The sequence below is a fragment of the Rhyacophila brunnea genome, unplaced genomic scaffold (assembly GCF_057557595.1).
Source record: "Rhyacophila brunnea isolate RB1 unplaced genomic scaffold, BYU_Rbru_1.0 scaffold_3, whole genome shotgun sequence".
Classification (NCBI taxonomy): domain Eukaryota; kingdom Metazoa; phylum Arthropoda; class Insecta; order Trichoptera; family Rhyacophilidae; genus Rhyacophila; species Rhyacophila brunnea.
Window position 1 is genome coordinate 3,203,885 of NW_028232965.1, and position 60,948 is coordinate 3,264,832.

Genomic DNA, 60,948 nt, shown 5'->3' on the forward strand with positions numbered 1-60,948 from the left:
TTAAGTATAGATGTTCGTCTTATCGACGTGTTTTCAAAATCGATGGAAGATGGACTTCTTGTATAAATAGGTGAGTTTTTTTTGCACTCCCTCATATTCTTGTCACCGGCCGCCACTGATTACGTACATAATGTATTTGCGCGATAAAACTTAGTATGAGTATAGGAAATTAGAATTTTGTCGTATTCAATGAAAAATTAGGTGATAAAGTACTTATTATTTTGGACCACAACGAATGACATTTTGGGCCACAGTTTGTGCATCACTGATTTAGCTGGACGAGAGAGAAGTATTTAATTACAGAAACTTTTTCAGTTATACCTGTGAGAGATAAGTCCTTCTACATCCTGCATTACCATATCTGGTCCCTGCATGTGTGCACATAAATACTGTGCCAAGACCAGTTTGCTCCACTCTTGATACCTGAAGATAAAATTAACAATTACCTATTAACTTTTCAGATTACATACTTATTTTAAATGACGAAACTCCATAAAAATCATGTTGGTCAAAATAGAGATGTTATGGAATTAAAGTAGATAGTATAAAAGCCTGGACATCTATTTATATAATTCTGAAGCCTTATTTTTTCTTTGTATTAATATTATTAATATTTGATGACTGCATAAAGTGTTTTTATTACATATAGAATTCTTTTAAACATCTCGATCTAATGATTTAGAATATATACATAGTCATATTTCAGTACATCCATATGCTATGGTTTTTTCACTTTTTTAAATTATTCAATGCATTCATAAAACCATTAGTAAAATTCTTGTTAACATTATATTATAGTAAAATATTTACGGTAGAAAATTAGGTACTGTTATCAGGAATACAGCGGAAAACACATTTTGAAAATACCCGATAAACTGGATTATTTGTTAGGTTAACCTAACCTAACCTAACCCAACCTAAACTAACCCAAACTAACAAATAATCCAGTATATCGGATATTTTCAAAATGTGTTTTCCGCTGTATTCCTGATAACCGAACAGTACCGAAAATTATAATTATAATCTCTGAACCCAAATCTGACACAGATCTGACAAGAATTAGGCATTTTGTTATTCAGAAAATGGACACGATAACACGTTTTAAGATAATTCTATAGATACTGATAATAAGCTATGTCCTTTACTCATGGCCCTCACATCTTGAAGCGGGCCCCCAGGTCAGGATCTTTGGCGGGCCCCCCTACCCATCGCTAGGGTTAAAGGTAGTGGGACTTTTTACAGAATCATTTTCTAAATGTTACTGGTAAAATTACAGATATTCAGTGTATTTTTAGCGATTTTTTTGTATTGTTGAATAAATCCATTTGAATTATGGAGTTGTCAAATATCGACACACAGTAATCAAATATGGCATCACACAACCAGACATACTCTACAAATGAAATAGCGACTTTTTCCCCATTAGGGAAAATTTGTGATGTGTGTTTATCTCACTTATCAGGTCGACCCGCCACGCCGGGCCCCCCAAGAGCCCGGGCCCCTAGGCTTCAGCCCTGTCAGCCCACACCTTGTGGGGGCCATGCCTTTACCATTCAAATATGATAAAATATCCAACAATTTATGATTGCTTTGTAATAATAATCAACCTTAGAATGGGTAGTATTTTTTTAAAATACGCCATATCCTTTCATTGTCATACCCAGCGCTCAAAACGCTCCAGATGTAATGTAACATGATACAAAATCGAACATTACAGCTATTGCTGTATTCATTTCAGAGTTTAATAGCACCTGTACACGTACATGGATTTACTGGCAGCAATAGTACATATTATTTTAAACTATCGTGACAATAACTGTTTACACGTAAAAGTGCCGACTGCCTCTCCAATCTCATTCTTCGAGAGTAAGTGAGACGCGATGTTGTTATTTTATGGTACTATTTGACAGGTAGTGAAAATCAGTTAACTTACGGTTAACGGTTAATTATTTCGCAATATTGTTGTGGTTTGTCCTCAAGTGTCGATAAGAACTCTTACTTGACAACCCTCTCCGACCCCCGTACCGAGCTAGCCTAAAGCAGGGGTTCTCAACCTGGTCTAAGGGCAGGGCCGATTGAGAATATAACGCCCTTGTGATTTTACCAGGACCGGGGTTACATCAGTAGGTTAGTTATTTTTAAAATAAATATAATAAATTTGAGACTTAGCGTTATATACCTTGTCACTGCAGCGTGGACAATGCGTGTGATCAGATCGAGCGCACTGCAAACAGAAAACATGCTTGCAGGGAATCTGAAAAGTAAAATTGACAAACCTATTAATTTGTGAAAACGGTAGCTTTTATTATTGTAGCTGTATTAATATTGATTGATTTAATGTATTCGTAGCAATTTCAATTAAAGGTTCAATTTATAACCATCTCTATTATTTAGTACTAGCAATGGCCCAAAACTTTGTCATTTGTAGAAAGAATAGTCAGGCACATGACCCCCACATCCGGAAGTGGGCCCCCAAGCTAGGATCTTTGGCGGGCCCCCCTACCTGCCGGTAGAGTAAAGGCAAGGTGACGCGGTAAAATTAATGTGTATTTTTTAGCATTTTTTTATATTTTTAATGCATCCATATGTATCGACATACAATTGAAAATTGTATTGCACAATCACATAATTTAAAATATTAACATTATTGTGGTAACATAGCACGGCAGGCGACTTTTTTACTATTAAAGCAAATTTGTGATGTGTATTTATCTCACTTATCTAGTCGACTCGCCACGTCGGGCCTCTCCTGAGCCCGGGCCCCCAGGCTAGAGCCCTGTCAGCCCCCCTTGTGGGGGCCATGGTCAGGCATACACAATGGTGAAATAAACTCATTCGTATTAATAATCTTGTTCAGTCTTGACTCTGCTTCACCTTATATTGTTATTATATATATATTATATTGTTAAAACTTTTAAAAATGTCTCATTATTGGACCAGTATTCTTCCGAATTTTTAATTATTCAAAACAAACGCCTGAGACTAACATTCTGTCTTCAAAGACAGGTGAATAAGTTCGCGTTTTTGTATGGCCGGCGCTGTACGCCTGGCCATATCCGCGAACATGTTCGCTTTGGCACAGAACCGGTATCTCTAATTATTAAAGATACCATTCACTAGAAAGATACGATATTATTGTTCGTCCTTCTTCTTCCCTACGCATTAGAAAAATCCAATATCCGGTCTGATATCTCTATGTCAATTTAGATATTAATTAAAGCTTTTTTACTCTAACCAATGTTCGCTGTCAAATACTCGTAACACTTCTCAACATAGAAAATTTGTTTGAGCAGCGTTCGCATTATATTATCTCTTTGAGAATGAAATACCCATATAAAATTATTTTTTAATCAAATCATTGGATTCAACCTACAACCAATGCTTTGAGCGAATTGCTTGTAACCAATTATTGCAACAAGGTTTGTTTAGATATCTCTACAATGGGGAAGTCCATATTATGTGTCTTTGCTCAATTTTAAAATACTGTCATATACCTAGGTACTTTAATAAAATACGTTTAAAATACAACCAACCATTCGACCATAGATGAGAATGGGTTTAAGACAGGTGTCGCAGCAGTATATCATGGGGTTGAGTACTTTCTCCCCAATCAAAGTGGCTCTGTGGTTCCAATTTAATCTGAGCATGGGTTCCGGAGGCCCTCTATGAATCGTAGTGAAAACTGGGGCTTCCAACTGAGATATGTCTGCTGGAACTTCCACTAAAACAAATAAATTTTATCTTTTGACCACACTTAATATTCCAATAAGTATATAATTGGGAAACAAGAAGGGAAGATTTAATAATATAAAATTCTTTGTGTTTTATAAAAAGCAATCAAACATTATGCCTCAGGAAAATTATGAAAAACGCTAGATGTCTGCTGGGCTAGTACGGACAATATTTACTTACCCGCTTTTAAAATAATGCCACTCCATCGAACAAACAGCGGCACAAGTGTAAAACAACTAGCGTATTTAGAAAATGGTTAAGGGGGACTCATTCAGTTTGAAAATATAATTCACAAAAATTATAAAAGAGATAAAGCTACTTAAATAAATTATAAAAAACTATTTTAGATTATTCATCACAATATAGACGAGTGATATTTCTCGGTAAGAGCTATTTTGATTATCCAAAACCTGGTAGGGCGGCCGGCATTCATTACAAACTCCAAAAAATATGATATCAAAAATATGAAATAATTGTATAAGTATTTATTTACTATGTGATTAGGGAATCCAATACAGGGCCAAAATTTTGATCCCGGGATTGACATTTTTTTCAATAGTTAGTATTATTTTTTTTTTATTTATGCAAATTGCATTGATAAAATCGGTCAAAATGTCTAGTATATTTATATCTACTATTTAAGACATTTAATGTTAATATTATGTACGTTTAATCTTGGAAATACATGGATTTAATGAAGTAAATGTGAAAGTAAAACAGGTTTTTTTTATTTATTTAAGAAAAGATAACATTCATAAAATTCAGCGTACAAACAAGTGCCTGCCTGCACGTCCGTGGCACTGGCGGTTAGACGCCGTATGTGTGCTAGAATGTCAGTGGCGTTTAGCGTCCGGCGATTCCTCCTGTGACACGTGCAGGTACATACATTTCACTAACATAATTTTGTACACATACCTACTAATTGATTGAGATTGATAAAAAAATCAATCCTGAAGGTTTCGGAATTATGTTCACTAATCCCGGGATTCTTAGGTATAGAAAATTGTCTGGGATCCCGGGATTGGATTCCCTATCTGTGATATATTAATCAAAACCGAACAAAATTGCACCATAGTCAGCGTATTTGGTGTACGCTGTAGAGAGATAAGTTTCTGATAAAATTGAGCGAAAATATGATTCTTTAAAATTGTGAATGTAAATAGGAACGTATGTATTAACATATTATATTTTTGTCAGATCGGGATTCGAACCCGTGACCTATAGCCTAAGAATGAGTAAATAGAAATAAAATTTGGTGAATTGAAACAGTAAAAAAAACACTTTTATGTTTACATTTCGGTGGTTCATTCTCTTCGTTTTCATCTTTAGCTTCCGGCCCACTCGTTTCGTCAGGTTCGGCGTTGGAGTTTTCTTCGACAGAGCACTCCTCTTCGTCGGAGGAAAGAACTTTGAGAGCTTTCTTGCCACGACCCCTGCCTCGACCCCTCCCTCTGCCGCGGCCACGGCCCCTTCCGCGGCCCCTGCCTCTTTTCTCGCCGTTCATTGTTTTGGCCACAAATTAACGATACAGATTTGGGGTTTCTAAATACTTCTTTTGGCAGTTACGAATCATTTACATATCAATAGTCAGCATATTATTATACATCACAAACATTATTTATGAATTATACTAAGCATGCCAGTGCGTATGTATTTCGTCCCATCTTCGCTATAGGATATGATTAATACTATGGAAGCAGATTCAATGTAATATAAATACTTTGTAAGTATTATAATTAATTAAATTAGTTATGTATGTAATATATTTTTATCAAATAATATCAAATTCACAAATGACAGCCGAAAGGCATAGACCAGTAGACCAGGGTAGATCATAGACAATAATGTTGCCATAGATAATTATTATATTATAAAATACATTGTCAATGCTGCCAACACAGTAATAATAGCATAGAGAATAATAATATTATGGAGGTGCGGGACAGTATTAATTTTTGTATTGTGTAGAAAACGAAAGTACCTAATACCTACCGATACATATAAGTAATTTAGTGTTCAATGCTTTTTATGATAATTTAAACTTTGATGAAATTTGGGATGTGTTTTACTCATCTTTCATTGATAATTGTATAAATATGGCACTGATTGTTATTTTTTTACAATAAAAATAGGTCCAGCAAATTATTATTAGGTACCTATATGTTAGTTTGATAGAACACTCAGAACATTGGGGTACGTGCTATTTGTGGTTGGCAAAATATCTCATCTCCCTTGCGATATCGTTGGTTTTTTATGTATGTATCATTTTTATTTATGTATCAGCTCATGTTTTTTTTACTAAACTTATGACAACGATAATAACTGAACATTAGATTACCTACCTATTATTATTCAGTGACAATCACACTATATCATAGAACACATATTATAACATACCTACATAATATAATAAAGATGATAATCTTGATTTTAATCAATTTGATTCCTCTTTCATTAAAATATTGTAGTGGTCACCCTACGCCAAACTGAGATAAAGCTACGAAACCAAAGAGGTTTTAGCATTTGATTTTTTCATTTCATTCATTCATTTTTGATTATTTTACCCAAGTTATTTTTATGTAGGTAAGTACCCACGCAAATAATGCTCAACATTCAACCATTATTCCGGTGGATATTATGTATAATTTTAAAATCAGATTTTATAATAATATTTTCGATATCATTTTACTAAAGTTTAGTTAATAGCACTGAATACCACATGGTTCAAATGCCACAATAAAAAAATGTCACTGTGTGCGACTAGTATGCCGGTATGCGGCAACAAACTGCGTAGTTCTTGTGTTTACGCTCCGACTCAGTGAATAAAGCACTAATAAAATTCTCTCCAACCCGTTGTTCCGACTTCCGAATGTCCCAAGGCCGCCGAGTTTACTTTACAGTTTGCACTTTACGCTGTTTAGAGTTTAGGTTTAGATAATATAATAATATTATTAAATTGTCATTTTATTGCTTTGTTACGCATATTTTTTACAAGGTATTTTCTCTTTTAAAAGAAAAAAAATATTATACATGTAGCATTCATATTATGTTCATGTATATTGTTGATGAAAATGTATAGGTACCTATTTGAATACTTAACAAATTAATATTACTTAAGTTGTTTTATTCTATAATTCTATACTAAAGCTCTCGACAAATAAACTGCGCAGGTCTTCCATATTATTTCGATCATATTAATACCTACTTTGAATAAAATGCCAATGCAGATAATATCACAAACCAATTAGGTATGCCATAAAGCTGCGTACGTACAGGACTCTAAAGCAGTGTCTGCCAAACTGTGTTGCTCGGATTAGTAGTAATACGCCGAATGAAATTGTACAAATCTACAGGTAGATGGGGAATAATATTTTCGAAAAATTATCGATCGCTCTAATTCATAAAAAAAACCATTTTAAGCACCGTTTCACTAATAAAATAACATCTATGTTAGTTAACTAGGTGCCTATGTATATACTATATATGAGTTGCCTAGAGTCATAACTCATATTATATTCCTGAAATAGTTTTGAGATAAACGCAAAAAACCATCAGAGCACTGTTTTTTGTAAGTAATTAGAAGAAAAGTATTGAACTCCTTGGATATTAATGAGTGAGTGAGTCGATTTACATTTTTTTTAAATATTACATATAATACTCCTAAGGTTGCAGACACACAGCACACTATGAGAGATAGAGCTCCCTGATTGGTTAGAAAGGCCTTGATGACAGAATTCACATTGTTCATTGAAAAATGTGAGTTATGACACTAACAGTAAACTTTTGTCAACAATTTTCACGTGGTTTAAAGTGACTTTTGGTAGGTAACTATTTTTGATTATATATATTAATGACTTTAGAATCACTTGGTATATTTAACTAAAAAATTGTCAAAATTGCAAAATATGAATTATGACTCCAGGCGACTCATATATATGAAATTTTAATATCATAATTTATTGAGATTAAACAGACATTGACACAAAACATCCATTTTTCTATCGCGAACGAGCGATCTACGCCCACAGTTCCATAAACGATCGCTCTACCAACTTTAACCTTAGTATTTCAGCTGGATCTATTGTGTCGACACTTCAGCAGACCTGGGCAAACTGCGGCCCGCATAGTATTTCTTTGGGACCCGCAAGCTTTAATCACATTTAGGTTTTTTTAGGATTATTAATAACCATGCCCTTGCTTTTTCGTACAAGGTGGTTGTTAGTAATTTTGAACAATCACAAACACCCAGGCTTTGAGAAAAACACATAAATATTGTGTCCTCACGGAGATCGAACCTAGAAGTCTCGGGTGGAAAGCCAGCACGTTTCGCACTGCACCACGACAGCCGCCATCGTATTTATGTTACTTTTTTCTGCATTCTAACGACTTAAAAAAATGAATATACACTAATTCCACTGTCGAGAAGAAATCTGCAAATTTTACAACATTATCAATTCGGAAAAATTCTGCTCGGAAAATGTTGGTTATTTTTCGATCAACCTACATATTATGTGAACAAACATTTTCAATTATGAATATCAATAAAAACTCTTTACGATCGAGCATCACCGATGAACATTTACAAGCAGTTTTATGAATCTCAACTACAAAATTAACACCTGGAATTTTAAAAAATACTGAAAAATGTAATACAGTTTCATTCTTCCCATTAAATTGTTGGTTATTAGAGAATCATTTATTCTGTTATGTTGAAATTCGTTGTTCATGATAAATCTAAAAATAGTATTTTATTTGCGTCCCGCCGTTCATTTGATATTCCTAATGTGGCCCTGCATCCAGCGCTCGAAATGGAAAAGTTTACGAACCGGAGCGCTCTAAAATTTTCTGAGGATATTAACAAGGTTATCAAATTTGATGTGTATATTATAAACATAAGTGTGCTAGATTTTTTGTTATGTCTATGAAATATCTAGTTCAGACGGTCAAATTATTTTGTCCGTGAGACGGAGCGATAACTTTAAATATTTCACGAAACGGAACAGCGCTCCGGTGTGTTCCGATCCATTTCGAGCCCTGCCTGCATCCAAAAAGTTTGCTCAGACCTGCTCTATAGTAATAATTTGTTAGAGATAACTTACTAACCCATCCACGTTAAAATCAAAGCGACAAATATCTGACCTTTTGATTATGTTTAAAACTGTTCAATTTTCGTGTCCCTATTAGGTAGGCAAAATAAAACATTGTGACCCCACATTGTGTGATGGATAAAATTTTACCTACCTATGTACCCTTTCCCCAGTGTTCCGTCGGGTAAAATGTTTGACAGACACTGCTCTAGAGCTATATATGGGACCGGAACCAAACCCCAGAATCTTCAGGACTTCTCTTATAATCAAAGTGCCATTAATTTCGAACTTTTACAATCCCGAACCGAAACCGGAACTGTTTAAAAATGGGGTTCCATTGATTCTTAATTTAAATTTTCTTGGGTCATCGTTCACTTATTCCGGTGACAGTTATTCCAAAAAAAATGTTAACTGATATGATAATATTTTATAACATATTCTGATGCAATGTTTTGCATTTCTTGCTTACTAATATGATTAAATACATAATTACATAATTGTCGTGTCTATACGCTCCATCTGTATACCTATATATCCTAAAAAATAGAATACACATTTAAGCATTTCAATTAAAATAAAATACATACCTATTCATAACAGCAGTGTTTTTTTAAACTGCAGATAATGCAATAGATTCCTCAGGATAATTATTAAAGTGGTGTTTCAAACAGCTCCGATGCATGCTCACATTAGTCACATTACATACCTACTCCTCCCCATCCGCAAACTGTTGTGAAGTTAGTACCTAGGCCAAAATAGGAGTGAGCCAACCGGACTTAGGATTAGTTTCGTTGAATGCGCAAATCGTCAAACTCAAATATAAAATTTCAATTTCGATTAGGTGTACCATTAAAAATATGTGTGTTTATTGAAATCGATATCAAGATATTCACCCCCCCCCCTGTTATAAATCTTATCACGCACCAATTAATATCAATGCAGTATTCTCACATCTCGGGAAGGAAATGCACATCATCAAACAAACAAAACGACTGCTCACGCTGAAATAAAAAAAAAAATTATATAGTAGGTAACCTAGTATAATAACGTCTGATCGCGGTTCATTTCGTCACGTAATCCATTAATCTATTTTAAGGACAAAAACAAAATGCACAAATATGCACGTGTTTTGAAGATTTTATTGAAATTTTTAGCATATGCATTTTAGACCATCAGAAAAATTTCTGCGGACCACCGGTTGAGAAGCTCTGATTTAGACCACGGAACATATCGTGGTCATAAACAATTTTCATACATTGATGCCTTGCCGGTTCCAATGTGACATTTTATCTCGTTAGTTCTGTGATTTTGTTTTCTAATGTCTTTTTATTTTTAAACCAGGGCTCGAAATGGACCGGAGCTCCGTTCCTGTAGGTGAAATCGGTAAAATTATTGCTGCATCTCCGTCTTTGACCGTCTGAACAAGATATGCCATATAATAGAATATCTAACACACTTACTTTTATGAAATACACATACAATTTGATAACTAGGTAGGTATGTAAATATTTTTATAAAATTGTCGAGCGCTCCGGTTCGTAAACTTTTCCATCTCGAGCGCTGTTTTAAAGTTTTATTTTTGTACTATCGCCATTATTAATTATATAGGTACCTACATATTATATAATACCTAATAAATATTTTTGAGATTTCGGTTGTTGTTTATCGATAGTTTGGCACTTTTTGTCTAAAAATACAAATGACTCTCTATGTTTCTTTATATCCTGCCGCGGATGAAAAACATGTGCAAATGAACAGCTGACAAACAACATTCGAGTGTACATAATTACAGTGGCGTGCCTATCTCAACGCAATAGTAGGTAACCAACACATGGTGGGGGGGGGGGGTACAGCTGGAAAAGGGGCTCTAAATCTCAGTCCTATAGTTTTTATACCGTTCACAAAAATTTAGATTACAAATAAAGCAAAAGAAAATCTGACAAGCTAAAAAGAAAAGCTAAAACAAAAAGATCCCGACGTTTGACGGAATTTTCTTTAGAAACACTGCTTGGGGGGGGGGGGGGTTGCACGATATTTGCACATAGGCCCAATATTAATTTCTAGCCATGCCACTGGGCTGTCATCAGTATTCGGTTTCACATTGGAAGTAGGTAGCAATGCGTGGTCTCATGTAATAGGTATTGTTAAACCATACAAATTTTGTACAATTTGGTTGATCTGCCCAAACTACATTTAATATGATACCTATTAATATTTACAGGTCCATTACCTGTAAACATTACTTACATACATATGAATTCATTGTACCTAAAGTGGTAAAAGTTTACAAATCCAGTCACTGATTTGACGCCCCCAACAATAAAAAAATAATAATATAATTTTAATTTTCCAAACAAATACATTCGTTCGATTTGTCATTTTTATTTTCCATCTAATATCATGGGTAAATACCTATATATACAATTATTTTCTATACAATTACGGGACATTACGAAATTTAACGTTGTTGAACGTTAATCTTATAATCGACATTTCGTCAATCATCGACACCGAGTCACCGCGTAAAACAATCCGGATAATCGAGATTGTAGTGGAGTCATAGACCGATTTTTCAAAAATACAAACAAAATATTTAGGTAGGTAGGTACTCACCTACCAAACATTTAGAATTTCAGATAAATAAATTAGATAACAAGTATTATAATATGTACCGTTCTTTATTTTAATGACAGTATCATTTTTCGATGGAAATCAAGACGTTTTTGTAGGAAAACGAAGCACCTAGACTATATTTCCGTGGAAAAGAAAACGTAACGTTACTCGGAAACACGTGTTCATATTATTGGCGCAGACTCATTTCGAATAGGTATGTACCCACTTTCAAACGAAATTGTTTTATTTATGGAAAATGCTCCAGCCGCCGTCACAATACTCGCAATACGTGAAATGGTTCTCTGACGCATTTCCACCGCTTGAATATTCTGACAATTTATTTTTTTAGCATACGGAAGTAGAAATAATTAATTTTCAGCTTCGTAACACATTTCCGAGTATCTACATCTACTGGCCAACTTATGAAAGTGTAATTGACACGTCGCGTTGCTTTTCGACGTGAAAACCATGATAGACAATAATAACTTACTATTAATTGGAAACTAGTCTTCTTCAGTTGTTATTGAAAACTGGTTAAGCAAAACAATATACCTATTTTATTGACAATACGATGCATTATAAGAATAATGGATTATCAGAAATTCTATTCGGCAATCTTTTAAATTATTATGAATTCCGTATTAACACATCATACGACCAGTGACGTGCATAGATATAGTGCCTAGACTTAGAATGCTATCCCCTTTCACTGCTAGTTTCAAATAGTCTACACATTTTGACCTTGTATCGGTACCTACACATGGCCCACACAGCCCCCATGCCAGGATCTTTGACACCCCCCCCCCTACCTATCGCTAAGGTTCAAGGCAGTGTGACACTTCACAGTGGTCTTTTCCAAAAAATGGTGTTTGAGGTAAAATTATAGTGTATTTTTAGCGATTTTTTGTATCTTTGATTAGGTAGGTACATCTATTTGAATTATTGATTTGCCGACTATCGAAACAATACAATATAGAGACTATTGTACAAACATATATGTTTAATGTTGATACTCTTGAAGTATTTTTTTTTTACTATAAGACCAAATTTGTGATGTGTGTTTATCTCACGTATCTGATCGACCCGCCACGCCGGGCCCCCAGGCTAGAGCCCTGTCAGCCATCCCCCCCTGATGGGCCATGACCTACATATATATATTTTGTTATTTATTTTCGCCTGTCTTAAACAGACGACTAAACCAAAAATGTTTAAATTGACAAAAATACCATCTAATGAGAATTAGAACATTTCCACAAAACCTACTCTCAAACACTGATGGCTTTAGATACGTTGAGGTCTGTGGCGCTGACAGGTTTGATGACACCCTTGTAGAAAAAATTGAGCGATAAACCGCCATTATAATACAATACTTATGTTGTCAGGATTTTTGTGGTTAATGGAAAACCGCCACTGCCCTCACAAGTTGTAATATTTTGTATTCCTTCCTTCATTCCATCGTCCTTTATAATGTGCCGCCGCTATGCAACGCATGATATGCCTACCCGCGGGACGTCATTGAACGGAAATGGCCAAACTCCCCCCTGATTTTCGAATTATAGGTACACAACATTTTCATATTTTATCCGCAGATCAATGGATATATTTTTTAGGTGAGAATAATAATATAATCGTAGATATGTTTTTACCTCTTCACTATTCTATTCTCCTCAGAAATAAATTTAAATCAAAACATTTAACGCTATTGCGCGTAGGTATACAATAAAAATGAGACATGAATGTCAAGGTGTTTCTAATAAGTAAGATATTACAAAAATTAGTAAAAGTTATACTAATTTGCATATAATTTAGGTACCTACCTACTCAAACAATAATATTATTGGCAATGGTTATTTAGCTTACCTGCGTGGTAGACAACCGATGGTGTTGGAGCTGCACGCGGCCAGTGCCAATGGCGTAATGCCATACAAACAAATCTCCAATGTTAACTCTCCAAGTTATAGTTTTTAAATATTGCCTTATTAATGTACGAAGCATATAAAGAATACTAGAGCTGTTGTTAATGAACTGCCCAAATAGCTACATATATGTCTGCTCATACAAATTTCATTATTCAGTCAACAAATTATATGCCTAGTAGAAAACGGACCTTCATTCATTCATTTCATTCAATTTCCCCTAAGGCAATACCTCAGTTGAGACATGGTCTAAAAAGATCGTGGCTAGGCGATGCGCGGATTGCGGGACGCGGGTGCAAATGACGCATGCCGAACAAAATATAATTTTTCATATAAATCCAATATGCGTCCATTTAATGTTCTGTTTATGGCACCAAACTAGAAGACTCCAACCTTCGCACTGGATTAGCCAGTTCCTCACCGGCCATGACAACTTCGCCGCCAGACTCCACGAGTTTGGCTTGATAGTAGATGGGCCGGTTTGTACCTGCGGGCATGACCACCAAGATGTTGAACACATCCTCTGGGATTGCCCGCTTATGGAATTCGAACGAGCGGAGCTGTTTGCCAGGGTCCGTCCTCACACGGGCACAATTGGTCATGGAGATCTGGTAGCAACCGAGGCCAACTTTGCGGCATTTGAGAAATTTGCAGCGTCGTATGGGGAGCGGGATAGTCCCGACTCTTCTGTAGACTCATCCATTTCAATTCGTGACACTCAGTATGTGGGTACACAAAGCGCTTAACGTCAGCGGACAGCAGAGCCAGTCCAAAAACAAACATTTTCTTTCTTAACTTTCTTCTTTAAGCACTACGGTGCATGGTTGCAGCATTAGTCCCGTGCGGCTCCGTCTCGGGACGGAATGAGCACTTAAAATCACTTCTTTCAGACACGTTTAAAGCGTCATAGAAAGCGGCCGTGCATATCCACGGTTGTGCATATATGACGGGTGGTGGTGGGCACTTTAACGTATGTTCTATTAGTAACAATAATAATATATTCATTGACATGTTTTCTTTTTAAAGTAAATGGGCAACGTTTTTAGTCGTCTTTACACGATTTAAGAATTAATACCCTCGTCACCATCAAGAAACAAATTGACGTATTCACACCTCGACGTTCGCTCTCAGAGTGCCAGCGAGTCCAAAATTTCGTCGCGCCTATAGTTGAAAATTATTTGCCGTTTCATTGAAGTATCGCCTTAATCATATCGCACAATAATTATTATACAAACTCGTCTCGACTGTAAGGCCCGTTTCAGACGGGACACCGGTGTCGCGCTCGATATAAAATAGAAGGCCTTTGTATTCGAATAAACGGGCCTTTGTATTATGTTAATGAACGCCCACATGAACATAAAACATAAAACTGGCTGCGGTAATAAAAACAAGTATATCAGCAGCTTGAGAATGTAGCGGCCGACGAAAAAGAGTATCGGACACGCTTTGACTCATTAGCTCTGGGGCGTTCATAAACAGAATACAAAGGCCCATTTTTTCGAATACAAAGGCCTCCTTGGTTTCCCAAATAAAATAAAATAAATAAATATACGAGCGCGATACCGGTATCCCGTCTGAAACGGGCCTAACAAGTTGAAATTGTCTTTCCCAAACCACATGTAACTTAATGTACTGACGCACATAACATCGGTGCCACATTTTTGGTAGAAAAAAAAACATCTGATTGTCGCATATAACGCATTTCACTCGACATAGGCCGCAGGTGAATAGCACAATGTTGCATCGTCGCATTTTGCGGACGTCACTGTCCCGGCATAGTACCTCCAGTGTGCGTGGAAGAGAGTTGCAACATTGCTGACATATAAATTTATGACCATCTCGATTTTGTGTGTGCGACGGGGCTTACATATTATTATAATTCTGATAAACTCTCATTATGTTACATTTCTCTCCGTATGCGGTAAAAATGTGTTTAGTGGATTTATTTACATTATAAAATTTGTATTTGTGCGTACCTACATAATATGTTTTATTTTATTAAGCGGTGAAAACATAATAATATAATAGTCTATATTATCAGTAACGGAACTTCAAATTCTGTCTACACCCCCAACAATAAGGTACGTAATCTTTCGAATCGGTTATTTTCTTTATAAAAAAAAATTTGACCACCTAAAAGCTTAAAATAGAAAATGTGTATTTTTAAATGTACCTTTATACCTACTATGGAAAATTGCAACTTTTTTACTGTAATTTGTGACATTTTTATATTTTAGAAAATATACTGCTATGCCACTTTTATCAATACCACTCAGACTCTCGAATGCGCTTTCTTCGAAACGATAGTTTAATAATATGATTTGTTGCAAAATTTTTGTAAGAAACATCTGTTTTGCCTAAAAAGCAATAGAACGATTCATTCGACTTGCCATCAATGCATGTTTCGATAATCTGTAATATGATCATGTTTGTCAATGTGCTGCCCCTATGCAACGCATGACTTGCCTATCCACACGGAACGTCACTGCCGCTAGCGGCTCTCGTGGTGCAGTGGGTAAGGCACTCGCCTTCCACCCGAGAGTTCCTGGGTTCGATTCCCGTCATGATAAAAACATTTATGTGTTTTTCTCAAAGCCTGGGTGTTTATGATTGTTCAAAATTACTAACAACCACCTTGTACGAAAAAGCAAGGACATGGTTATTAATAATTCAAAAAAAAAAAAAAAAACGTCACTGCCGCCACTATATAGGTATTATGTACCCTTGGCGGCTTTAAAATATTGTAATTTAGTATTGCCATAATATTATCCATGACGAATGGTTTCAGACATCTGATCTACCTTTATTACGACAATAATATATTAAGCTGGCGCCAGAGGTGTAAAAAAGGTTTAGATCCACGAATATGGACCACGCTGTTTCAATCTCGTACATCATACTCATACAGCAAAGAATCAGACGGTTGTAATTTGAAACAAAAACCACGTGGAAAACTGACATAATTTTTGTGAAACTTCGAAATGTTCGATGGGCGTCCAGATTTAGCTTGTGACACTTTCGTGGCTTTAGTTACCTACTATTTTAAAGACTAACGTTATTTCTATGCTTTCAAAAGTTCATGCAATTGGGCAACGTAATGCGATGACGTAGCATTAGATTTTAACTAGGTCCAACAGGGCAGGGCTCGTGTGCAAACTGCAAACATTTAGGTAGGTACCCGGTGGCGGTTCTCTATGAAGCAAGTGGCTTTGTAAAAATGTATGAATATTTTAAAAAAATGCGCGTGTTTCCCAATCTGAGTGTAAAAAACCATTCAAAGTATAGAACCATTAATATGTAAACAGATCTTGGCAATAAGACTATTGCTGAAATGTTACACTCAATGGCGGTTTTTCGCAACATTACCTATATATTGTACAACATTTTCGTAAGAGGCCCTCCAAACCTATCAGTGTGTCGGACCTTCACGTAGGTACCTAAAACCACCACCGCATTATACCGGAAAACATTATTTTGACAGTTAGTAGGTACCTAGTGGATAACATAATTTTCTTCAGCAAAAATTCTGAATACATTCACAATTCATTTACAATAATTCTTATCTGAGAAATTCAAAATTTCTTAGTTTTTATTTTGCATTACATTTCATCATTTTTATTCTAGAAATTTTACTGATAAGTAATTTATTGTTTTTAATACATATGTACCTATAGCTTTTTGAAGATACGTCGGTATCGAGAGGCTACCAAAGGCTAACATACACTATTCTACCAGTAGATAGAATAGTTGAAATTAATTATCAGCAAGTTCCCCTTTGAGTCGCCGTAAACTCACAACTCTTTTACTTCATTATTGCATCTATAAAAATGATAAAAGGTATACATTATCATTATAATAGTATGAGTATATATATTATAGCATTGCATCATCGTACGTACGGTTGGTTTATTGAATTTAGTTCAGACGTAAAATCAAAATGATAATAGTGGTATACCCACACTCACACAGTAAAATGTTCACTTATCTTTATAAATTTTATAATGTAATGCGGCTCGCCATCCAGGCAAACATTGGGAATACAAAATTTGCGAATTACATTATTGCAAGAGTATGTAGGTAGGTATATTGTATGCGGAACTTAAGAAACGTGGTTGACCTTGGCTTATGTTTATTTCTTTCGTCTATATTATTATTGGAGCAGCCAGCTGAAACGTGCGTAAAACTACTGATATTAAAAATACAGTAATATATGAATAAAATTGACTTTGTCGTGCAAGGGTCGTCAACCCTAAGTATGCGTTCCTCCGTGGATCAAGGGGGTAAACGCTTAACACGCATAATATTTATAAGATGTACCTACCGAACCTAACATTATTTAAAATAAAAACATTATATTACATCTAGGTACTAGCGTTTGTAACCAGCTTCGCTAGAAGGGTTCCTTGGCGTTTATGTTATATTTTTAATTGTTCCATATTACGATACAGCATTGAAACGGCAAATAATTTTCAACTATAGGCGCGACGAAATTTTGGACTCGCTGGCATTCGGAGAAAGAACGTCGAGCTGGGAACACGTCAATTTGTTTCGTGATGGCGACGGGGGTAATAATTCTTAAATCGTGTAAAGATGACTAAAAACGTTGCCCATTTACTTGAAAAAGAAAACATGTCAATGAATATATTGTTATTGTTACTAATAGAACAATAAACAGAACAGTAAATGGACGCATGTTGGATTTATATGACAAATTATATTTCGTTTGGCATGCGTCATTTGCACCCGCGACCCGCAATCCGCGCATCGCCCATCTTTTTAGACCGTGCCTCAACTGAGGTATAGCCTTAATAACGAAAAACAAATTAATACATGTGAGTCATGTGACGTTAGTTATCTCGCCCATAGTGTCAAGACTTTCTTCTTCTTGGTCGTACACTCATGGCTGAGGATCGTGACCACTTTTTAATTTTGCCATCTTTTGAGCGACCAAGGCTTTCCATCCTTCTCGATCTTCCGCTTCTCTCAGGGCAGAATGAGTGGTGCTCCAGTTAGCTCTTTCACTTGGTCGCTCCAGCGCGCAGACGCTCTTCCTCTATTCACCTTCCCTGAAGGCCACCCAAAACCACCAGTCTCTCCAGGTTGTCCGGTCCGCGCCGGACAATATGTCCAAAAAACTGCATAATGCGTCTCAGACATATTGTCGAGAGCCGTTCCTTTATCTGCAGTCTCTGGATTATTGACTTGTTCGCTCTGTGTTCTGTCCAAGAAATGCAAAGCATTCAGCGCCAACGCCACATCTCAAAGGCATCAATTTCTTTCTGCTCCCTTGTCTTCAGGATCCATGACTCGACTCCGTATAAAAAATATAGAAAACATTAACAAGCATCATTTTTCTGGCAATCGAAATTCCCCGATCCTTCCATATAGTGGTAAGAGTTGTCATGGCATTTTTCGCAATCTGTGTGCACCTTCTTATTTCCGCTTCACACCCGCCTTTTCCACCAATGGTCGATCCCAGATGTACAAACTCGTCCACGGTTTTGGAGTGTACTTGCTGTTGGTAGAAGGTTAGGTTAAGACTTTATAGATGGCTACGTAGATACCTAGTTAAAATAGGCCCAAAAGTAATCTTCAGCTTTTGACATAGGTAGACATATTTTTTAAATTATCTTGATCAGCCAGAAAGCTTTTGGATTATCCGCTCGTGACATTACGCCATAAATTTAATGATGGAATAATTAGTATTTATTACGCAAATTATTTCTTCTTGTATTGAGCGATTGTCCGTTTTACTTGTGGCGATGTTAAGGCCCTTCGAGAAGTGGGACCGTTTAAACTATAGGCAAATCACTTGGAATCAATAGGAACAAACACATCTTGGATAAATAATACCACCAGGTAAGTTTCCGTTGATCAGCCTGCTCAAAATCCATGCTGTTCATTCGTAATATATGACTCAAGTTTTGGAGAAATCTGGCTATGCGAAGTCACGTCAAGAACTTTTGCGGATCGATGATGCCATTGGAAAATATAGATTTCCTTGTCACTGTCCATGCGCATATTATGGTCAGGAACTTTCCATAGCTGGCGAAATTAAATTCCATACAAATGTGATTTTTCCATGACATGACACAGCACAAAAATATTGTCAAATTAAATTGTAATCGAATAATGTTAAGTGTTACTTGTAAAATAGTTTTTTCAATATATTTAATGTACATGCCACCCTTTTTGACAGATATTTTAAAATGTGGCTTTCGGATTAAGTACTTAGGGTTGGTCAGAACTGCTTTAAAGTAAACACTCAGCACGCAATGAGTAAATAAGCAATCAAAAGTAATAAATTAATCAAACTTTATTGTAAACTTCGCGGTGGGATCTATTGACTTTAAAAAATAATTGGTATTTCATTTAAAATGTAAATTACTACTTAGATACTTACTTGCAGTTGAATAATATTTCTACAGCGAAGCATTGAAAATTCTCTGCGTATGCAGTATTTTAACGATTAATTATTATAAATTTATTTCTAAATAAAGACGATAACCCCTGAATGACATCTCTACACTTTGGCAATCCGGAAACGTATCGTCCCCATTAACGTCATGCCATTTTGTTAGTTTGTATGCACTTGAAATACAAAAATATAATTAATATTAAACTGTATAAGATTTAAATAATACTTTTTACGATTTAAATAATCGCAACTAGGATTCAGAATGAGTGCCGTGATCAGGGCTCGAAATGGATGGATACGCACCGGTTCCTGAAATCCCCGAGATTATCGCTCCGTCTAGTGAAAGAATTATAGACTGCATTCCAGTTTGTAATTTATTAAAAAATAATTAAATTTACTAAATATGTTAGGTAGGTAAGTATATATTTTTAATGTTTAATATACGAAACTTGTCCGACTCATGGTAATCATATAATATATTATTATCTATATTATTCTATATGACGTTTCGTAAACTCCGTTTTTCGCCTGCGGCGCTGACCACGTTTACGTTTTACAACTGTGAAGACTATTATTCCAATTGACCGTCTGAGCAAGGTAGGTAGCAAAAAATCTAACACATTTATGTTATAGAATATACATAAAATAATTAGATGATTATGTTAATATTTTCGGAAAATTATCGAGCGCTCCGGTTCGTAAAAAATCCAGTTCGTGCGCTGACCGTATTATTTTCTTCGATTGTCTCTGGATTCATTTATAATCGAAGATAAGGAGAAGTCGATCTTCAGCATGGTTGTTTAATTACCAACCTATTACAGTTTAGATATAAAATTGTTTTATAAACATTAAAATAAATGCATCTTAATGCATGTGCATCACTCCAACGTTCATTAATAATAATGTATGTTTCCTTACATACATACATGTCACATAAACAAACGAATGCATGTGATTCATTTCAAAATCAACTTTTGGCAAGGATGTTGAATCTTCTTCCAGAAGGCACCGTTTGGGCTCCACCTCTGTACATGAAGGTTTTCCTCAATATATTTGACTTTTTTAGTGATAAGTACGCCTTTTCTTTTCTCCTCGGTGTCAATATTGACACGAAAGATGTTGGTGCTGTGCTGTATGTATATATTTTATTTTTTAATTTGTGCATCTGTTACTACATACAACTTACTAAAGTAATTTTCAGAGTTTTTAGAAGGAACGGTTGTTAGCTATTTGATAGGTGTATTGAGTCTTTCTGGCCCTGGATCAAACACACTTTGAAAAACACAATACCTATATAATATACAATATACAATTTGACAACACCTTCAACAGCAAGTATGTATCAGAATGCATAATTCATTTTCTAATTTCTTGGTTTATTAGGGAAATACTGAAAGACCGTGTAGTGTCATGTGACTATTGTGCCATTATGTTTGACAATTAAAATAACATATGGAAGTAGAACCTTTTAGGTATATAGTAGAGGTAGCTTAGTAGGCGTGTACCTAACTATTTAATTCAACTACCTAACTTACATGTAAAAATTAATGTCGTTCGGTGTTATACAAATTGTTTGCAAAATGTTTGTTTACAATTTGCATGTTGTTTACATTCAATTTGCGAGTAAATACCTAACACAGCTATTTTAATGCAAGCCGTCACAACAGAATTATTATTACAGCGTTTCCCAGTTTATGATTCGCAGCGTCCTGTGCGGATTCTATTTGTTGTTACGATTGAATGAACATTGGTATTTTCTTGGTTATTGTTGTTATTAAAGCCGATATTCAGGGCCGATCCTAGAAGATCCGGGGCCCGATCGGAGCTACTCGGTGGCTCTTCTCATTTATTTAAAATTATTTATTTAATATTTTACCAATACATATTATAATAAAACCAATTCTTGTATTTTTTAGAACCTTTGTTTAATTTTGTACACACATTATCTCAATGTTTTGACCACTAGGTGCTATTCAAAAATAAAAATAATCTAGGAGATATTACATGTCATATAATATTTAATAGAATAAGATAAATCAAAAAAAGATTTTAAAAATCGACGATCGAGAAATATGCAAGTATAAGGTATTTACATACAACGATAAAAACTAAAGATTAAAAGAAATTTTTATTATATCAATATCGCAAAATAACAATCTGCTGGTTTTTGTAAAGATATAGTAGCAAACCGCCTATAAGATCTGGTCGAACAGGGGTTAATCGCGGGAGTGAAGACATGGAATGTGGTTGTGATGGAGGGAGGTTTTTGGTGTCAGAATGAAATTTGATATTTTAGAGAACTGTTTAATTACCTATGGTTATTGACACAGAATAGAGATTATTACATCCAACGTCACCAGCCAAACCAAAAAAAAGTGTTTTCGAAGTTTTAAGAACTCGTCTTTATCAACTTACACGTCGGCAGAAAATCAAATAAACTGACGTATAAGTAATTAATTCTTGAATAATTTTATTATTTAGGGTGAGATTTGTTTGTTTCATTCCGGCAGTAGACCGTGTCTAGTTAGTTGATAATATTATATTATGGCCAAATGCAAAAACTCTTTTGATTGATGCGGGGCGGTCATAAAAAGACATTGTTAGTAGGTAAGATATAAATAATAGGAAGTGAACTGCGAAACGAATTATTACGAATTATTAATATAATAACAAATTAATTTGTACTTGAATTTCAAATTAGACCCCGTGTATAAATGGATCCGAGTGGTAGCAAACTGCCAAGAAGAATAATTTATTCATGTATGAAATTGCCTTTTCAATGCCCAACCCGTACCATCCCCATGTCTATATAACCTGCGGAACGTATACCGTGGTGTATCGAAGAGAAATGTTCTTTACTATAGTACAATACTAACTAAAATTCCAGGATTATTAGTAGGAGTTATATTGTTATTTCGAGTGAACCAGAATACCAGAAGACTAGGTATAATTAATTATTTGTTTATGACAGTTTGAGAAACATTATTTTCCAATTGGAATGGCTTTTATTTCCATATTCGCCCGTCTCGCCGCGGATTAGCATACCTACCTCTTATTGACATCATCGATTGAATGGAATATTTTATTCGGTACATGGGTATAGGTAGATAAAATTTAAACGAATAGAAAAAACTTATTTCAATAAGTTGTAAACAAAAATACCTTTAAAGGAATTTTCTAAAAAAAATAAATAACAGCCACCAAGCTTTTTAATCATACGCATAATATAATATGACGATATTAAGAATGATATTATAATTATTGAGGTGCTGAGAATACAAGTGTAACGGTGACCAAATTGAGTAAATCCATCGATTTCATAGAATGTAGTCCTATAAATTCCTCAACATCCTGTAAATTAGGTCTTTCTTGCTCTCGAATAATCCATTATTAGATACAATTATAAGATAAAACATCGATTTTTTTATTAATATTTTTAGTCTTTGAAGGGGGGCAAGAAAAGCCAAAATATTTACGTTAATGTACATTGTACATCATGGCCCCTAAATCCTGAAGCGGGACCCCTACCTATCGCTAAGGTTAAAGGCAGTGTGATGCTTTACAGTGGCTTTTTTTTTTTAAAGAAATGGTGTTCAGTGCGAAATTATGGGTATTTAGTGTTATTTTCTCGCTATTAGCTCGTATTCTTATTTGTCCGGTGGTTGTTTATCCGGTACAAATCTTGCAACCGATTTTTAACTAACTTCCCGACTAGCTAGACATTTGAAACTTTTAAAATATATCAGAACACGATGCCAATGCATTCTTTTAATACCTTTAGCCATCTTTAAGTAGAATTGAATTCATTTTCAGTTAATTCTGTTCTAGTTTATGGGTGCCATGTTGTACATATAAAATCGCTATTGGTAAAATGCTCATTAAAATACAGTTACATGTTTGAATCCCAGTTCATGCATAAATATTTATCAAACATAATTTTGAAAACACTCATGAGAAAATAATATAGCCAATAGAAAAAATCTTTTTCAACAGAAGTAAGACACCCGGCAAGAATCGAACCTTCGTCTCTTGGGTGTCGCGACCTATGCATTACCACTATGCTACGACTGCCATGCTTACTTGCGACAGATTTTAATTATTTGCCTTTTTATTACCTGCTCATAAGCGCTCTCCAAATTGAGTTACGGTAGGCGATCGAGTTGTTTAGTTGTAAGCAAATTTTATCTCTTATATACGAACCTCTGGATAAGCTTTAATATTATCATAACAACAATATTATGATCCAAGACCAGTGGAAGATATTAATAAGAGATAATAGTAATATTAATATGAAGGAGTGTCATGAGGCAGAAGAGGGGGGGTAGTAATTAAATTTGATTATGTTATCTTTATCTGTAACAAAAATAAGATGACATACTTAATTAATCAAAAACTTTTTATCAATTTTCATTGTCAATCAGGTAGATTACTTTTTTATTCAACGAATAATATTCACAAGGTTTGAGAAGGTTTGAGAATGAACAACATTCTTTATTTAACATAAGTACATAATTTGAAAAACATCTCAGATATATACATAGGTACATAGGTTATTATGTACCTACTTAATGAGAACTTATTAATTTAATTTAATAAAACGCATCTTTTTATCGTATTTATTCCACTTTTATTAATTAATATTTGGACCGTTTCGTCCGCCTCAGAGGGATATTTTCAACTTTTGATTTGACATTTTCATTTGTTGAAAATGTCCCTCTGAGTCGGAGAAACCGGTCCAGATATTAATTAATAAAAGTGGAATAAGTACGATAAAAAAAGTTCCGTTATATTAAATTAAATTAATAATACAATGCATTTCCACCATGAATTTACAGTTAACACAATAAAAGAAATTAATGAGAACTTGTGTCACTCCAAACTATCGGATGGGAGTTAGGCCCTATTATATTGACTTTAAACGCCTTGCATACACTTGCAATGAGGTAGCTACGTTTCTGCACTGGCAACGTTTTCAACTTCAGGATCTGGGTCAAAATCTCCATTAGACGACTTCGGTGGGCAGGACACGCACGGCCTCGAAGGGCAAAGATGAATTGGACGTCCGAGTCTTCAAGTGTGTTTTATTTGTACGGATCATAGCCATTACAAAAGGGGTAAAAATCAGAGCTATGAATGAACCGAATCCGGAACCGCTGAATGCTTTATTTTTTATTTCTATGTGTAGGTGGCGTCGTTCTCAACTTGAGTGTAGGAGACAGTATGCATTGTGCAATGTGTATCATGATTTCTACATACAAGATTCGTTATAAAAAGTTGAAGCTACGAGGCTTATTATGGAAACATGTGGTAAAATTAATAATCTTACTTACATAATATGAAAACACCTCAAATATATACCTACCCACTAGAAAAATCTTTTAAAAGTCAGAATATATAAAAGGGGCCTTGAAACGGTTGAAATTTTATTAAATTATACCGATATGTTAAAAAGAATAGGTATAATAGATTATGTTTTAGGTTTAGACAATAACTTGTTAACAGTTTGATTTAATACAGTGATTGAATGCAGTCGATGCGTCCTTCTTTGAGGTTGAATTAATACTGAATTGAAAACCTATTTTGATTCTATATAAAACAAACATTAATAAGTATTACATTTGGCATTTTCAGACGACAATATCCGTTAGAAAGAAGTTTGAAACAATGAGCGATAAAGATGAATTGCATTACCGCCAACGTTTATGAGATTGATAGGAACAGTGGTGCGATAAAGCAAATCTCTATCAAATACCTACCTTCCCAGCCATTCATTAAGCATGCTTATTAATAAGTAGGTAGGTACTTGATAAGAATACAAAGATAGGCTCAAAGTTGCGGGGCTATAACGCCATAAACAACAACTATAGAACCATTAATATTTTGTAGGTATTAGAAACTTAAAATTTCTTAAACCGTAAAAATTTTATACTATAAGAACCTATAACTACCTACTATTACGTCAACCGGTCGAAATTTTTAAATTATTTTTAAGTGTTTTTTCCCCAGGTTTTTTTTTTAAATCGATGCATACTGTGGCTCTCGGTTTCTCTCAAAAAACTTATGACAAGTCAATTAATAAAACATTTTTATAAGTCATGTTTAATTAATTAATTCTATAATATGTATAGATATGTGGGTATCTATATATAAAAAAACAACTTTTGGGATGAAATTATTATTATTATTCCATGTCCGATCCTAAGAGGATCATATGGGCCTCCACAGAGTGGAGGTTTGTATTAACAGATTTTATTTTTACGAGAAATGGATGTCAGCCACTTGCTCAACCTATTAGGTCCATACCCTAACCGGCCTAACTCATACACAAATTGAAAAACAATATGTGTACTTGCCAGACCCAGGATTCGAACCTGGGACCCTCGACACCAAATACCGGCGCTTAAGCCACACGGCCATCGTGGGTGTAAAGGGATGAAATTATAGCATCTCATAAACTATGCTTGTGTAATTTTTGTATAGGGGGTAAATTTTTCTAGCTACGCTACTGGCAGTGAATCCGATAGCAATTTATTATTCTACTGAGAGTTCTTCAACCCCTGCCTCCATCCGCCAGACCATCGAATACAATGTAAAATTACGAAATTCAATGTTAATTACTTTAATACTGGCTAATGTATTCTACTAATATATTATTATTTCGTGAATAATGCCTTCTATTATTATGTGGTGGTGTTTGGTTCTTTAGAATATACTTAGTGGATTCTTTTGCATCGTATGTCAATAATAAGACAATTATTGCCATAATGCAACAATTTAGCAATATCATGCGACTGATACGAATAAGTAATAAATAATTAATAATATAATTTTTGATTTGATAATGGATGTTATTGTGAATCACGAGTTGTATTTGATTAATACCTACATAGTATAACATATAGAGCCGTCATAAATAACTGCATGTGCTTACATACTTATATTAATAGCAATAAATCATATTATTATACGAAATGCAGTTTATTTACCGAATGACTACGGTTTTAGTCAATGACATATCTATAAATAATGTGTCATTTCGCTCAGGTGGTTCAATTGTAAAGAATATCACAAATTATTCACGATGCAATTTATACCTGGATACCCACTTGTTAATCAAAAGTCAATTAATTAATAATGCCATCTAGATAAAACCTAACCAATATTTTTTAGATTTTACTTTTTTTTAATTTTGATTTTTTGATAAGACCTATAGGTAGGTACCTAATTAATTACTTATTGAAATAATAATTAAAATAAAACCTTTTGCTCTCGAATATATACATATATTACTAAGTATTTTTTGAATATTTCTAAAACAATGGTAGGTAGGTACCTAATTATTTTACTTTTTTTATTTAGATACCGATAACTAAGGGTTGAAATGGATCGAATCGGACCGTAACGCGTCTCCGACTCTTGGAAAAATTAAAAGTCGCGTTCCGGTTCGTGGATTATGAAGGAAATATTTAAACCCATGTACCTATTGTACATATTTTCTTAAAATTTCATACTAAATTTACCGGATGCATGGTAAAAAAATATTTATTGATGTAGTAAACCCCATTTCTACAACATATTTTTAGGCGATTTCAATTTCTATTCAGTTTCAACCTTTAGTGCAGAGTGGGTATTTTATTATGATATTTTATGATTGATATAATAATATAGATGAGTCACCTAAAATTAATTGTTATACTCAATGATATAATTTCTAATTCAAGTTTCATACTGTTCCGACCGTACTATTATTTTTGTACCGAGTAACGCCTTTGACATCTTTGGCATCGTCTGTGCAGCGCTGGAATAGATAGAAAAGTTTATGAACCGGGGTGATCGATAATTTATTTTCCAAAAATATAAAAATGTGTAAGTTTTTTTATTATATACCCTATAGACCCACTGCCTACATACCTAAGGGCGCATGATTTGTCACGCCCGCGGGATGTCATTGCTTTGTAGTAGTGTATTATTGAAGATCGTTTAATTATTTAAATTTGTAATATTATGCAATATTTACAGACATTGAAGATGTCGGAAGACGAATCCTGGAATACTAAACCCAAATCCTATGGAATGGTACAAAACTCTTATTCATCAGAATGTATTTTATATTGATCAAAATCTTTATAACAAAACAACACTAAAGCTTATTATAGTTTGTAGAAATAAGTGTTTACGTCATATTGTGAAGTTTATTTTTAAATTTTATTAGAAAATGTAAATGAATGTAACGATTTTCATAATATTTCCTGAACTGGAGAGTATTATTTTCCATACTATTTTCCACGAGACGGAGCCAGTGACGTCCCGTGGGGGTAGGCAGATTGAGCTTCCCTTAGGGGCGGCAAATCGAAGAGAATCATTTGGTATACGTAGAAATAGCTAGGTACTTAAACTTAGTAATAACGAAAATATCTTTCCATTATTGTATCTATCTATATCTTTTCCACTTTTGGGGGAAAATATTTAAGTATAAATTTATTTTGTAAGTTTTAGTGGTAGGTATATATTTTGTTAGTAATTTACCCATACACCACATTTCTTAGATATTGGAAACATGAAAGGATGATAAAAAAATACTGTATCAAACATGGGGCGGAATTTTGGCGGTGTCTAGGGACGTCACTGGACGGAGCGATAGTCTCAAGGATTTACAGGTCCATTTCGAGTGCTGGGTCTGTGGGTATATTCTACGTTATTTCTGTGATTTTCTCTCCTGTGACGCTGGTCGCCTTTACCTGTCCAAATATTCAGTAGATATGCATGTCAGAAGTTCAAAGACTGTTCATGAATTTATCTGTCCATTCTAACAAAAAATAAGCACTCTCCCTGTTCGTGATTTTTTGTATTTCGAGCGCTAATATACCTGCACAAAATGTACATAACTTTTTTAAGTATGGCGGATGTGATAAGACATTTATAAATATTTTACTTGAGCCCGGCCATGCTAAACAATAATTATTACTTATTTACAATTATATCCTGGGATCCATAGGGACCCAATGAGGAAACCATCATATTCGTAAGTAGGTATAGGATTTTTGTCAGTGTATAAAAAAATTACTCATAGTTTGCTCATAGTCCATAATAACGAGCGTGATATGTAAATTTGTGCAAACTTTAAATTAGCAACAGGCAAATACAATACCTACCTATTTACGTTGTGTGCACCTACTATTACAATTTATTAGCTTTGTTATAGGTACTTACGTATCTGCATAATATTATGTTATAGGTATTATACCTCTATTGTACCTTATTACGTATTAATTATGCTGTAAGTTTTTCATAATGCCCACCAGCGGGGCGGGGCAATCAAATTTTGTAGAGGGGGTATGCTATTTTCGTAAAGTTAAAAAAAATGATAATACTTTACTGGTGGTCTGCAGATTTTTTGGCGTCCAACTGCCTATACTAAAAATTCCAATAAAATCTTCAAAGCCTGTGCACCTGCAAGTATTTGTGCATTGCGACGAAATTAACCGCGATCAAAATGTTAGTATAGGTACATAAATATAAATAATACTTTTATTTCTGCGTTAGCGTGTCTCTTATGTCCAGTTGTCCACGTGTGTAAAAAGGTTTAGAAACACTGTGTAAACTGTAAATGCATTATAATATACACGAGGAAAAATTAAATTTGAAATTAATGTTCACAGTTGAAAATCACATGACTTGTATGAGTTGTAATAATATGTTAAATGAAATAAAAATAAATCTTTTCAGGTTTTTTTTCCCTTTTCAATCATTTTGATATACAAAGATAATATTATTACATTTAACACAAAACAGGATAACTGACGTTATGGTCTGCATCAGTTTTTTCACCGTTGCTGAGTTAGCGTCACACAAATAATCAGGATTTCGTAACATTTCAGTATATGTATTTAGAATTATATAATTTCAGTGCCTATTCATCGACAACATTACGATTCCCTCCAATTGGTGCAGCTCTATTATAAAAAAATATACAATTTTATCCAGGGCTCGAAATGGACCGGACCGCACTGAAGCGCCGTTTCGGTTCATAAAACCCCCAAAATTATCGCTTTCTCTTTAAAAAATATGATCATCTGAGCTAAATAGGCCATATAACAAAAATATAACACTTATTTTTATAAAATACTAGCTGAAGTACCCGGCTTAACGGAAGAAGATAGCATAGAAGAAGAAGATGGTTGTACTAATTCAGAAACCTTTGCGGGTGTTGGCACAATTACTGACGACAGTTTTATTGCAATCGGATGAATGGAATAGGAACGCATACGAATAGAAGAATAAGAAGAAGATGGTTGTACTAATTCAGAAACCTTTGCGGATGTTACCACAACAACTGACGAAGGTTTCATCGCAATCGGATGAATGGTATAGGAACCATACGAATAAAAGAAGATAGAATGAAGAAGAAGAAGAAGATGGTTGTACTAATTCAGAAACTTTTACGGGTGTTACCACAACAACTGATGAAAGTTTCATCGCAATCGGATCAATGGTATAGGAACCATACGAATAAAAGAAAATAGAATGAAGAAGAAGAAGAAGATGATGATTTTTCTAATTCAGAAACCTTCATGGGTGTGCATACAACCACTTACCAAAATCGTGGGCATGCACACGACAACTCACCAAAGTTTCATCGCAATCGGATGAATGGTATAGGAACGCATACGGGACAGACAGACACAGACAGACATACAGATAGACAGACATTCATTTTTATATATTAGTATAGCCTATACTCTTCGCGCAAGTGCAAGCAATAAGTTGACAAAGTTTTATCGCAATCGGATGAACGGTATGGCTGCGCATTAAATACGAACAAACAAACAAACAAACAAAAAAAATATTATTTTTTATATATTAGATATGTTAATATTTTCGGAAAATTATTGAGCGCTCCGGTTCTTATAATTTTCCATTTCGAGCGCTGATTTATCTCAATGTATTCAAATACATATAATATTATAGTCAATTATAAACATACGATAATATTATTATCTTTGGCCACGTAGATACAAATGATTCAAATCAGGGTGTATTACCTTCAACGTTGTTATTAAAAAAGTGGAAAGTCCACTACCGATAACGTTGCATTTAATATGCATTTGATTTTTTTTCACTTTTTTCGTTTAGTTCACTTATTTAATATATAGGTAATGCAAAAGATTCAGTCGGCGACACTGCTGACACTTGACACTCTTACGTACCTATCAATATTTTTTTTTTAATTTAATTTTATTTATTAAGGAAGCAAACAGTTACATATTGATTACAAAAATTTAAAATATAATAATGAAAAGTTATTGCAACCAGCAAAGTTTCCATATATACATTATAATATAGTTAAGCCTAACAAGATAGAGAGTAAGAATAACAAAAATATAAAGAAATTACATGAGAAAAATGAGGAAGAATAATGAATAATTAAATTATATAAGTACAATAAAAAGTAACATAAAAAAATATATATAAGTAAGTATATAATAGGTATATCTATTTATACAAAATTTTGGAGATAGCGCGTTTAAATGAAACAGGTGAATTATTAAAAGGATCGACGGTGGAGAAATACATATTATAATTTAAACAAGAGCGCCGAATAAAAGAATTTTTGCATAATTAGAACCGCTACGACTGATATGGTACAAAGTTTGGTTTCGCATAAATCTTGATGGACAATGGAAACCCACCCTTTCGAGTAGGTTTGACGAGTCAACAAAACCATTGATAATTTTAAAAAGAAAATATTGATCAGATATAGAACGTCGACTTTCCAAAGATGGTACCATAAAAGTTGCAGTGGTCGAAATAGAATTAGATATATCATAATAGTAAGATTTAAAATTGACGTGCTTACGAAATCGCTTTTGTATTATAAATTAATTCTCTCTATCTATTAATATTCTTCATTAAAGTTTTATTTCATTTTGGTGGAGGGGTGTGCTCATAGAAACCCTCTCCTTGGCTACGCCACTGATCCATATTTCATAATATTGTATTCCATATTCCCCTAATATCAATAGTAATGTTATTAAAAGTTTAATGGAATAATTTTAACAAATGTGAAAAATTGAAAATAAATTTTGTCTGTAAATGTCTGCCAAGATGGTTGTTTTAATAAATAGTGTAAACCAGCGGCTTCCAAAGTGAGGGTGCGAAAAGTTTAACCTGTAATCCTTAATTGTTTCGTCAATTAAATTTAGTGTAAAAATACATTTTACGCGAAATATTCTTGGAAACCACTGGCATAAACAATATCTACATGTGGGCCCTCAACGCTCTCAACATCAATAATTTGTGCCTGGGTTTAAAGTGTCTTAATCTGGCACTATATGTACATAATTATTATCTTATAATTTCAACTATACTTTGTATGAATTTGATATTAACATTAATTTCAAAATTCTAAATCATATAATCTGTCTTATCACTTATCACAATACATAATTGAAAATAATATTCTTTAGTGAGATCTAAATAAAGAGTGATAAGTGATAACACTGCTATCTGGATTAATTATAGCAAGTTATAATATTTATTATTTTACCCAAAACAAGCTAGGTAGGTACCTAACATTATTTTAGATATGACAAAGAATGGAGGATAATTAATTTTATTGTAACTCTATTATCAGCAATTATTAATTATTACAATGTTTGCCTTTATCTATTAACAATAACAGAGTTCATAATAGAACTTGGTTTGTTATTGTTTGTGTAGGCACTGATGACGATAATAATATGGCAGTTTATTATATTGTCCCCCCTTGACGTTACTCCATGCTAGCCAAATGTTCGCCAAAAGGGCACGAACATTCGCGATAATTGGCCCAACGTGAAGAGGACATTAGGTATGGTAACAGGTTCCGATTTAACCAATTAGGGGCACTACTCGTCGCACCAATTGGGCCTAGTACTAGGGCCTAGTAGTAGTGGGCAAAGTACCTAGGTTCCTAATAGTAAAAATATTAAGTACCAAGAAAAACTACCATTTCTCAATATTATTATATTTTTTTTTAAATGTAGACCTACACAATAACATTATGATAAATACCTACTTATACTAATAAGTTAGTAGGTGTTCTGTAATATTTTGAGATGGATTTTGTATTCTATTCATTGGAAAAAATGTTATTTAGGACTGTCTGGAGGCAATAAAACGATTATCTATGATATTACGAAACATGTCAGATCTTTCTACTTTTGTTTGAAATGATAAAAAAAAATTATGGTAGGTATAGTAATTTCATTCCGATCCTAATAGGATCATATGTGCCTCCACATGGTGGAGGTTTGTATTAACAGATTATGTTTTTACAAGAAATGGATGTCAGTCACTTGCTCATACAAAAATTGAAAAACAATGTGTATACTTGCCAGACCCAGGATTCGAACCTGGGACCGACGACGCTATAGGCCGATGCTTAAACCGCGCTTATTTATCGTTTATTGAAGAACAATAATTATTAATTTTGTTTGTTTTGCCCTTGTTAGATCAGAACCCTACTATTAGAAGCACTCATTTTTTTAACCGGTGAATCCGCCCCTATGTGGCAAAATCCAATCAAATTATGAATTTACTTATTGTAATTTTAAAATAGAATATAATCGGATTAACTAGGTAGGTACCCAATTAACGCTTTCTACCGGTGGTATACGATTTATACGTCGTTTAGTAAATTTATAACATTCGATTTCTACTAAGAGTTTTTGCACACCCATTGAAACGGTTGACGACCTCTGACTGAAGGAATCACTGGGTGTCCTGTGACGTCATCAAACTGAAAGTTAAAAATCATGATGTGCAGCTTCGCTGAAATAATAAATTCAAAATAATGTATCATGCATGTAAACACAATAATACTATGTATTTAAATATAATATACTTAATAGTTTGGTTGCTATTGGTGAAAGTCCTACTTAGAAGAAATGAAATTGAATAATATAAAATTTAATTTGTGGCAACCGCGCCGTCGTGGCCACCATCTGCATTATTGTCGCTGCGGTCGCTCGCTACAGCTACGTGACGCCGCACTTCGGCTAAAATCAGTCGGAAATGAAACATCGAGCGCAGGGTACGTAATATGGATCGCTAGCACAGGAGAGAATTTGTCTTTTTCACACACCACGGCCTTTGTCCGCTAATTCGTGTTTTACTTTTTTATTTTCTTCATAACCTATCTTCCGCGGAGTGTTATTGTCGTTAGTTTTTCTTCAGTTGCAAATTCACGTGAAATTATTAATCGAGTGTCGTCAGACGTCCGTTCTTTTTGTTTACCTCGTGAGCTTCGTCGGTCAGTTTGATTTGTTAAGTGCAACCATTGTGAATATTATTTTGGAATAGACACCGCTTTAATAAACATGGTCGAAAAAATCTTGGAAGAAACCAGCTACGAAGGTGAGCAAATATTTATATTTTCATAGTTCGTCTGTACTAATTCTCGCACACTTGTAATACGTATGTATAGACGTGCCGTCATTTTACCGATTGGCAACGTATTTAATACTAACCTATCCCATATATTTGTGCAATCGTCGCGTGCGTCGAATAACTAGGCTCGAGGGTGTGATTTAACAAAAGGAGGTTATCCCAATTCTCAAATCTCTTCGGCCACAGTGAACGCGTGTTTGTAAAAAGCGTAGGCAGATGTGTTGTGTTCGCGTTGTCGTTGTGAGTGCTCGATTGGTGATGGTGATCACCTGATCTCGATCACCGGCGTATGTACTCGCATCTTACTATGTGGTATCTAATCTCTACGCACGCCTCTCTGTTGCGCAGTAGTTTTACTCGAAACAAACCTAAATACCGGTTTCATTCGAACATTACAATGTTTGTGTGGATTTAGATTCTGAACACTTTGTTTTGCATTGTTATTTTTAAGTATCGTCTTGTAATAGTGCGTTATTTACGTGTCGGCAAATAATAAATTGAAAAATACTTATATGAAAGTAGGTACGCATAAGACAAGTATACGTACACTAAGTTTAATATAGAATAATAGGTCTTGAATGAAAGGTCATTTGCCGGTGCGATAATAATAATAATTCAGATATCATTATTTAAATGTTCAATACATTTGTAACCACTATCTGTACGTCAATAACAAATTATGTCACTCGCGACTACGATTTCAGCGTTTGGCGTCTTCCGGTCTCTAGTAAAATATAGTACGTATTCCAAAAAATACTACCTATTATTTTTTCAGCCAGTATTCGAACGGTGTGGCAACTCTAGCTCCTTAACCCAAAGGCTCAATTCATGACGTAATTTTTTGAATTCTGGTTTGTCAGATTTTTACGTTTGTATTTATTGCCTTTGGGAAAGATCAGATCTAGATTGTTTGATTCCAATGAAGTCATTTTGTTGCTTTGTCTAATAAGTTTAACCACTGAGTAATGGGAACACTAAATAAATGATTTGTCATTTCTTCACTCACAAGCCAACATTCATTCTAGTAAGTTTTCCTGTCATAGACAAGTTAGTTGGTATCTATTCATTTATTTGGGATTTCACCATCCCACATAACTGAATTCAAATTTATTTATTTTCATATAATGAACATGACAAATTATAAATTTAAAGCGTCATGACATAAAGTAATACTATACTGATGAGACGATATTATGTTATCTGCTCGCTGATACTGTTCATTCTGGATAAACTATTTCATCATCCTTTTCATCCCCCACAACTTCTCATCACCCACAACTATTTTATTAATGCCCTTCATGATGATTCACATGTTTACAAAACGAGTTCATTTTTTAGCTTATAATGGTTCAAACAGTTACAGCTCGTGTTCACAGAAAAATTCCTGGCAGGACATGGATAGCGCTTTTTTTCTGACCAGTGTTCCTGTTGCCTTTTTCAGGTCAGGAGGGTTCCTTCAACGGGGACTCTGGTAGCGAGCGCGAGCGTCCAACGGCGCGATGCGCGGGTGGAGGAGGCAGCGCAGGGAGTGCGGGTAGCGGGCAGGGCGACGCCCCTCCGCTGCATGAGCACGCCTCTGGACCCGAATCCGCCGAAGACCTTCAACGCCGCAAGGAAGAGGCTCGCCGGAGGCGCAAGAAGAAGAAGCGCGCCGCCAGTTCCGTCGTAACTTCCTGCTTCCAAGGTACTAATACCTACCCTTTGGGATTTAGCCCTTTTTCTTCAATCTTGAATAAAACATAGAAATGTCATTAATAACTAGTGTTAAAAAAAATTGAGTATTAACTAGTTGATCTGCACCTGCACATGGCGAGTGGTAATTTGTTGTGGAAGACAGCTCCGCAAGAAGAATTATTTAGGTACATACAAAAAGTGTCCGGAAATTTGTACGTATGTGGTTGTCTCACAGCCATACAGGAGCACAGATAGCACGCACGCGTTGAACAAGCGACATTTGGTTCTCACAGAATACAGCCTTGCTGAGCCTAACCCAGCAGAATAATATGCACATTTGAATCCCCAATTTGCAATAAATATAATGTAAAATTAAATTGGGTACTTGGGACTAAGTATTAGTTTCAAATTCGGTTTTCTGCATATTCCGCCATTTTGAAATAATCGCAAAAAAACTGTCAAGCACATTAATTTAGGATTGCAAATGGAAATATTCTATTTGCAAACTACTAAATAAATAGAAAAATAGAATAGCTAAATAAAATGACCTATGAGTCATTAAAATTAATTATTGATCATGTTAAAAGTTAGTCGAGAATTAACAGACCGTCTGATCCACCTTCAGCTTAATACTATTTTACCAACAGATGAAGCTGGATTTGATAGTTTATTATACATACGATGGAAAACTGCTTGGAGAGGTAGAATCAATTTGACCATAATAATATTCGACTTTGGAAAGGCAAAAGGAGTTAATCCACACTAATCATATTTTACAGGAGGCACAAAAAACGTTTTGATAATGATTTTTGGCCAAAGTCTAAATATAAAATTGACACAAACTTGAAGTGCATTATGATTAATAATTTGGTGTTTTTTTTTCCAATCTATAATTAAATAATGAAGTTATTAAAGAAAAACTAATAAAAATGAGGGTTAAGTCATTTTACCTGACAAGAATTAGTTAGGTATCAACATATCTGGAGTTAGACACGTACATGACACACTTTACTTGCGATTTATATTATTACTATAATATATTAACATAAAGCAGTGTATAATAATGATATTAGTCTATTATAATGATATTAATCGTAAATTAAAGTGAATTGAACACAATTTCAATTGAGAAGTGTTTTTGACACATCACATAACCTATGAATCGCATGGCGGTGTTTTAAGTGAATTAGCAAATATTGTATTACTTTTCTTAGATATTATGAATAATAGATAGATAATCGACAATTAAAACACAATATAAGTTGTAACAGGCCATTTCATACCGATATAGATAGAATTTACAATAGCTCTTCTCGTGTATGATATAAAAACTTCATGATGTAATTTTAAACACTAACCGTTCCTGTCGGGATTATTTGTTGCGTCCATATTAACACCACACCACACATTTCAAGAATCATTTTGCTTCGTTCTGTTGCCATTTTCACTGAATGTTTAAACTTAAAATGATTTTTTATGAAGCGACTGTCGAAATCCATGTTAACTGTCAAACGACCGAGCGAGAAATGTACGTGGCTTAAGTCTTCCTTCTGGTTCATAATTTACCCGGTCGGCCGGCACAGTTTAGTAAAACTACCATTATTTTCATAAATTTGCAGCATAAGATGCATAACGCCTTTTTCCTTTCCGTAAAAGATTACTTGAACGACTAATAATGTCATTGATGTGGAATAATACTTTTACCTGGATGCAAATTTCAAACATCCTTCTTTTTTTTTAAATTAAAAGCTAAAATTTGATAATAATTTTGCAGCTTATATCCTTTAGACAGAACGTGTATTTAGTTGTGTGCAATGCTATTATTCAATAAAACCTATTTTGCAAAAACTGAGGGTTAAATCCTTTTGCCTTTCCACAGTCGAATGTAACTTATTGGTTTTTGTTATTAGATGTTATGAAAAGATAATATAAAGGCTTTGACCTCAATTTTAAAATAAGGAAATTTAAAATGATACTCCTAATAATATAAAAATATTTCATAATAAATGAATTAAATCATGATCATTAAATGTCGATTCACACATTATTCAGAAAAAAATTAGGCATCATAATAACTCAAATATCATTTCTGTGATTTTTTTTTCTAAAATACCTTTACTTAAATTCGTTATTTTCAACCCTTATAATTATGTCCTCTGGACCCTTCACTGCCTATGAATGATTGATTGTATTAAGTTTTACTAATGATATTCAAGATCAAATTTTTATATCTATAGGCAGCTGGCATGATTGATGAATTAATTCAATGTCTTCTTAGGATTACACCTAATCAGCGAGCCTCAAAATGTTGAACAACAATTTCAAACAGCGTCAGAACCATACCTATTGGGACTTTTTTTTTAAAATAATTTACACTGAGTAGCAACAACCATAGACGCATAAGGTAGTTGGATAATTTCGCTGTGATAAATGATTGCATCGATAGCTTAGTTTACTAACAAATACTCTCACGCTTTGTTTCTGTAAAAATTTGCCTTAAAAAAATTGTGCCGCTGTAAAAGTATTTTGCACACTAAGGACACCATTAATCTAATAGGTATGTTTCTGATGTTTCGCTATCGCAGTTTGGACGTGTTAAATAACTGAAACACGCGAGGTATGATTAACATATTGCTATCATCGAGGTCTTCATGCCTGGCGCAAAAAATTCAGATGGTTCATGGCACGCTTGTTAGTAGTTCGTCGGGTTAATTTGTTTGCTTTATTGTGTTGCGGTGTAGAACTGTACAAGCTGACGGGAGAAGTGCTAGGAGAAGGAGCTTACGCCTCCGTGCAGACGTGCGTCAACATCTATACGGAGATGGAGTTCGCAGTGAAGATCATCGACAAGGTGCCCGGCCATGCGCGCGCCAGGGTATTCCGTGAGGTGGAGACATTCCACCACTGCCACGGACACCCCGGCATTATCCAGCTCATCGAGTTCTTCGAGGACGAGGAGAAATTCTATCTCGTCTTCGAGAAGGTCAGTCCCTTGTAACAATACGTAACACTTGTAATAATACGTGGGCATTTTTACCATGTGTTTGCTATTAATTATAAACGCTATTTGTGTCTGATAAACTCTAATTGCTGTACAATTTTTCAAGACAGCAGAAGTGAAGTATCGAGTGAATAATATATGGAATGTGACTTTTACTTCTTACAGATCATCGGGGGCCAGCTTCTGACTCGCATTCAGGAGCACCTGTACTTCTCGGAGCAGCAGGCGGCGGAGATAGTGCGCGAGATCGCTCTGGCGCTGAACTTCCTCCATGGAAAGGGGATCGCGCATCGTGACCTCAAGCCTGAGAACATCCTGTGCGTTTATCCCGACCGTCTCTGCCCCATCAAGATCTGTGATTTCGATCTCGGCTCCGGAATCAATTTCAGCACCAGCCTTACCAGTCCGCTTGCCACTCCACAATTGAGAACACCGGTAACTAAACTAACCTATTCTTTCCTGAAAAGTTTTAGCTCTTAGTAAGAAATAGTAAACATTTCAAGTCTGGGCTAGATTTATTCTAGGGTTAAAGGGGTACAGCTACAGCCCCAAATCATTTTGAGAATTTTACTCAATATACCTGCATCCAATTGCCAAGTTGAATGATCATTTTCCATACTGTTACTATCGAATTAAATAAATATTTAAGCAAAATCGATTCTTGTTTACTTTTGCTAATCAATGGAATCAAAATTATTAAAATAATAGATTTTGATGAAGTAATATTTAACTGATTTGCAAACAATAATATTTGAGAAGTATTAATGTAGTATCAATGCCCACGGTCGGCTTGTAATGTCGTGGGTCCCAGGTTCGAATTCTGGGTCTAGCAAGTACACATCGTTTTTCAAAGTGCATTTTGAACCAGAGTATGGACCTAATAGGTTGAGCATGTGGCTATCATCTTTTTCTCGTTAATACAAACTTGGGGCCCGAAGTGCAATTTCAAGTCTGCTGTATAATATGGTTCATAACAACATCTTTCAGCTGCTGATCACTGTAATTTAGGCATAGTATTATAATAGAAAGAAAATTAAATTTTGGGTATGAAACTGTTTCATAATATGTATTCTCCAAATTTTTGGAAACCCACCCCTGTCATCAATGTTTAGGTACATGATTATTAAAAATGATATAGTATTTTACTGTTATGTTCAAGGTAACATCTTTGGTATTCACGTTGCAAATCAGTGTTCAATGTGATGTTTACAAATGTATGTGGACGGTTTCAGGTGGGCAGTGCGGAGTTTATGGCGCCCGAGGTGGTATCGTTATTTGTGGGGGCATCAGCCAGCTACGACAAGCGCTGCGACCTGTGGTCGCTGGGCGTCATCGCCTACATTCTCTTGTGCGGGTACCCGCCCTTCTACGGTAACTGCGGCTCCGACTGCGGCTGGGAGAGGGGCGACAACTGCCAGCGCTGCCAAGAGATCCTCTTCAATTCCATCCAGGAAGGAAGGTCAGAAATCTCTACTTTCTTCTGCTTTGTATATACATATTATCGTCTCAAGACCGTTTACTCAAGACTTATTTTGTTTATGAATAATATAATAATTTATCATTTTCACTCCTAATATATGGGTTACATTGATTCGAATCTTGATTCGACGAGTTCATGGACAATGATCCTACACCATTGAGCCGTGTGTTATCTGTAATTATCAGTTCAACGTACATTGATTGGTATTTCTTAATTTATAGCTTGATGATTGGTCTCAAGAACTGTCTCCCATCTAAACTGTCTTGCATACATCGAGTGCAAAATTTGTTTTTTTATTATTCAATACTTTTGTGTTGTTTTCGCTAAATGTAATGTATTGCAAATCAAAATTTCTTGCTTTCTAATTTGTGATCCGTGGAAACATTTCCTCATTGCGATCGATTGACTAACGTAACGTTTCATCGGCAGATATTGTTTCCCCGAAGACGAGTGGTCGAGCATCTCGAAGGAGGCGAAAAACCTTATCGACAACCTCCTAGTTAGGAACGCTCCCGGCCGTCTTAGCGCCGCTAAGATCCTGGAACATCCGTGGCTTAAACTAGCGGACATGGTTGACCGCGATTCGCCCCCCGCCGCACTCAGGACCCCCGCCAACATTGCCAGGTATTCAAAAATTCATTTTATATACACCCGATGATAATATAGCAGATGTAGAATTCAGCATCTACAAAGTTTTAATAAAATTATCGTAATGGACACCTCATAAAATATGCCCGTCATTACCTTTTATCGATATCATCTCATACCAAACCATTTTTGAGTTAATTTTATAGATTTAAATTTAAAGGAATATGACTTAAAATATAATTATTCTTCAGTTTTTTTTGTAAATGTAAAATAATATGTAATTTTGAATACGATTTAATTTTGGTTGTGCACATTTTCCAGAAATCGCTCGACCAGGGACCTTTCGGGCTTCGCCGAATCAGCGATGGAGGTGAACCGAGTAATCATGCAGCACTTCTCCATGAACTACTCTTACATGGAGCGGCCCAACGTCTACAGACCGCGTGGGGATGCGGTGCGCGCCACGCAGTCGTGTTGTCCATCGCGGCGCCGGGCTGCAGTCCTCGCCCGTCGCAGTAAGCACGTACCCAAAGAGGTGGACAGCATCTACCGCCTGGAATTGCACAGTGAGAACATCCGCACCGAGGACTTGGAGAACCGGGTCAGAATGAACGCGGCGGTAGACAGCCTGGCCGACGACCTGCGCCGTTGGAACCGCTCCATCGCCGACGGAGACGATGAGGACGAAGAGACAGAAGCCGGGGCAGAAGGGCGACGCGGTCGACCGGCCGCACCCATTGTGGGGCTGTCGCCGCCAGCCGAGTCGCGCCTCATGCGGCGCCGCCTGCGTGCTCCTTCCTCTGCGGAGGAGATCGCTCCCCCTGTCTGTTGATGGCCTCCTCTTCTTCTTCGGACGGGCGACATCCTCCCATTTCTCCGTTCGGTCAAGGCGGATTGCGAAGATATAGAACGAATTTTCAGTCTATATATCTGCTACCGGCCCGGGGAGAGACATCATCCCCTATTTGATGTGAACAGCATCGTGCGATATCCTTTCATATGGCCTCAGCGTTTTTAAGTATGCCGCGCCTATTGAGTGGTGAAGGGGTCTCCGGCCGGTTTACGCATGCCTTATGTTCTTTGACCGCTCGTTCTCGGACGCGAAGATGTCTCATGTCATGATTTTCACCGAGTTTCACTTTAAATATTTTCATGTGTCCCTTTCAGATGGACGTATTTATTTTAGCATCGCAATTAATGGAAATTATTCCAATACCCACCATACAAAATGTATTCTGCAGAATAGCAGAACTATCTAACTTATTAATCATTTTTAATAAATCCATTTTTTATTGAATTTTAATATGAAAATATTTTAGTCTTCTGAATCATCAAGAATAAAATGATATTATCATTCGTTTAATTTAAAAAAAAAAGTTGCCGTTTACATGCTCGTCGAATTGAATATTTGAATTGGATCAATTTATTCAAAAGAAATTTCCATAATATTATGTGTTTTTTTTTTTTTGTAAAACCTTAGCCAAAGTCATTTTTGAAGGCTTCGCGAACTGTTAGTTGTAAATGATTTTTGTTTTGTAAACAGTTTATTTCAAACTCTTATAATTTTGTGATATATGCATAAGCAATAATGATGAACTCGACTAAGATGCCGCATCATAATATGAGAGTCCTATAAATGATGCGTCAGTGTAGTGCGTTTAAGTCGTCACCCGGAACACGGTTTTTATATCCCTGAGTAGGTTCCGACGGGCTCGAGAGATTCAGTCAAAGTAAAATCTATTTGTGAAGTTGTCATTTGATATAATATATTTATAAAAAATATTATTTATATTGTGTAGCGTCCGGGGATTAAAATCCGCCTTATCGATCCGTGTTTCAGTGGCCTCTGAATAGAATTATTCTAAACCCGATTTTATCGGTTTCGAAAGATACATCTCAGAATGTTTGGAAATGTATATTTCATAATGTAGCTCATCAAATTAAAAAGTCAATTTATATCGTAGCGTATAATATAAGATTTTATTTAAAAAAGAACAGTCTCGTCTCTCTATAGTGTAATATGATTTCAGTTATTTTTGTCTAAAAACTGAGTTAGAATAGTTCTATTCGGAGTGACCGAGTACGTAGAATTTGTAATACTTGTCCGGATAAAATATGAAAATAAATTATAATATCTCTCTCGCTTGTTAATCGAGTTGAGAAAAAATATAGTATCTTGTATTGCTGTTAATAATAGATGCATAGTCCAACGACTGTGAGTTAACTGACATCTTCTTTAATTATTCAATTAGGAGCGAAAAATGAATATATCGGTTAACTCACAGTATTAAAAGTTTAATATTGATACATGCGCGTTAACTCACAATATTAAAAGTTCAATATTGATACATGCGCGTTAACACGCAATATTAAAAGTTTAATATTGATACATGCGCATTACTATTATTTTCGGATGCATCGATGACAAATTATATAGTTGGACTCTATTTCCTCTAAATATGTTGATAAGAAAATAGTCTATTAAACTTTTCCTAGATGTATAAGGAACTCCTGAATAATAAATTTTGTACCTTATCGAATGTCGTCCTCGGGCTATACTCTTAAATCCTTCCCGAGATGTCGGCCGGAGAGGTGCTGTTGTCATTTTTTAAATCATTTTTATCTGTGACAGACCTGCTCCATTTATTTTCTCGATTGAGAATTTTTTTATGTTATACTAATTGTGATTCCCAGCCTGTCTCATTTTCTCCTGTCACAATATTACGGATACTGGAAATGAGACAATTTATTTTATATTATCAATTGTTTGTTAATTTTTGTGGAATCCTCTTGGCGTGACTGCGGCTCAGTATGATGTAGAGCGAAAAGCTACAAGTATGAGTTGAATGCTTATTAGTTTTAAGAATAAAAGTGTACAAAGATATTTTTAAAAATATGAAAACTTTTATATGAAATAAAAAAAAAAATGTTTAAAAAAAACTATGACAGGTCGAGTGTTACATTCTTTTTTTTACATAACTGCTATTTTGAAAAAGTAACCGTTTTGCTTGCCTAGAGATATCTTTCGATAGGTGATCTGTTACTGAATTCTCTTATACGATTGTTTTAAGTGTCATTTTGTTGTTCGCATAGATAATGTGTAGCGTGAATGTGAACGCAAAATGAGAACGATCAGCATTTACAGTATGTAATCCATTTAGGTAAACCTCAACGAAGTGAGATTCGAAATTGGTGCCATTATTTTGAATAAGGGAAACAATCTGTTGGTCCAGTGAACAACCAGTACTTCCATGATACATAATTCTGTTATTTGATAATACAAACAATTTCACATAGTATTTTATTATGTCTTGCAAATTGTTCTCTATTATTCAAATTAATTTTGATAGGTTTATATTGTTATCTATCAAACTGTGCTTTATCTTGTATTTTTTCCAAATAAAGCAGTTTTTTACTGGGCTATGATTTCTTTCATTACTTGTATAACATTTATCATTATGTTTGTTAAATATTGTTATTTTTAATCTACAGTCGAACTCGGTTATTACGATCACGGATAGGAAACATTCGTTGACATTTTAGTTTATTTTAACTTATAGGATATACCGAGCTAAAATATCATCAAAAATTTTCAACTGTTAATGTATTGATCGTTTAAAAACATTTCGACCCAAAGTATTAAAATCCGACCGGACAGGATGCCACCGGGATCGCATTACGTTTATGACACTAGTTAAGTGTCTAAGCTTTTGCCGACAATATTAAAAAAGTATCCACGCATATGATTGAAATAAGTAAAAAATCCAAAGTTTGTTAATTCAGTAGGTACCTAAGTAGGTAGCAGCGTTCATTACAATAAACAACTTCTTTTATAGTTTATGAATGCCATGCTTGTTTTGGGGATTTTTACGATCCGCTCATTTAAAAATACCTATTCCTCTGATATAACGAACAAATTCAGTCGGTCCCATCTTCTTCGTAATAACATGTTTGATTGTATTTACATAATATTAAACCAGTTTTATTTTAGGACATTATCATTTATTATTCGACTTCAAAGGATTTACCATGGATGGAGTTAAAGGGCTGCCCGAGTGACAAAGATACACGGCATGAAAAATAAAATAAAATACAGTAATGCCTTCCACTCACGAGATGCTCAAAAAAGAAATCCTTTTTTTAACACGTTCCGTCAAAATGGAAGTTCGCAATTTATTACAGACCTTATGGACATATTGTATAAAACATTCCCATGTTTGTGGAGAATCAAATTGGCGGCATATAAAAATAGAAATTTAGACGATGTGACGTATGCAAAAATAATAAATTTCTTCAAAGAGAGAGAAGTCATTCAAAAATGCTTTTTCTCATAAGAGCATCTTGTTTTGTAATTTTGATTTTCACTTTATCTAGTAATAAATCAAATGAACTGTTCATTCTTAAATAATTTTTAAAATCAACAGGATAGTTTTGACATAATTCACGAATAAAGGGTAGGTGACCAAAATGTCATCTATAGTCTTTAACCCACACTTTTCGTTTTTTGTTATTCTTACTTAAACTTATACTTGCACCTGCACAAACTACAGCTACTAAAATATTTCTTCTTTGTATATCCATTATAATGCACAAATCAATCGTGTACTTGTATAAAAATTAAGCTGAACTAGTTCACGCGACAATAAAATCACACACTCCTGCTAAAACCATTGAATTGTTATACGCTCCAACGACTTGCAGGATCACGCAGTAATAAACGCGCTGTATGCCTTCAAAACGTGCTATCGCGCAGGATATAGTTAAGATGTAAATTTTAGCAGCAGACATCTGACACACGTGATATCACACGCTCAATACTGAGATCTGGCGCGTACGCTTCTGAGCACGCTGTAAAGAATATGCCTGTAAAGGCCGCTATTATCCTGCAAGAATATACTCATAATGCTTGTATTATATTTTGTCGCAGACGTTCTGTAGTACTATTATAGCAACACATAGTCTGGTTACCAGTCCATACAACAACAGCATGACCTGGTAATGTCAAGGGAGAGGTTTTTTGATAGATTTTTCGCAGGCACCTTTGGGTGACGACGGTAAATCTTGGTAAAATGGCAGCCAAAAACAGTTTTTATGTATTACTAGCTGAAGTACCCGGCTTCGCACGGGGTCGCTTCGTGGTTATATTTATCTTAGATATTTGAAAAATAATAAGAGGTAATTATTTCTTTAATATTAAAATATCTGTGTAATACAATATGGCAATATGAAAATAATTATAATAGGAGTAAAGGTCAAACATAAGAACACTAAATTAAAATCGAATCCAAAATATGAAAACGTTATAAATATGTAGTAAAAAAAAAAATCAAAATTGGATGGAACAAACAAACAACAAACTTTGTATGTTATATAATAATAATTTAGAAACCGCACACAACTGACAAAAGTTTCATCGCAATCGGATGAATGGTATAGGAACGCATACGAATAGTAGAAGAAGATGATTTTCTAATTCAGAAACCTTCGTGGGCATGCGCATGACAACTCACCAAAGTTTCATTGCAATCGGATTAATGGTATAGGAACGCATACGAATAGAAGAAGAAGAAGATGGTTGTACTAATTCAAAAACCTTCGCGGGCTTGCGCACAACAACTGGTCAAAATTTCATCACAATCGGATGAATGGCATAAGAACGCATACAAATAGAAGAAAAAGATGATTGTAGTAATTCAGAAACCTTTGCGGGCAAGGGCACAACAACTCACCAAAGTTTCATTGCAATCGGATGAATGGTATAGGAACGCATACGAATAGAAGAAGAAGAAGATGGTTGTACTAATTCAGAACTCTTGCGGGCGTGCTCACAACAACTGGTCAAAATTTCATCGCAATCGGATGAATGGTATAAGAACGCATACAAATAGAAGAAAAAGAAAATAGTTGTAACAATTCAGAGACCTTTGCGGCGTGAGCACAACAGTTGATCAAAATTTCATTGCAATCGGATGAATAGTATAGGAACGCATACGAATAGAAGAAGAAGATGGTTGTACCAATTCAGAAACCTTCGCGGGTGTTGGCACAATTACTGACGAAAAATTTGTTGCAATCGGATGAATGGAATAGAAACGCATACGAATAGAAGAAGATAGTTGTACTAATTCAAAAACCATTGCGGGTGTTACCACAACAACTGACGAAGGTTTCATCGCAATCGGATAAATGGTATAGGGACCATACGAATAAAAGAAGATAGAATGAAGAAGAAGATAGTTGTACTAATTCAGAAACCTTTGCGGGTGTTGGCACAATTACTGTGGAAAATTTTATTGCAATCGGATGAATGGAATAGGAACGCATACGAATAGAAGAATATAGAATAGAAGAAGAAGAAGATGGTTGTACTAATTCAAAAACCATTGCGGGTGTTACCACAACAACTGATGAAGGTTTCATCGCAATCGGATAAATGGTATAGGGACCATACGAATAAAAGAAGATAGAATGATGAAGAAGAAGAAGATGATGATTTTTCTAATTTAGAAACCTTCATGGGTGTGCATACAACCACTTGCCAAAATTTCATTGCAATCGGATGAATGGTATAGGAACCATACGAATAAAAGAAGATAGAATGAAGAAGAAGATGATGATTTTTCTAATTCAGAAACCTTTATGGGTATGCATACAACCACTTACCAAAATTTCATTGCAATCGGATGAATGGTATAGGAACGCATACGGGACAGACACACAGACAGACATTCATTTTTATATATTAGTATAGCCTATATTCTTCCCGCAAGTGCAAGCAATAAGTTTACAAAGTTTTATCGCAATCGGATGAACGGTATGGCTGCGCATTAAATACGAACAAACAAACACACAAATATTAATTTTTATATATTAGATTTCTATAGAAATTTTTTAAAGATCATTAAATTATATACAAAAAGGTATACATGATTTTAGTAAGTTACACGGCTTTTGCACAGCCGGCGACTACCATGTTTATGATCTATGACAGAAACTGAGTCAGAATCAGTCAAGTACCTCGACATTACCAGGTGGTGTCCCCTCTGGCGACCAGACTATTGAGGTGGAAAGCGTTTCTTCCAGAGATGCTTCCGACAAAGTAATGCTCTACTGTTGATCTTTTCAAGTAAAACAATCTATTGGGACACATTCCCATAAATTTTACATACCACTTCGTTAACAAGTTCAGATTGAAAGAAATTAGCTTGCGGACTATGGAAGGTAATACAGTACACTCAGTAATCCGTAGACTTTTTACTAGTTGAAAGCACAAAATTAAGCTCAATAATTCGCCGATATTCGATTGTCATATTCAGTAGTCCGCCGCGTACAAGTATACAACGCAGATGAGACAGGTTTATTTTGGAAACTTCTCCTTCGTAAAACGTACGTTCATCGCGAAGAAAGTAATGTACCAGGGAGGAAAGTGTCCAAGGACCGCATCACAATTATGCCGTGCTCCAATGCAACCGGGACACACAAAATGAAGCTATTGATCATAAGGAAAGCCATTCAAGAACATCTGTAGAATATATTTATAAATATGTATAATTTAGTAAATACATGATTTTGATCATAAATAAACCCGTAATTTCCTAATACAAATTTCTCAAAAAAACTATCTTTACGAAATACCTGTTTTAATTATTTTTACCATATTTTGTATGTACAGTAAAACCTCGTTAATAAGAACACGGATAATTAAAAATTTTCGCAAAAAAAGTCCCTTGAACATTACTTTCATATAAAACCATAGGTTTAATTCAAAATGATTTCATGAGCCAGTCATTGAAAATTGTGACAGATTTTTCTTAAAACATAAATTACTTATTTTAAGAAGGTAATATAAATAATCCTGACATTTTATGACCCATTAACACACACAGAATCGGAAATTTCGTAGGCACATCTATGACGAAATTAATGAAAATCAAAAAAAAAATTTTTTTCAAAATTTTATTTTTTTCCCCCATACATTATATATTTCGTAATTCGAATTTTTTTTCGATTTTCGGTCCCATGGAATTGGTATTGAGGTTTTACTGTATGCACTATAATCTGTCGCTTTCACTAATTGGACACTTGTTTGGTTTTTGGGGTGGCGGATTACTAAGAGAGTACTGTACTCTGAGTTGGCACCTGATAATATTCAGCATCGAAAGATGAAGTGGGGCTACTACTGCTTAACGACTCCTCTACAGTTTACCTGTAGGCTGAAAATGTGATCAGTTTGGCAAGATTTTTTTTATCTACCTTTTACACCAGTAGACATATTATGACACTGATATTGCCAGCTTTATCATACAACTATGATCCGTAGTTTATGTACGATGAAGTATAAGGATATTTTTTCATAAGGTTTCAATCTGAAAAATTTTAAATAAAAATTTCAGATTGAGGCCTCTAGAAATAAAAATGCCTAGGGCCTACGAAGGTCTTAAAATGGCATATAATGGTACAAACCGGAATATGGTATGTAAGTTGCAAGGGGACCCCGCGTTTGCAGTACAATTTTAATAAGTGGTATAGTTCAGCTGTCGGCGACTTGTGCCTAATCAATCCAAGTACATTCTAAAATAAGTTCACAAAGGCTCTGATCAAGGTGTATTTGCTGTAAAAAAGAAACAGTTGCAATATGGAACAGTAGACATACACAAACACCTAAGAAACATCCTAGTGAAACTGGGTAGTAAATCATCTTTATGGTTTAGATTCTTTTATTTGAATATGAAAAGTAATTAAAAAAAACAATTAAAATTTTATTTTCCACCTCTAGCCTTTGAATTTTGCCGTCTTGCTTTCCCTGGTCTTTTGTTCTGTTTCGAAACACCTTTGCCTTTGAAGGCATTCTTGGAATTTCCTTTACTAGATTTATTATAATCTCCAAAGTCAGCCGAAGAGTCCCTGGTATTTAATTTATTCCCTCGTTTTTTACCCCCAAATCCATATTTACTATTTTTCATGTTTCTTTTAGCCAAACTTTTCTTTTGAGAGTTGAAACCCTTTTTATTTGGGCCGATGTCACCCTGAAAGTCATCTCTGCCTTTCATTCCTTTACGATATTTCTTCACTTGATTCAGAGTGTCTTTCTTTTCTACTGCTCGCTGCTGTTTAGTTTGTGCCTGAATAAACAAAAAAGAAATTAGTATACATACGATACACAAAATCAATGTATGTACAATGTGAAATAATCAAAGCAAGGTAATGTGTATAATATACATTTTTCAAACATCCAAGCAGAGTTGTCATAACCCAAGACATACGATTACGCATTAATTTATTTGAAATAGACCTACAAACATCTGCAAACAAATTATATAAGTGTTTGTAAACTTTGGCTCAACGCAAGACAGAAAACAAAAGGACTGGACGTGTTTCTGTATCTTATCCTTCTTCACTAACCTGTAGCTGCTTCCCCATTTTCTTCTGTTGCCTTAACTGACGAACTTTCTCTGCTCGGGCTTGACCAGCTTGCTTAGCCATTAGGTTTTGTCGAACTTTTTGCATGTGGATATCAGTTTTAGCCATTTCAGCAAAATATGTTTCCGGCCTAAAAGAGAATGCAAATTTAACATTTGCCGTGTTAGTCCATAAATTATGTAGGTGTAATAACTAAAAATAAAACGCATTGAAAATTACATGAAAACCCCTTCCTGTCACGAGATAATAATTATTATGTATGACTTCACAATTAATATTCTAGTTTACATGAAATTTATATGGTGCTAATGAAAACATTAGTCACGTAATCATTATCTTTGTTCAAGACTTAATTGGTTGAGAAAATAGCTAATATCCATATAACGTAAAACCAAAATTTTGATATATTTTTTAAGAATTATTCGATTTATAAAATATATTTTTATTTAAATTTATCAAAATAATGATCACTTTGGTAGGTATGAGGTGTTTGAGAGTAAAAAAAGAATTTAGCTTCAGTTTTAGAAGATCTTTCTTTCATTTACTTCTTTCTATCATGGACTTTTTATCAATGTAAAAGTGCAAAAAAACTATATTTGACATGTTTTCTTAATTCCACTGATACACAAAGTTATCTTAAAATATAAAGAGTAGAAGAATTCAATAACTATAATTATTTAAAAGATTTAGTTGAAATAAATGAGTTATATCAATTTTAGTATTCAAATTTTTAACTAATCCTGAAAAATTCACCCAGCTCAATTACTGGCCACAGACGTACAGTTTTCGTAACAGGTTGAACATGCCAGTTAATACGTAATGGCAGCCATACAGTTATCTTTGGTAGATAATCTGCTGCGCCCATAGACGGACAGTTTTCGACCTGCCAGATGTGTGCCAGGTTCAAACTGCCAGCGACCCCCACTCACGTGTTTTTGTAAAACTGTTGGAATTTCAACTAGCCGAAAGATCTCGGGTGACGTTAGATGTTGGTAACGTAAAGTAGAATATACTACGCGATACAACTGCGGCTGGTGTTGCTTGTTATAAAATACAAATTCATTTATTATTAAAAATGTAATAATATTATGTACGCGGAGATCGCAAATATTATATTTTATTTATTTTTACGAGAGTAAAACAAAGTTATAGTTATTTATGTAAACACATTATTTTATACAATATAATATAAATGTTAAAATTTTAGAGAGCATTATAAATATTAAGGTATTGTGAAAATATAGACTAATAACTCAGTACTCAAATTTTATTTATTGTATGTAGTGAATATTAGAAATTATTAATTTAAGACGTTCACAACATAATTTAATATACCTAATTGTGAATGACAATGTCGGTAAATCTAAATAAAATTTAAGTATATATTTTAATAATATCATAGTAATTAATTATTATACTGATGACTGATGTAAATATAATTTTGTAGCATGTTTAAATTTATTGTATATAAAATCAATACCTTTATAAATATTACCGTTTTCTAAAAATATGACCAAATAGATAATTAATACTGTCCATTAAAAGGAATAATTTATTCAAAAGAAAAGATTATATTTTATATTTACACGAATGTGTATAATATTGTTTCGGTGAATCGATAAAATACACAATCCACTAGCGAAATCATGATTTATTTTACCAACGTCATAGGTGTGTATTTTATGTCAATTTGTTTCTAATAAAAACAATTATAACCATAATAAATTCAAAGTAAAATTATTCATGTATCGATATCGTTCAAGTATACCCTACCTAAAACTAATTTAAACAATACCCCTGTGTAATATCTCCGCGAACCTAACCTCCATAGTTTTTGACACTTGCTCTGCCACAGACAATAACTGTACGTATATGGGCACGTCTGCTAACAGTTCGACAGATTTAAATGGGGTAGTTAAACTGATCTGCGGTGTGCTCACTAACATACAGTTATTGTCTGTGCCATGTTCAACCTGTTACGAAAACTGTACGTCTGTGGCCAGCTAATGGGCTAAAGAGAGATTTTTGTTAATCATACAGTATTTGAGTTATGTTGAAAGCTGTGTTAATCAAAGTCCTTTCTTGCAGCTAGCAGTGACGCAGTTGCATTTACTCATTTTTACACTTTATTACATTTATTTTCATTATCATTTATTTTACCAGTAAAATTTAGTTCTACAGACTTGAAATATCTTACGGTGTAAAAACAGTTTTAAGATAGGTTCACATCTACATCAATTAAGTCATCTCTGGACTTTTTTGCAATGTATTCATTATTAGTGTAAATAAAACACAAATTTTATTTATACTATTAACACAATCTATTTCCACCACAAATAGACAGATAACACAATAAAAGAAATGTGTTAATTTATATCAACTTGACCGATGTAGTCCAAATTACGTGAATTCAACAATGAATGCCACATTCTTAAATCTTGTGACTTATTCATTAGAATAAAAAAAATAGTTTAGGTAATTAAAATTATCAATAAGTGAAAATACGTTACAACTAAAATTTTGATGATAAGAAAACATTATTAGGTAATTATTTCATTACTGATAATTGGTTTGACTACAAAGCCCTTCTTTGGAATTGACAGATTTCACGTAATGCCTTAATTTTCGATTGAATACCAATTAAGGGGCATGTGTTGCATGGTTGCGTTGTCGGCGATTGGTGCACGAGTGTCCAATATATGCTCGCCGTCTGCGATGTAAACATGTCATAAAAGTTCAATCACAAATTCTCTGTTTACTCATCATACTGACCAAAGAGTAACAGGCACTATGCACACTGCCCATCAAATTAATACATTGACAATATTAATCACTCTGCCTATAATGCCCAATTAAGACGATACATCAGTGAAACGGCAAATAATTTTCAACTATAGGCACAATGAAATTTTGGACTTCGGAGAGAGAATGTCGAGCTGGGAACACATCAATTTGTTTCGTGATGGCGACGGGGGTATTAATTCTTAAATCGTGTAAAGATGACAAAAAACGTTACCCATTTTCTTGAAAAAGATAACATGTCAATGAATATATTATTATTGTTACTAATTGAACAATAAACAGAACATTAAATGGACGCATGGTGGATTTATATGACAAATTTTGTCGTTTGGCATGCGTCATTTGCATCCACAATCCGCGCATCGCCTAGCCACGATCTTTTTAGACCGTGCCTCAACTGAGGTATAGCCTTAATCACTAAACTAAGTCCATGACATATTATACGTTGATGAGATTGTTATAGGTACCTTTTTGTAACAATTCCAAGTTGGTGCAATCGTTGAATGCCGTCAATGACAGACGCCTGAGCCTGTCGGTGCAACAATGTCTCCCTCTTAAATTCATTCAGTACTGGGTCGTCACTTATGTCAATAGAAGGTAACTTGGCATTATTAGCTCTTATATTTATTTGCCTCTGAGCGGAGTCTTGTAACTGAATGGCGACGTCTGGAGCCATGGGTGCAGGTTTGCTAACCAAGTCCAAAGTCTCAATCCAAGCTAACTTCAATTGCATTTCATTTATTTTCATTTTCATATCGGCGACATTATTAACATTCCTTTTACTTTCCTTCAGAATTACTTCATTCAGCCCAGGCTTAATTAATCCTTTGGCAAAGGCATCCTGAAGCTGGAATTAAAAATGAAGAATAATAAACTTATCGAATTCAGTGACTGAAATTGATATATGTATGATATATATATTAAAATATGAACTTATTTACCTCGGCATCGGAATCGCTGACTTCGGAATCACTAGTATGCATTTCAAATTCTGTCATGATTTTATTGTTTATATATAAATCATTAGATACTCTGGTGGGATTGATATCTCCAGAAAACACACAGTAAATGTTGAAAACTGCTCAAGTTGCAGTGGTTTTTGGTTTTATTGAATACAACCTAAAATTATATAGACCCACGTGTTGACATTAAATTTGACAATCCAAAACAAAACTCGGTTAGTTTATGGTTTTATAAATTTGGTACTACTGGATATTGATTGCCATCAGTATTGCCATCTTTTCGTCATCGAATTATAGTACGCGGACCAAAGAGATTGGACTCCTCCATCTTCGGACAGTCTTCAATCTCAGACGCGAACCAAGAAATTATAGTATTTTGGCAAAAAATATAGTACAATGCGTACGTTGTAATTTGTTGAAAATGTATAGTTTTTTGATTCTCACAAAAAAAATAACGGAAAATACGATAAATTCCAAGACCCCTTTTTATTTAGGTAGGTACATCTTCCGACCAAAAATGCTTAAGAAATTTCATTTAAACCAAAGTTTTAAAAAAAAAACTGTTTTTTACGTTTTTCGTATAATATTTTCCAGGTTCTCCAAAATTTCATATTATATTGCGAAATTATAGTACTATGCACCAAATTATCGAACGGAAATATCGAAATTCTAGTCCTTTTTACATATTTTTCCGATATTCAAAATTATAGTATTTTGGGCGTACTATACCTGTTTTATATCGTACATAGTACGCGGACCAAAATTATAGTACAAATACAATAATTATAGTACGGTTGGCAACACTGATTGCCATGTACTACAGCCTGCGCTCCATTGGCACGCAAGTCAGTGGATTTACAGTCTTCGGACTTTTTTTTCACGTGGAGCACCCCAGACCTGCGAACTTTTTAATCCGCAGACCAGGCTCGTTGGATTTCAAACATGTTTGATATTTTTGCCAGACTTCGTCAGTCGATCACTTTGCAAATTCGATTTGACCAAAGAGATTGAAAGACTGGAGAGGGAACACGCCTTCATTTATGTACTAAAAAATACGAATCAGAGAAAGACAGTTGGTAATGTTGGTATTCTGGTGCTACTTCAAGTTCGTGTGGTAAAACAACATGGCGGATATGATATTGTTATTCTCTCGATTTATACGTATTATACGTTATTATTCGGTAAAAAAATGTTTATTAATGGAAGAATACAAATGAGTAACAGCATTTCGGAACAATATGCATACTATTAATTATTTATTCATTGATAGTTTTTCCTAAAAGATCTTTTACAATAACAATTCAAAACTTTTATGCCAGCGCTCCATTGGCGAGCCAAAAGTCCGACGACAATAAGTCTTCAGATTTTTCTACGTTCTGCTACTGGCCAACAGACGTTCAACGAAACGAGTATATAATTAATTTGACGAGTAAAACAGTCGACTTTGACAGCATAGATAATATACGTATATCTGACAGTTAAATCGTGATGGCGTTAAATGATACCGACGTTTTATGTTTTTTGGGTTATTGGGTGGCAGATAATGTAATAACGAAGCAAAGGGTACACAAATACTGGGTGAAACATTGGATAAGGAAACGAACGACATTATCCCACACAAATTTAATACGAGAATTGCGTTTGCAACCGAGCGATTTCCGCAATTATTTGCGAATGTCGGAGGATGTATACACAGAACTGTATAATTTGGCCTCCCCATTTATTAAAAAAAAAAATACTATGATGAGGGAAGCTATTTCTCCTCATGATAGATTATGTGCAACCCTGCGATTTTTGGCTGCCGGCGGAACATTCACTGACTTGCATTATAGAACTGCGATTGGAAGACAAACTCTGGGCAAGATAATTCCCGAAACTTGCAAAGTCATCATTGACGTTTTGAAAGGAGAATATTTCAAGGTGTGTATTATATTATACGTCATCTAATAAAGTTGGGCAAATTTACAAATATATCATTAACAAGTAGACATTGGTTGGTCTTATAAAGTGAACGTTTAGTGGATTGTTTTACCTATATAAATCATAGACGGCAACATCATAAGAATGGCAGACAAGATGCATTTGAGATAGGTATATATATAGTCACAAATAAGGCCATCGTTGACATGCTAAATATTCAATAGACCATTAGAATGCTGTACCTAGCCAGGACTCTCCATATAGGCTGTAAGCAAGCTGCTTAATTATTCCTGTTGAATGTATTGTAATACTAGTCATATTCTTCGAAAAGCAAGCATGGAATTTGATTTCTAAATGAGGCCACATAATAATATAGGTTTGCTAACATAGCTCAAATACTTACCATTTGTTGTATCGCTTAAGCTAAGGTTTATAGGCATAAAAACAAACAAAAAAACAAATATTTTTACAAGATATTTATTCATACAAAAAACATTAATTTATTATACCGGCTTTTGTACATTTTTGCTTAATATACGATAAACTGGTTGAGTATGAACAGTAGTTGCTGGCATTATTTTGTCACTTTGTCCCATAAAGGCAACTTCATGCATCAGCTTCTCGGCCAGCAATCTTTGTCCCTGTGACATCGATCGTAGTTTCATGGCCATCATTTTGCCAAAAACATCAAATTCATCTTCAGTCTTGCTTAGTTTGTCGGTGATTAATTCTAACACTTTGTTGGCGCTATCATTCGATTTTTTTCGTTTGAACGATGGGGGTTTTGGTGCTCTATTGAGATTCGACCTTGGAGTAGTCGACAACGTGGATGTTGAAGGCGAATATTCTATCTGTAAATAAAATGTTGATTATTTTTTGTTGCAGTTCCCTGATACGCACGAAGAAATGGAGACGATTGCAGAAGAATTTAATAGTAAATGGCAATTTCCAAATTGCCTGGGCGCAGTTGATGGGAAACACATTGCAATCGTGCCACCTGCAGGCGCCGGCTCCCACTTTTATAATTACAAACATTTCCACAGCATTGTTTTGGTGGCGATTGCAAATGCTAATTATGAATTTATTTATGTTGATGTTGGAACAAATGGACGTATTTCTGATGGAGGCGTACTGAGAAAATCTGATTTTTTCAAACGTTTAGACGAAGGCAGATTAAAAATACCTGCACCAAAAAAATATTTTAATACTACCGGGGCTGTCACATGGCAAGAAAGTATGATAAGCAATAGATAAATTAAACCAATGTAACAATTTAGTTAAAATGTTTTACCTCAATACAATCTTCGTTGTTTAACGAGTTGGAGTAACTCTCATCAGGAGACATGTTTTCCAAATCGTCCACCATGCTGGATATTGAGCTCGATTCTGTAAAACAAAATGTAAATTGTTAAAATACAACATAATACTCAAACTTGTTTTTTATTATCTCTCCCCTAAGTACCCATTCCTTCATACGGTTAATATTGATATTGGTATAATTGGTGTAATCCAGTATATCGGGTATTTTCAAAATGTGTTTTCCGCTGTATTCCTCATAACCAAACTGTACCATTAATTTTGATTGATGATTGACGATTTATTGATTGTCTCTGAAGGAACCTAACTCGAGCGATTTTTGATTTTATGATCATTTCTTTTCTTCTTCTTTCGACCATGTCCGATCATAATATGGACCTCCACGGAGTGGAGGTTTGTATTGACAGATTTTGTTTTTACGAGAAATGGATGTCAGCCACTTGCTCAACATATTAGGTCCATACTCTGACTCATACACAAATTGAAATTCAATGTGTACTTGTCAGACCCAGGATTTGAACCTGGGACCCGACCACGACTCAATAAGCCGCGCTTCCACCGCCATGATCGTACCTATATATTATTATTTCTTACCTACCTCAGCAAAGAATAAGTAATTTTATTGTGACTAGAAATGATGCATAGCTGTATGTTTTAATTGCTTAATAGTTGCTAATCTAATGCGATGTCACTTTCAGAGCTACGACAATGTCATAGTCTGCACGTGTATAATAAATAGCTTTAAAGCATTCCCTCGTACCTATATATTATTATTATTTATTACCTACCTCAGCAAAGAATAAGTAATTTTATTGTGACTAGAAATGATTCATAGCTGTATGTTTTAATTGCTTAATAGTAGCTAATCTAATGCGATGTCACTTTCAGAGCTACGGCAATTTCATAATCTGCACGTGTATAATAAATAGCTTTAAAGCATTCCCACGTATCTTCCATTTGGTCGTTCAAGAACTCCAAATTTTTATAGTACCACAGTTTGGGTAGATATACTGCGTCTGTGCCGGCTCCGCTTCGATATGATGTCCTTACTTTATTTCTCTCCTTTCTGTAACCCGACCTCAATGTCTGTATTTTCTTTTTGACATCGTTGACCGTTGCCTGCGGCTCCACTTTGATTAATATTTCCAAAAGTTCCGCATACGCCAAGGACTTGGCATCACGATTCTTGTATAGTGGGCTGGTCGTCTTCCACAACGACGGGTTGTCTTTAAAACAACTAATAAAATCTTCCAAGAAACTTTTCGAATGCACTCGTAGATCTATCTACCATTGTTGTTTTCGATGTCCGAACACTTTGAATGACAGTAAAATAATGATGGCGCTCATAGACTAATATATGGCGCTGTCGTCCGTCGGCATAGATATAAATAATGTGACGGTAAAGCGTGGTGAACGTACGAATTTCAGCGGCTCGGCGAGTAAAATATCAAACATGTTTGAAATCCAACGAGCCTGGTCTGCGGATTAAAAAGTCCGCAGACCTGGGGTGCTCCACGCGAAAAAAAAGTCCGAAGACTGTAAATCGTCTGACTTGTGTGCCAATGGAGCGCCGGCATTATACACAATATGTCAAAAACGAACCCATGTTATATTTTTATTTCATAAAATATTTTCAAAATACACATGTGTAAATAGGTAGGTAATATAATAAACTTTTTTTTTGTTTGTTATTAACTGTAATTATTTGTGTTTTTTATTTAACCATTTTATCTAAACAATAATGCTATGTTATTTTATATAGAACAATATGTAAAAACAAGACCATATTTCTTATTCCAATACTTAACCATTTGCTATTAACTGATTTGTGTATAATTTTTCATAATATTATTGTGTTTTTTGTGTTATTAAAAATAAAATACTTACATCCATTTGCATTATTTTTTCTTACCCTGAATCCTAATAAAGTTTTTATTGCGGGAACTTTTTATAATGAAAATACGTTTATCATAAATTGGTTGTAAGCTTGTGTTGATAAAAAAAAATACTCAGTGGGGCGTTTTTATGTCCAAGTATGGCCCATTTGCAGCAAAGTGTACCTAATTTCAGAGAAGTAGAACTTTCTCTCACAAAACGAGTACACACTGACATTTGCGTGCTACCTCTGGGGGAGGAGTCCAATCTCTTTGGATTTGACATTAATACGCATTCATTCGGACCGAAAATAAATCTGTAATTGTTTTAAACATTTTCAATGTATACCTAATTTGTTAATTTACACATTAGAAAATGAGAGATTTACCAATTATTTTTTTATTTGTATAGGTATATGAAATTCATAAAAGAAATCGTAAAACTTGTGTTGTTTTCACTGCTATATTATTTTATGCAAGTCTACATATCATCATCATTAGCCGGGGTCAATCCAATATATAAATAACACAAACTTATAGGATTAGCGGAAGACATTACGAGAATCGTAGCTTTTCACTTTTGACAGCTCGACTTTTTTATTCGTTCGTTGATCAGTAGCAGAGCATGACAAATCGGACGATTTATTGTCCTCGGACTTTTGGCTCGCCAATGGAGCGCTGGCTACACAAATCTTTCCTTCAACGATATTTTTAGAACCTCAATGTATTTTGTATCACTACTTGCTTCATTGCGTAGCAACTCTATAGTCTATGGTGTAACGTAGCTGATCCATTGGCAAGCTTAAATACCGCAGTCAAAAATTCTTCGTTTTTGTCAATCTCCACTGACAGACAAACAATCAACGCACACGTAAAATGGTGTCTTGTGGCGGTGCAGACGACTCATTTAGGTGTTGGTCGATGGGTCGAAGGATCGAAAGAAGGGACGTGACCTTGTGCTTGCTAATAGAATAATGCTAAATTAAATAGGTAGTGGTGAGTCACAATGTTTACACATCTGAAATCCTCCTTTCTTCCTTTACATTTTGTAAAGCACATGCAATAATATTTCAACGGCAAAATCGACGGCCCAAGTCAGGCAAATGTATGTGGTCACAGTCTTGAAGACAACGATATTCGTGTTGTGTGGCCCATGACCGGCAAATGTTCGCCGTAGGTGCTTCGACATGGCCAGCGATTTCCAAACTGGGAGGCGCGAAAAGTTTATCACAATTAATGTAGACACAGGTTTGCAGTTTGCAAATGCATAATTTATAAAACGGCCGCTAGTTATAAATTACATAAGAAAACAGTCCTATAAAAGGTTGTTTGCAAACTTGTCTGAAAATATGGAGGCTAATTTTATAATACCTCACTTCAATACTATTGTGATGCGCGCTGGCTATCTCGACTGGTTTCTCTCTAATAAAATAAATAAAAGGTTCAAATCATAATGTTGAAATTTGAGGCAAATTTGTCTAAACAAATACGATAATTTTGTTGTTAAACTTGTCTATTTGGTTGAAATTTTAAAAAAATGAGTGAATAAATTAATGCAAGGACCATTAATGAATGCGCTGATTTAAAAAGACAAAGTAAAGGCATTCATAAAAAATGGAGCTATGGAAATCAAAATTACAAACTTGTTTATTTTTATATATTTTTTTCATTCTTGTATAAGTACTTACATTGTTGACCATTTAAAAAGGTGTCT

The 60,948-nt window shown here is 34.7% G+C and overlaps 4 protein-coding genes and 1 long non-coding RNA gene across 5 annotated transcripts in view; 2 read left to right on the plus strand and 3 right to left on the minus strand.

Moving 5' to 3' along the window:
- Positions 1-5,539, minus strand: part of Hakai (E3 ubiquitin-protein ligase Hakai) — a 13,109-nt gene extending 7,570 nt beyond the window's left edge. Inside the window, exons 1-4 of the mRNA XM_085952370.1 lie at positions 5,026-5,539; positions 3,534-3,721; positions 2,180-2,254; positions 322-423 (exon numbers count right to left, since the gene is read on the minus strand). Coding sequence (XP_085808496.1) covers positions 322-423; positions 2,180-2,254; positions 3,534-3,721; positions 5,026-5,236 — 576 coding nt within the window. The 5' untranslated portion in view covers positions 5,237-5,539. The remainder of the gene's footprint in view (positions 1-321; positions 424-2,179; positions 2,255-3,533; positions 3,722-5,025) is intronic.
- A 28,274-nt stretch (positions 5,540-33,813) lies between these two features.
- On the plus strand, positions 33,814-43,851 carry Lk6 (MAPK interacting serine/threonine Lk6 kinase). Its single transcript, XM_085952935.1, has 7 exons — positions 33,814-34,163; positions 35,638-35,880; positions 38,612-38,853; positions 39,037-39,306; positions 40,104-40,330; positions 40,781-40,975; positions 41,261-43,851. Exons 1-7 carry the CDS (start codon positions 34,127-34,129, stop codon positions 41,769-41,771), a joined length of 1,725 nt encoding a protein of 574 aa, XP_085809061.1. The 5' UTR covers positions 33,814-34,126; the 3' UTR covers positions 41,772-43,851.
- Positions 43,852-49,629: 5,778 nt separating this feature from the next.
- Positions 49,630-54,325, minus strand: LOC147067750 (putative rRNA-processing protein EBP2 homolog). The gene is made up of 4 exons (XM_085952936.1): positions 54,103-54,325; positions 53,629-54,008; positions 50,342-50,489; positions 49,630-50,061 (listed from the first exon to the last, which is right to left on the minus strand). Exons 1-4 carry the CDS (start codon positions 54,157-54,159, stop codon positions 49,699-49,701), a joined length of 948 nt encoding a protein of 315 aa, XP_085809062.1. The 5' UTR covers positions 54,160-54,325; the 3' UTR covers positions 49,630-49,698.
- A 1,291-nt stretch (positions 54,326-55,616) lies between these two features.
- On the plus strand, positions 55,617-57,475 carry LOC147067751 (uncharacterized). Its single transcript, XR_015071337.1, has 2 exons — positions 55,617-56,043; positions 56,929-57,475. It is a non-coding gene; the product is annotated as an uncharacterized LOC147067751 (long non-coding RNA).
- On the minus strand, positions 56,512-58,695 carry LOC147067752 (uncharacterized). Its single transcript, XM_085952455.1, has 2 exons — positions 57,335-58,695; positions 56,512-56,894 (listed from the first exon to the last, which is right to left on the minus strand). Exons 1-2 carry the CDS (start codon positions 57,407-57,409, stop codon positions 56,547-56,549), a joined length of 423 nt encoding a protein of 140 aa, XP_085808581.1. The 5' UTR covers positions 57,410-58,695; the 3' UTR covers positions 56,512-56,546.
- Positions 58,696-60,948: the final 2,253 nt, after the last annotated feature.

Coding starts and splice junctions, on each gene's coding strand:
- Lk6 (XM_085952935.1), top strand. CDS start 34,127: ATGGTCGAAAAAATCTTGGAAGAAACCAGCTACGAAG. Junction 34,164..35,637: donor GGAAGAAACCAGCTACGAAG/GTGAGCAAATAT, acceptor TGCCTTTTTCAG/GTCAGGAGGGTTCCTTCAAC. Junction 38,854..39,036: donor TCTATCTCGTCTTCGAGAAG/GTCAGTCCCTTG, acceptor TACTTCTTACAG/ATCATCGGGGGCCAGCTTCT.
- LOC147067750 (XM_085952936.1), bottom strand. CDS start 54,159: ATGACAGAATTTGAAATGCATACTAGTGATTCCGAAGTCAGCGATTCC. Junction 50,490..53,628: donor CTTGGAATTGTTACAAAAAG/GTACCTATAACA, acceptor ATTCTCTTTTAG/GCCGGAAACATATTTTGCTG. Junction 50,062..50,341: donor AAATGGGGAAGCAGCTACAG/GTTAGTGAAGAA, acceptor TTGTTTATTCAG/GCACAAACTAAACAGCAGCG.
- LOC147067752 (XM_085952455.1), bottom strand. CDS start 57,409: ATGGTGGACGATTTGGAAAACATGTCTCCTGATGAGAGTTACTCCAAC. Junction 56,895..57,334: donor ACAACGAAGATTGTATTGAG/GTAAAACATTTT, acceptor TTTTATTTACAG/ATAGAATATTCGCCTTCAAC.